This window comes from Diospyros lotus, chromosome 4 (assembly GCF_014633365.1).
Source record: "Diospyros lotus cultivar Yz01 chromosome 4, ASM1463336v1, whole genome shotgun sequence".
Taxonomy (NCBI): domain Eukaryota; kingdom Viridiplantae; phylum Streptophyta; class Magnoliopsida; order Ericales; family Ebenaceae; genus Diospyros; species Diospyros lotus.
The window spans coordinates 42,976,277-43,048,365 of NC_068341.1; the positions used below are offsets into that span (position 1 = coordinate 42,976,277).

A 72,089-nucleotide genomic window follows, 5' to 3' on the forward strand; every position below is an offset into this window, starting at 1 on the left:
AGAATTGCATAAAACGAAAAATTGCAAGAACATTTATAGTTTTAAACTGAGACATATCCCGAGCCTCATAACGATAACAGAAAGGAAGAAAACAAACAATTAAAGAAACTCTCTGAACTGAGTAGAGACAAAAGAAACTAAGGCCTATATACATGCAATTGTACAAATATTAAGAGGCTGTCTTCAGCCAATGACCATAGAGACATCTAGCAAATTGAGACAATCGTCAAATCATAAAACCTCCGTCATCGTTAGATTAGTACATTCACATGAGGAATTGATGCAATAATATATTGTCAATCCCATGATTGTTCCCCAAATAATGACTGAGGTTGAAAAAAGCATACTCATGAGTGGACCACTATTTTACTTGAACGTCGATCGATCCAGGAATAAACTATCAACCCCCAAATTACTAAGTGATACGACGTAGCGAAGCAAATTATCAACCACCGTTTTATTGATATGTTTATTAGCGTCTGAAAAAATAAAAAATAAAACTCATACTAGTTGACTTTTAGTGACAAAATTGGGCTCCCCTTCAAAATTAAAGTTTTTGGTTGCTTAATTAGGCTGGTGATCTGGATGTCTATATCTTGAGAGTTTTGTTAATTCGATCTATAGTTGACATTTGTGAATGGATTTTCAAAACTTCAATTCATTCATTGTTTATATTATTAGGCATATGCTATCTTTCAAACAAAGCTGGCGGCTCAAACTTGTGTATCAAGATTTGAACTAGTATTATAATATCAAACTCTACAAAGTTGCAGTTGCGAACTGTGATCCAGCAGCTGTTTCTTCCAAAATTCTGATTCATGGCCACTTCTGTATGCTACTTTTGGTCTTCTATCACACCTCTAAATCCTGACATTAGTTTCTTCTTCTTGTCCCTTTTCGTGTTTATACTCCCCTTAGCCAGTTCACTTCATTTCCAGATTTCACGGTTTGATCCACTGGCAACCAATGCAATTTACAAGGAGATGCAGTTCCTTCGGTTGGAGCCATTGAATTCAACAAAGTAAATTATCTGTTCCGTGTTGGTAGAGCCATATATGCAGAGAAGGTGCGCCTATGGAACTCCAACACCGGAAAGCTCTCTGACTTCATTTGCCACTTCTCCTCCACCATCGACGCGTGGGGGCTCAATAGCTACGGCCATGGGATCGCTTTCTTTCTTGCTCCGATTGGCTTTCAAATCCCACCCAACTCAGCGGGTGGCTTTCTAGGCCTGTTCAACACCACCACTAGTGACTCATCTAAGAATCAGATTGTTTTGGTTGAGTTTGATTATTTTCCTAACCCCGAATGGGATCCTTCATATGAGCATGCTGGGATCAACAAAAACTCGATTGCTTCAGCTGTAACCACCCCTTGGAATGCTAGTTTGTACAGTGGAGGCACAGCCAATGCTCGGATTACGTATAATTCTACTACCAAGAATTTGAGTGTGTTTTGGACTTACCAGGCAACTCCTCAAGTTCCTGGAAATTCTAGTCTTGATTACCGAATTGACCTAATGGAGGTTCTACCAGAGTGGGTTATAATTGGATTTTCAACTGCTACTGGGCAGTATGTAGAGCCACATACTCTTCAATCATGGGAGTTCAGTTCGAGTTTAGATGCAAATGAGAGCAGCGGAAAGAATGAGAAGAGAATAAGACTGATAGTTGGTCTAACAGTTCCAACATGTGTGCTGATATTGTGGGGGATCCTCACATTTGCTATTTTTTGGAGAAGTATTAGAAAGGAAACAATGAAGAAAACTAATTACCTAATGTTACGGGTATTTCTCGCTCTACTTTGTGTAGGCTGGACTTAATGTAATGATTCGGCCCAAATGCTCAAGACCAAGTAAAAATCGAACTCGTTTTGATGAGCTCAAACAATGCTGAAGCCCAGGATCAAACATCGGGACCAAGCGAGCTCCTGGTAGCACCTTTAACTCGTCAGCGTGTTTGGTGCAGGTGCAACTCATTGGTTGGTGCCAAGATCAAGGTGAGTTTCTGGTCGTTTATGAGTTTATGCCAAATGGGAGAGTCTTGATGCTCACCTCTTTGGCAAAAAGAATCCTCTTAGTTGGGCTGTAAGATACAAAGTGGCGCTTGGTTTGGCGTCTGCATTGCTTTATATTCATGAAGAGTGGGAGCAATGTGTGGTTCACAGGGATATCAAACCGAGCAATATAATGTTGGACTCGAGCTTCAGTGCAAAGCTTGGTGATTTTGGGCTAGCTAGGCTTATGGACCACGAGCTAGCTTGGTCCCCAAACAACGGGTTTGGCAGGAACTCTTGGATACTTGGCTCCGGAGTACATAAGGATTGTTAATATATTTTTTTAAATGTGTATTTTGATGTTTAATGAAAATAAATTTTAATGACGAAATTCTTTTAAGAAGTGCAGTGCAACACTTCAAAAATTATGTAGAATTTTACAGTGCTAAATTATAAGAAAAATCACAGAATACCTCGACATTTTTTATTTTTATTAAATTTATTTTTAATTTTACATAAATCTACTTAAAACTATTTTTATCTTAACAGAAATATACCTATATTGAGAAAAAAATCCATGAAATAGTCAATATACTTCTTTGAGGGTAGACAAAAATATTATTGGTGAAGTTGTAAATTAAAAAAAATATATCATTGGTTTTAATATCAAAAATTGAATTACCGAGAAGATTTTTTTTTTTTTTGAATTATAAAGTTTTTAACACTTTTTTATACTCTTAGTAAATTTATTTATTATTTGGGTAAATTGTAAAAAAAAAAACACTCTTAAAATTTAACAAAATTATGAGCAGCCTTTAATATTTGAGAAATAAGAACGACCACCTTTATTCTTAAATAAAAAGATAAAATGATGTCTCTAAAGCATATGTCAAGTGACGGACAAGTGATACGTTAGGCTTAGTACTGGTAGGTCACGAGTTCGATACTTGATCTAGGTAAAGGCCAAAGACTCACCTGTAATTTACCTCTTCTGTTAAAATTGAGAACACGAGTGACGGGAGATCGCATAAAAGTGATAATTTCAAAGAGATAAAATGACTAGATTATCTTTTATTCTCTTTATTTTTTCATCAAATTAAAAAATAAAAACAAAAAATAGAATTCAATTAAAACCCACTAGACTTATCCTTAGGACTAATGATGAACTTAGTGGGTTCAATGTTAATTATTGCAAACAGTAACTTGTAATCTAAATAGGTAACATTTGTTAAAATAAATAAGATAAGATTATATTAAAATAAGACTAAAATACTTCTCGAATCAAGATATAAAATAGTCAAAATAAAATTGAAAAATATTATAAGATTTTTATCAAATTATTTATTAAATTTATTAGAATACACTAAAAGATATATACATCATGCTTTCTTATCTATAAGGTTACCAGATAAGTTTAATAAACACATTGAAAAAATAAAAATTTAAAATATTTTGTATATCTTATTTTTTTATTTATATTTTAATTAATAAATACTATAATGGAGAAATATATTTAAATATTAATTATTTAAAAATGAAAGACTAATGTTTCTTGTGACATTGAATAGTGTTTAAATAGTATTTTTATCAAATATTTTAATTTTGATGGTTTTGGTAAAAAGAAAAATAACAAAATGCATTAATTGAACAACTAACTGTTAGTTTAAAAAAAAAAAGATAAAAGAAAAAACAAAACACAGCGGCCTCATTAGTCATTTCAAACATTTTATAGAGCCATACATGACATCAGCATATTTAAGAATGAAATATAATTGCACTCTGACATGCATTCATTGACTAAATTATCATATAGTGATAAAAAAATAGAAATGTTATTTAATTAAGAGGAGGAGGCACCGTCGCGTTGCCTCCTCACCGTACATCGCCTTCTATCACCTTCGCGTGCGGCGTCGTCATCAGGTTCAATTACTCTTTTTTCTTTCTTATTGAGTGCAATCTACTATTCTATGAACCATTCGTGTTATGTCTGTTGGTAAAAGGTACATAAAAGAACGTTTCCTCTTTATCCTCTTTTGAAACCTTAGATAAGAATTGCACCCCCCCTCCCCCGCGTGCCGGCACACCTGAGTGGTATAAGAGGGGTCGAAAAATCATTTTAGACCTCATCAACATGAGTTTGATTCTGTAAAAAGTATATTTGCTTTTTTTTGAAAGAAGATTTTGGTAGTGATTTTAATGGAGCCGACTTTAAATCCTGATTATCCAGACATATCTCATGATTTACTTGATAGTAATATTGAGGGACTGGGGTTGCTATCTCCAAACTAATCAGGCGTAAGTCTGTAACTGGGCTATCAAAAAAAGAGAAAAAAAAATTACTTAAGGTTTCAAAATACACAAGACAAAATAGGTAAACGATTATCTTTTTTGCCGAGTCGTTTTGGCTTGTGTTTTACAGTAAGATAACAACAAAATGACATCATTTTTGATGGACACATTAATATGCTGTCTTAGTTACCATGTAAATTAGGTTACACGTCAAGTCGATCGAGGATAAAATTAACATCAATGTTACAGTACGATGATTAAATTAAAATAATTTTTAAAATAAGATAAAATTACAAAATATCCCTAATTGCAGAATAAATCAGGTTATTAACCCTAAAAAAATAAAAATATTATTTAAACGATTAAAAGTAATATTTTTGTATTGTTATAATTTATATTTATATTAATTAAACACATAATATAATGCATTAATGTAAAAGCGTCACTCCCAAATGTTCAGGTAGGATTTTCAAAAAAATAAATGCTAAAATGTAGAAAGACCAAACTATCTTCTCCTTGCCTGGCAAAAGGTTCAAAACTTTTATGGTATATTTAATGGTACGGATATTTTATATGATATAAAAAGTGTATTATATAATATAAAGACTTAATATACAACACAAAAGATAGTGATGAGCGAAAAATAACGATAATATTTTGGTATTTTAAAGTAAATTATATTTAATATTTTTGAAATTTGATAAAAAGATAAAGATATTTTTTGTATTTGAAAAATAACGTTAACATCTCATAAGTTTATAATTCTAACTATTCTTTTCTCTATTTTATTGTTAAAATTGTTAATATTATGAAAAGATTATTGTATTTTCTCTTTTCTCATTCTATCATTTTTCTTTGTTTGACAAATTAACTAGAATTTGATAGTTTGTCGATTTATTTCTCTTATTCAGTTATTACTAAACCATCGTTGAACTGAAAAGAGAGATCGACAAATAGTTGGATTCCAATTGGTTCGTTAAAAAGAAAAAAGAAAATGTGTTGGTTAGCTTTGGTTCTATAACATAAAAGATAGTAAGGAATGTAAAATAACGATAACAATTTGATATTTTAAAATAAATTATATTTAATATTTTTGAGATTTGGTAGAAAGATAAAGACATTTTTTGTATTTGAAAAATAACGATAACATCTCATAAGTTTATAATTCTACCTATACTTTTATTTATTTTATTATTAATATGACGAAATGACTTTTGTATTTTCTCTTCCTTCTATCATCTTTCTTTGTTCAACAAATTGTCCTAAATTTGATAGTTTGTCGATTTTTTTCTTTTGTTCAGTTGCTACTAAACCATCGTCAAATTAAAAAGAGAGAGATTGACAAATAGTTGGATTCCAATTGATTCGTGAAAAAGAATAGAGAAAGACAGAAAATGTGTTGGTTAGCTTTGGTTCTATAACACAAAAGATAGTAAGGGGCGTAAAATAATGATAACATCTTGGTATTTTAAAGTAAATTATATTTAATATTTTTGAGATTTGGTAGAAAGAGGAAGACTTTTTTTGTATTTGAAAAATAACGATAAGATCTCATAAATTTATAATTCTAACTATACTTTTATTTATTTTATTATTAAAATTGTTAATACGACGAAAGGACTCATGTATTTACTCTTTTCTCTTTCTATCATCTTTCTTTGTTTGACAAATTATCCTAAATTTGATAGTTTGTCGATTTTTTTCTTTTGTTCAGTTATTACTAAACCATCGTCAAACTAAAAAGACATAGAATGACAAATAGTTGGATTCCAACTGGTTCGTGAAAAAGAAGAGAAAAAGCGAGAGTATTTTTGTTATATTAGAATATCTAAAAATAACGATAAGAAAAAAGATATAACTAAAATTATAAATTTAGAGGAACTCACTACCATTTTTTGTGTTTGTCGTTTTTCACAACATAAATGCCAAATCCTCTCAAGATGGGACACACACCATGAGAACTTTTAATTGGAAGGAAACCCTATTGATTTCAAACCACTACTTAGAGGAGTGCTCTTATTTATTCAATAAAAGCTTATAATTAACATTAATTCTTCAAAACAAATGAACACTTCTAAAAGCAGCTACATTTGGAATCAATCAACCCATACACGAATTTGGAATTATCGATTTTTCGTCGTTCGTGTTCTTAATTTTGATAAATAGGATAAATTATAAATAAAAATTTTATTTTATTATGTAAAATAAAAGATTAAACTTACGATCTATTAATATGAACTTTAATTTATCATGATCTTTAATTTATCATGATCTAACCACTTGATTTGAAATTGAAATACAGCCCAGACACGGACTAATTTGAACACTAGTAAAACCAAGCAGCTGCTTGAGAGCTGATTACTTTACATAGAGATTCTTTTATATTTTGTGCATTAAATTGGAAATGCTATCATCTGCATTGGGCTGCAGCAGCACAGTGTTCTCTTTGCGATGCCCATTTACTGCATTTCTTGGGACTTGGCCATGCAATCATCCAGCAGAAGCATGCGTCTCAATGATATGTGTATATATATATATATATAGATAGATGTATGTGTGTGTATATATATATAGATAGATAGATACACATATATACAGTAATAATAGGAAAAAATTATTAAAAAAAATACAATTATAGTAAAAGCATTAACACCAAATTACAAGTCGCTAAAAATATGTGTACTTATTCCGACCAATTTGACATTGCTATTTACTGCACTGCTCAGTCAGAAACCATGTTACCTTCGTCATATACATAAAGTTCTCTCCATTCACGACTGAGACAGTTCAGAAATATTGATGCTATCGTTATTAAATTAGTGGCTTTTTTTTAATATATACATATATACAAGTTGCTATGTTACTCATTGACGAACAGCACAACAGGTGCTAGCCAATGAGAGTGCATGGGACCCACGCCCCCTTCACTGGCAGGCACCTATTATGTTGCAGTAACATAACATGCCTCTATATATATAATTGAATACATCAAAAGGGATCGTCAATTAAATTTAATGATTGTTTCGGGACTCGACTGAAATGATTTCACTCCAATACCTAAGTTAGACAAGAATTTTGGAGATGGATTATGAATTGATGAGAATATTATGTAAAATATTGTACTTTTAACTTATCTTTTGAGATCTTTTATATATATACCTTTCAGGTTGAGAGGTTCGTGATAAAAATTATTAGTCAACGTTGCTAATATCGTAGATGATTGGTTGGTTACTCTTATTTTGGTGAGTTCAAGAGTGATTTGGATTAAAATTAGTGAATGAGCATGGAATATTCTATCCCAAGTTTATAGAGATTAGGACACATGGCACTGAAGAGACTTGTATAATGCCTGTCTTATGATTCTCCTTACTAGGTTTGGATTTATTTGCTTATGAGATTATATAGATTTGCCTCATGTTGAGTGCTTATCAAATAGGTACTCTTGAGACATTTTTCTACTCGAATTGTGCTTTATAAAGATTATCTCTATCTCAACCAAGAGATTACTTCGATAATTATCTTCTACCCAGTTAGTTCTTCTACAATTTGCTTATCTTATGATGTTAATTATCAAGAGTATTATTCAACTGAGACTTGAATTTCTTAATATAACATGTCATTTGGGTTCATCCTGTATGCATGCAGTTACTAGTGCTTTCACCTCCAACACGGCTTAATTTTCTCTATTTTCATGGACTCTATCAATATTAGTATTATAATATAATAAATTAACTAATTAAATAGTATATATATTATTTAATAAACTAATAAATTACTTATAAATTAAAAATAAATCATAGCAAATAAACTAGTGGCGGAGCCACATTTTGGCCAGCTGGGCCTTGGCCCCAGCTGGTTTTTTTAATTTTTTTAATTTTTATATATATTATTATAAATAATTATAATTTTTATAATTTAGCTAGGGTTAAAATTAGCCCTTGGCCCAGACTAAAATTATTTCTTGGCTCCGCCACTGAAATAAATTATATCCAAAATAAGATACATTTAAAATAATAACTAACATTGCCTTCATTATTTTTAGGGCCTGAAAAAATGAAGTAGCCGTTGGATGTGATTTATTGAATCATTAATATCCCTTCCGGAACTTCATAAGAATTTTCAAAGTATTTATGTCTAAAGTCCTACGAAGCAGCAGCTCAGATCTGATTAATGCCATCAGTCCAATGATGCATCTGCATATCGCCAAGCCAACATATTATGTCACGCCAATGGCTCAACCAGATGCTGGACCCCAAGCCTTAATCTGCCACAAACAGTACCTTTTGCTAGGTAGCTGCAATATATTGGATAATAAATAAATGGCCATAACGTGTAACCCTAAAAATATTTAACACTCCATGCTTTCTCATTTTTTAATAGTTAAGAGTAAATTATCTTTGTCAGATGGGTTAAATACACCAATAATTACTCAATTTTACATTTTATTACTTTTTTATTATTGAACTTTAAAATGTTACCTAATAATTACTAATATTTTAAAACTGTTACTACTTAGTCACTGAATTTTAAAATATTTAAAATGTTAGCTGTTAGTCATTAATATTTTAAAATCGTTTCTCATATGCCATTTATTAGTCACTGAACTTTAAATTCACGAGTGACGGATGAGAAATAATTTTAAAATATTAGTGATTAATAGGTGATATCTTAAACTTCAGTAACTAAATAGTAACAGATTTGTAATATCAGTGACCAATGAATAACATTTTAAAGTTCAGTGACTAAATAATAATAAAATATAAAGTTAAGTAATTATTGATATAATTAACCTATAAATAAAGAAATTCTTTTTACTTAACATAAAATTGACGACGCTCTAATAATAACAATATTACAACTTAAATGTGTCGTGTAGTTCATTTTATTCTATGCTTACATGTTGATTTCGACATTTTTAACAAAGTTATCGGAGAAAAATATCAAAATTAAACCAACTATATAACTCAAATTCGATGATATGGTTGGTCAAGTAATTATTTTAATTTTTAATTTTTTTCTGAGGTAAAAGAATAAATCCTGAATATGGGGCCAACTGCGCCCTGTACGTGACAGCTGAAACCTGTGAGAATAAATTAATATAATTATTGGATGATAGGTAGAGCTTAATTTGCAACATTGGCAAAGCACATTAATTAGATTCTTTTTTTATTATTATTTTTCTAACATAATTTCTGTTATTTTTGTAAAATATAAAACACCATTTTAGTAAAATTCTCTTCACCAAGCTTCCCTTCTAGTTAATTATCATGTTTACATTTATTATTATTATTATTTTATAATATTTAATAAATTAAGTAACAATTTTTAAATTTTCTCAAATTTTTGAAAATATATAATTTTATGAAATTACCGACATGCTGATCGAGCAAAGAAAAAAAGAAATATATCGAAATTTATTTTTAGCAAAAAGTAAAATTTATACAAAAAAAAGAACTATAAAATACACATAAAATTTAACAATAAAAAATAAAAATAATTTTCCTTATTTTATAATTTTTTGAGAGGTAGTGACACTTCAAATTAACTAGACAAGAATGCTTTGTTGCTCATTGACGGGCAACGTAACATTTGCCCGCCAGTGAGGGAGGCGTGGGCCCCATGCACGTGCACAACGATTTTATTGACACGATCGAGATAATCGAACTCGAAGACCTTGAAGATGTCATTGTCTACTTAAGATATCTAAGTCCAAGAATTTTAGAGATTTAACTCTTAGTATTTTGACTCAAGAATATTCGACCCACCTTCATCCATATCTGGTTCGAATTGCATCCAACTCAAGAAAATTGAGCTTGAAAATATTAAAAATAACTCCGAATACCTTGACACACTTTGCTTATACAAAGACCAGAATCTCTACAGGTAAAAGGATAGATACATCGTATTACTTGTATTTATTACTCATATATTTTATTAACTTAAATATTGAGATCGAAAACTAGCCTTACCTTTTTTTTTTATAGGTGCCTGCATTGATATTGAGACATAGCTATAGTAATCTGTCTCAAATACCATCAGGATTTCAACATATTTATGCACACACACCATAATTTCAACAATACATTAATAGAGTACTAATACACTTATTAATGGCAATGGGGGAATTGATGGCAAAGGTAAAAAATAATGCCGACCAGAGGGCAGCAAAATGTACCAAGTGTAAAATATTGGAAGGGAAGCCAATTAATATTTTTGCAGTTGGCAATGATGAAGACGAAGTAAATCCCCCTGTAAAATGCACTAAATATATAGAAATTCAAAGCAAAACTATAAATGTATATATATATGTACACACACACACATATAGAAGAACAGGGCTTCTGGCAAACGCAACAAATACAAATTAATGGAGATGGTACCACCTTGCATACATGCATGCTTCAATTGAGTGTCTGTTGTGTACGTAGCACTCTTCGATCTTCCAGCCCTGTGAAAAGATTTGCATTTATATATATGTAATTGCTTATATATCCAGGCAACAATGCAACTTGTTTTATCGTCAGCTTTCTTTTTCTTTTTGTCAAGATTACATTCAATATATAATTATAGCTAGTTCTTAATTGAAATATAATTTATTTATGCCTTTTGTGTAAGAATATGGCTTCCCTTTGAAGGAAGAAGATGAAGTTGGCAAGATATTGGAAGCTTTAGGCTTCTGTGACAATGGCGTCTTTTATTTCTCAGAGGAATCCACGCACCCACATCTTTCACGGGCATATATATATATATATATATATATGTGGTTTCCATTTGTAATCCAAACACTATAAGATAGTTTAGAAGTGAAAATGTCTTCTTCTTTTTTCTTCTTCTTCTTCTGTAAATGCACGATTTTATTTTACATAAATAGGAAGAATTAACACACAATAAGATAGGGCATAACTCAAGTAAAGCACAAAACACAAAATGTCTTTAATCTCAAGCGACAGTTAAGGTTATTTTTTGGTTGCAACAGCCTTTCTTTGAGTTAAGTATTAGTACTATTCATATGTGTACGTATGTCAATATATTTATATTCGTAAAAGATTAATATTGTGAAGTCGAACTTAGAATCCTCACATTATACCGAAAAAAAAAAAAAAGCGATATCTTTACAAACTCTAATAATTAAGTAATACCAACTAAGATGAAAGAGAGAACCAGGAAAACAAAAGGAAAAAAAAGAAGGAAAATTAAAGAGTTTTAATAATTATGATTTTATAACCATTTTAGTGTGTTATAAAAAAAAAAAAATTAGTATACACACTTAGACTTTTATCTCTCATGACTCCGCCACAAAACCCTAACAAACATAAGAGATTGTATTTATCAAAAAAATAAAATAAAACCCTATATATGCGCCATGTCAAGATCTGGTCCATTGCACAAAAGAGTTAGTTAAAGAATTAGGGTGCGTTCTCTTTGTTTTTTAATTTTCAGTTTTGAGTTTTGAATTTATTTTCAATTTTCTGTTTTGATAGTCTATTTTTAGAAAATTGAAAACGCGTTCTCTTTGAAATTTTGAAAATATTTTTTTAATGATATTTTATTCAATAAATTTGATTATTAAGTAAATTATAAATATTTAATGTTAATATATTATTAAAAATATATATACATTTTAAAGTTAATAAATTTTATAATATTTTTTCCTATTACAATAATAAAATATGAATAAATAAATAAATAAATATATTTTGAGTTTTGAGTTTATTTTGGATGAAAACACTCAAAACAACTTTTTGTTGTTTTGAGTTTTCTTCACAATTTTTTTTTTATTTTCAAAAATACATTTTTAAAAACAACAAAGAGAACGATTTTCATTATTTTAAAAAATTAAAAATTAAAAATGACTTAAAAACAATAAAGAGAACGCAACCTTAATGTTTTAACTTTTTAGAACCATTGATGCATAATGGACGTCTTCAGTGTACAATGTTTTTCATTCCGTGAAAGGAAAAATTTCTTAATTAAGAAAAAAGAAAATGGTCTTTAATTTATATGCAATAATATTTTTATGTAAAATAAGGTTGGTAAATATTAAATGCATTTGGTACCCTAGCTTTACAAATAATATAGTAAAATGACTCAAAGATGGCTTGGGCATGGTGACCCATAATTCCTCGTGGCAAGCATGACATCGAGAGTTCCAACCTTTCCACTCATATCTCTCTCTCTCTCTCTCTCTTCTTCTTCTGTGTCTGACAATTATAAAAACAAAAATAAAAATATTGTATTTAGGCTCTTCAAATATGGGTCTCTATTAGTGTTGACCGTAGCTCATCCTCGCCACTAATGACCATCATTTTACTACACGAGGTTTGATATTTTTCGACGGTTAAAAAATTGTTGAAAAAAGTAAAAAAATTGTTGGTAAAATTTTTATTAGTAGTAATTTTTTCTATCGGAAATACCTCGGTCGAAAAATATTACCAGCGATTTTTAACCATCGGGAAAAAAAATTTATTGACGGTTTTGTTGAACTGTCGGTAAAAATAAGAATTCCCGACGGTTTTGGTAAATTGCCGGTAATGATATTTTACCGGCAGTTCAAAATCGCCGACAAAGTGTTTCCTTTTCCGGCGGTTTATCAATCGTGGCAAAAGTGCAAATTGACAACTTTACCGGTGGTTTTTAAACCGCCGGCAAAGGTGAACCGTCAGAAAAAACCCAAAATCGCCGACAATACTAAAAAAAAAAACATTTTACAACCTGTGCGCCTGTATAACATTAATCAAATGCAATCAAAACCTGTATAATAAAAAATCACCAACAATTTTAAAAGATTCACGAACTACACACAATAAGTATAACAATTGTATATAATAGATCTATTTAAATACCATTACAATTTTAAAAGATCGATCTTGTCTCGTCTCATTACACAATACCATTTTTGCACATACAAATTAACACTAAACTAAAACATGTCCAAGTGACCTCAGATAATCCTTTATTACACCACCATGCTGCTCCAACCAAAATTGTATATCATATTTTTTCGATCTGCATTGAAAAATAATAAATCTATAAGTATGTACATTAACTATGAAATTGCATAAAACATGTTCAAAATTACATAACAACTATATACAAAAACACTTACATCTGAGACCCTTCATGGTATCATAGTTTTACTGTTATTAGCATCCCTCAAGACACGCATCCCAAAAAATTGTCGAGGCAATGGATATAAAGACTTCAGCACTTTCTGAATACTAATTATTTTGCGAGTGGTAATGGTGTTGTCACTTTTTAAAATGGTAAATTAGTAAAGAATTTCATGTTTTGACCATTTAAACAGAAAATAAATTAAATTTATTCTTTAATTACTGTTTGCTAGAAATAATTCATTTTATTATTTGTCCCTTTTGAGCCCGTCACCCCTCCCTCCACCTAATCAAATCTATATTAATATTTAATTTCCACAACATATTTGGAGTTTTTGTTAACTATTAGTCTCAAGAAATAATAGATTTTTAAAATTGCGCATGCATGCAAATGCAAATGGAATGATTCAACAGCCTTCACAATCAAAAAAATAAAAAAAATAAAAATCTAGTTTGGTATCGCACCAAGCAAGTTGCGATCATCCATGTTTTCATCATAACTATTATTATTTATGGGATTCAACGAAACAAAACAAAATAAAAAAATTGTCCAAATTAGGGGACCATATCATCGTACAAATTAATCATGGAAGGCCTATTTATTTATTATGTAATAACAGCTTGCAAAATTAAATTTATTTATGTAACGAAAAAAGTGTGCTTTTTTTAATCACAAGACAGCAAAACCATGAACTAGCTAGCTAGGCCTTCTTGTTTTTCTTTTGGTTGTTGGTGTAAGGCAAATGTAGGCTGACTTTTATTTGGAGATATGAAGGTGGAATTTAATACGTAATTTGTATAGGTTGACTAGTGATTAGTGAACATATAGTGATGAGGGGATATTTTACTAAGGGCAAAATTGCTATACTACCTTCGGAGTATACCAACCCGGTGCCACCACGTGGCACTCTCAGGAAGCGCCACGTGTCATCTAGATCTTTAGCCCATATTTGATTTTGAACGAGGCTGACTCGGTCAACCGAGATTATCTCCAACGCCTTATTCAAAGGTTATCTTATCTTTTCAGAGTATGCTCTACACCATCTTTAAACAGCGGTCAACTTCTACAAGTATGGATCATCTGACTACTGGGTGACTTTCTGTTTAGGGCATTCTTCTTCTACTAACTTGAGTGTCGGAGTTCTCTCGGAGAATTAAAGGCCCCTCCCTTGCAGGTACTTACTTCGAGGCAGACCTCGGTGATCGGTCCAGTATCATCATTTGGTGCCCACCGTGGGGTCGATTGCTCTATCTGCTCTTGTTCGTTGAGTACCTTAGACGAACTCAAGTTTTCCCCTGTTATGGCCACAAGAAGAAATCCACCGCGAGCTGCTAGTACCCAACCTGTCCCAGATCAGAGTCAACACCAACCACGTGAGAGTGGACCCGTAGGGGGTCATCCCCCAGATCACTCGCCATCACAAGATCATGTCGCCCAGTTAGAGGGACAGGTCCAACGCTTGACGGAGTTGCTCAACACCTTTTTGACCCAACAACAGTCTCCAGAGGTGAGGCAAGATGAGCACTCCAACCACGATAGTCAGCACCAAGGGGACCGCCGCTCTAGATTCCAAGGTGGCGGGTCCCTCGTGCTGGGAGGGAGTCCCATCGAGAAGAGAGAAGGAACGGACCCTCCAGGCGTGACGAGTATGGGAGGCTGAGCTCAGAGGAGAAGGAGTCCTCTGGTCTCGAGTATGCCCGAGTCGGAGGGGCTCAGCGAGAAATGAGTTTGCGGCATTTGGAGATGGAGGTTGCAGAGTTGAGACGGAGGGAGGAAGAGCCACATAACATTGTTTCCAATCAGCCATTAAATCAGGAGATCATGACAATTATTCCATCCGAGTGCCTCCGAATCCTTGCCATCAAACCCTATGGAGGCACAACCGACCCTGCTGACCACTTGAATCTCTTCGCCTTTCACATGATGGTCCAGGCGGTACCTGATGCTATGTGGTGTAGAGTCTTCCCGGCCACTTTAGAAAGACATGCACGAGCCTGGTATTCAAGCTTGGGGCACCAGTCGATTGCTAATTTCGAACAGCTTCAGAACAAGTTCTTGGCGCATTTCACTCCCTTCTGGAGACACCGAAGATCAACCATGACCCTTGTGAATCTCAAGCAGAACCAAAGGGGAGTCATTAACAGATTTTGTGGCTAGATTTAATATGGAGGCATTGAGCATTGAGAATCTTGATCAGAGTATTGCCATGATGGCCTTTCAGAATGCCTTGAGGGTTGGTCATTTTACCCAATCACTGGCTAAGAGGCCTCCCCAGACGTTCACGGAGATCCTGAGTCGAGCCACCAAGTACATTAATGCTGAGGAGGTAATGCGGGCCAAGAGAATTGAATACTCGGACAAGAAAGAGAAGAAAAGTCAAAATATGGAGTAGCTGGAAGATAAACCAGGTCAACGGGGGGAAAGGTCGAGCCCCGATAGAGTCCGGTCAGGTTCACCCTACTTAATACCCCTCAGGCGGAGATCCTGGCTACAATTGAGAATAAAGATTACTTGAAAAAATCGAGACCTATAAAGGCCCCGATTAACAAAAGGAGTAAAGACAAGTATTGCCGATTTCATCGAATCATGGACATGACACGGAGGAGTGCCATCAACTGAAAGAGGAGATTTAGGAGCTCATCAATCGGGGTTTCCTAAGGAGGTTCATAGCTAAGGATACTGAGCCACAAAGGGACGAACGTCGGAGATCAAGGTGCCTTCCCATTAGACGTGATAGATCCCGGGAAAGGCGCAGGACCAGAACTCCGCCCAGGAGAAAGAGTCGCCAGAGGGAGGGAAGCCCTTCACAACATTTAATTTTTCACACTTTAGCTGCTGGTATGGTGCCAGGCAAGAAATCGGGAGAAAGTTTTGATCTGCATCGACATGTTAGAGTCAAGAGGGCTCGGCCAGGGGACATTATCTCTTTTACGGATAACGACTTGCCCAGGTATTCGATTTCTAATGATCCGCTGGTCATCACAGCGAAGTTGGGAAAATAGGAGCTTCGGCGGATTCTCGTGGACCCGAGGAGCTCATCCGAGGTTTTATATCGACAGGCCTTCTTGGGCATAGGATACCAGATGGAACAGTTGAAGCCAACTCGGGTCCCTTTGATTGGATTCAACGGGGAAGTGGTGTATGCGGACGGTATGTTTCAGCTCTTGTTGACTCTTGGAAAGGGTTCTCAGTCCGCCCAGGTCATGTTAGACATTTTGGTAGCAGAGGTCCCCTCGGCCTACAATATGATCTTGGGAAGATCGGGGTTAAATGCTCTACAGGCCGTGCCGAGCACTTACCACATGGTGCTTAAGTTCCCTACTGTTGCGGGGATTGGCGAAGTTAGAGGAGACCTAAGGTCCGCCTGGGAGTGATACATGGCATCCATCAACACTGCTAGGGGTATCGTGCAGGAGCGGTCAGAACCCCTAAAAGATTCAGGACGAGGACAGGGCCCTAAAGGGAGAGAGGTCGGAATCTCCCCTCCCGCCACTGTCAGTTTTTTGCTGGAGGGCCTAGAGGACCCAAAGACTGCTGAGCCAGTGGATGAGCTCATAGAAGTACCATTGGACCCGGACCAACTCGATAGATGCGTAAGGGTGAGCGCCCAGTTGAAAGACCCTCTTTGGGCTCGGATTGTATCCCTTCTTCGCCAATATGCAGATATTTTTGCATGGTCGGTCCATGACATTCCTGGCATAGACCCGGAAGTGATGACACACCGTTTGGGAGTAAAGCGGGGGTACCGATCCGTCATACAGAAGAAGAGGAATTTTACCCCAGATAGGGCAAGGGCTATAGAGGCCGAGGTGGAAAAATTGATGGCAGCACGATATATTCGAGAGGTTGATTATCTAGAGTGGCTCGCCAATGTGGTTCTGGTCCCTAAGGGAAAAGGTAAGTGGAGGTTATGTATTGATTTCACTGACCTAAACAAGGCCTATCCAAAAGATAGTTATCCATTTCCCCGGATTGATGCCCAAATTGATGGCACGACCGGATGCCACCTTATGAGTTTTTTAGATACTTTTTAGGGATATCATCAGATCCCATTGCATAAAGAGGATCAGGAGAAGACGGCATTCGTTACGGACCAGGACACCTATTGTTATACTGTTATGCCTTTTGGTTTGAAGAATACAGGAGCTACATACCAACAACTTGTAAATAGGCTCTTTCAGGATCAGTTAGGACGCAACATGGAGGCCTACGTGGATGACATGCTAGTAAAAAGCCTACTGGCAGAAGAGCATCCGGCAAACCTGGAAGAGTGTTTCAAAACCTTGCGCAGATTCTAATTGAAGCTTAATCCCTCTAAGTGCGCTTTTGGTGTCTTTGCAGGGAAGTTCCTCGGGTACATCGTGCATCATCGAGGGATCGAGGTGAATCCTGAGAAGATTAAAGCGATACTAGAAATGTTGACCCCAAGAAGCATTAAGGAGGTCCAACAGCTCACGGGAAGGATAGCGACTCTAGGGAGATTCCTCTCCCGATCGGCAGAAAATGGCCTCCCTTTCTTCAAAGCCCTATCCAGGACCAAGGAATTTGTCTGGGACGACAAGTGTTAGGAGGCTTTCAACGAGCTCAAGGCATGTCTGGTCTCACCACCAGTCCTCACAAAGTCACGGACGGGCGAGCCGCTCTACCTCTACTTAGTCGTAGCAGAAGAGGTAGTAAGCTCAGTACTGGTGCGCGAGGAGAATAAGAGGCAAAGGCCAGTATACTACACGAGCAAACGATTGTCTGGAGCTGAGGCTCGGTATTCCCCCATGGAGAAATTAGCATTTGCCTTGGTGGTCTCAGCGAGGAAGTTGCGACCCTACTTCTAGGCGCACTCTATCATTGTGCTTACTGACCAGCCTCTAAGGCAGGTTCTGGGGAAACTAGAGCTCTCAGGGAGAATGTTGAAGTAGTCAATGGAGTTAACAGTATTCGACATAGAGTAACGGCCTCGTTCAGCTATTAAGGCCCAGGCCTTAGCAGACTTCATCGCCGAAGGATTTGGGCTTGGCAGATCTCTAGAGGATAGCCTAGGACCATGGATGTTGGCAGTGGATGGCAGCTCAAACTCTGGGGGCGGAGGAGCTGGGCTGATTATAAGAGCCTAGAGAGCCAGTCCTGGCTATACGCTCTGCATTTTGAGTTTCGGGTATCTAATAATGAGGCCACGTACAGTTTGATTCTAACCTTGTTATTCAGCAGGTGAAGGGAAAATACGAGGCCAGGGAGGACCATATGTCCAAATATTTGGTTTTCGTTCAGGAATTGATGAGTCGTTTTCAATCTGTGAAAATTGAGCATGTGCCTCGATCCCAGAATGTGGAAGCAGACACTTTGTCCCGGATCGCGTCGGCTTCTTTCCCAACCAATTCCAGACAGATTTTTATTGAGACGCTACCCCAGAGAAGCATTGATGAGATGGCAGAGTAGCTAGGTCTCGACCTGGAACCAAGTTGGATGGACCCCTTTGTCAGTTATTTGAAGGATGGCAAGCTACCAGAAAGTGACTTAGAGGCTCGTGAGCTAAAAAGGAGGGCCCAGAAGTTTGTACAAGTCAACGAAGAGTTGTATAAGAGATCTTTCACCCAACCACTCTTGAAGTGTGTGAGGCCTCGCGAAGCTGACTATGTTTTAAGAGAGATCCATGAGGGAATATGTGGGAGTCACATAAGAGCCCGGACTCTCTACCAGAAAGCCCTTCGACAAGGGTACTACTGGCCGACTATGGTGTCTGATGCAGAGCAGCTAGTCAAGAAATGTGAAAGATGCCAACGGGTTTCTAACCTGATTCATGTTCCTAGTGCCATGCTCACCCACCTGGTCCAGCCATGCTGTAATACTCGAGAATGATTTGAGGTCATAAATAATATTTGATGAAGGGCATAAATGGACTTTGTGGAAAATAAGACTATAGGGTACACTAACGCAACTTTGAACGATCGAATTAGTCAGAGGGAGTACCCTGGACCCTGGATAGCCAAGGAAAATGGTATAGTATCGACAAGTAATACGAGTTATGATTTTAGGCATCAAAAGAAGTTGGATCGGGAACGGTTCCCGGTACAGCTAAAAAAGGCAATTGTGATTTAGGCTGAAATACCGAATTATCGTACGGGGCATCCGAGAAGTCAATGGAACCCTAAGGAAGTTCATATTTGGCATATAGAGTAACCCTTCAGTAGTTTTTGGAAGAAACAAAAGGGTTTGTAGCTAAAACGAAGAGTCGGGCTTAAGTGTAGTGTTTTTTCGAAATTGACAGAGGGAGATCGAAACGATATTTTTTCAGAATTTTAAAGAGAGTGTTTTGGGATATTTCAAAGGGTTATAAAGGTCTTTAAAGAGAAGTTCAGTTTTTGAGCCAGGGGAAAAATCATAATTTTTGAGGTTGGGGTAAAAGTGTAATTTACCTAAAAATTAGGGGCATTAGCGCAATTAGTCCATTTTTCATGGACTAAAATGCAATTAAAAATTAGCCCGGGGATCATGTTGAAAAGGGTCTAAGTGCAATTATCCAAAAGTTTGGGGCAAAGTGTAATTCTTAAAATCTTTTTACTAGGGGCATTTGGGAGATTCAGGAAAAAACTTCATAAATGACTTTAGAGATAAGGATGAAGTCTCATGATGACGTTAGAGATAAGATGAAGGCTCATGATGACTTTAAGGATAAGATTTGTATAAAATTTGATTGGATAAGAAAAGATTTGATTTGGATAACAATGATTGCAGAAAATCTTACAAGATTTTGGAATGATTATATAAAAGATATTAGAAGATTTGGAATGATTATAGAAAATTTACAATGATTGCAGAGAATCTTACAAGATTTTGGAATGATTACAAAAGATATTAGAAGATTTAGAATAATTATAGAAGATTTACAATGATTGCAGAGAATCTTAGAAGATTTTGGAATGATTACAAAAGATATTAGAAGATTTAGAATGATTATAGAAGATTTACAATGATTGCAGAGAATCTTAGAAGATTTTAGAATGATTGCAAAAGATATCAAAAAATTTGGAATGATTATAGAAAATCTTAGAAGATTTGGAATGATTGGAAAAGATTTTGAAAGATTTGAAATGATTGCAGAATATATATTTTTTGGTGGCTAAGTTTCCTAAACATATAAATAGGGGCTCAAGGCTAAGGATTCTCTCATTTGAAGTTGTGATACATTTGTGCTAGACGAGAGTGCTTTGGGTTTAGTGGATAGAGGGTTTTTAAAGCATACGCAAGGCATCACACGCGTAGAGCACTTGGGCAGCGCGTGAGGACCTGTAAGGAGGTGGTTTGGTTAAAAGACTTGAGGAGTTGCACGAAAATTGAGATTGGGCACAAGATTCGAGGTGTTCTGAGTTTCGTTCAAGGTGAGTGTTTTCCCCCAAAACTTGATTTTTTGTGCTTGTTCTATCTGAACATATGGTGATTTCATGCAAAATGGTTTTGTGCATTAAAATGGTAACCAGTGATAGTTGGATTTATGAGGGAGGTTTGTCCCTAAACGTTTTGAACTGTGCATTGCATTTTATAAATGTTGTTTATACGATGCATTGAATTGTGAATTGTGGCATTGTCTTGAGTTTTATGTGTACGTATGGAATGTCAGCCTCGGATGTTGTCTGGATAGTGTAGCCATAATTCTCCAAGGGCGTGACGGAATAATAGGGGTATTTGATGCTAGTGTGCATGTCAGGATAGCCGCCTTGGTTTCCATGCTAGACCGTTTGGTCAGGGAAGTTTCACTAGGACGACTAGGTGGTCCATACTGTGTTGTTCATGTGGGATGTCAGTCTAGGATGTTGTCTGGATAGTGTAGTCGTAATTCTCCAAGGGCGTGACGGAATGATAGGGGTATCTGATGCTAGGTGTGCATGTCAGGATAGCTGCCTTGATTTCCGTGCCAGGCCGTTTGGCCAGGGAAGTTGCACTAGGACGACTAGGTGGTCCATGTGAAATTTTGGAGTTGGGATTGTATGGTGGTTCCTAGATGCTTAAGGTGGGAACGTATTCTGGTGAGATGCGTTGGCAGCCCCATTTAAGCTAGAATCGCGTCGCATCGTCGTGTCGTCGAGTCGGTGTGGTGGCATAGCTTTTAGAGAGATTGCTCTTTCCCCATGGTAGGGTTAAGCGCGTGGGAATTCTCTTGAGTTAGGGCTTACCGGGTGTATTGGTTTATTTCATGTCTTGCATTATTCATGAAAAATGTGTTTTGAACTCTCACTTAGATGATTCATCATCTAATTTGGACTTTGTCCCTGGAATATTCAAACGTTTCAGGTGAAGGCAGCGGTGCAAAAAGGAAAGGAATCGTCGAGGAGTGACGACGATTAGCGGATAGTTTACATTATGTCTTTTCAGTTATATTATTTACTTTTGAAAACGTCATGTAAACGTTGGTGCAACTTTATATATAAATAAAGTGGTTTCGGTTATGACCTGTTGAGGTTTCGATCTAGCTTCCGCATTTGTGTTGGTGAACCTGTCTTGGTTTATTAATGGTTCATAGTTGATATACTGAGAAGGTGTAACGGGATCTTCGGGGAATGGTTTTTGTGTTGGGTTTTTGTTTGAAAAAAAAAAATTATCCCCGGAATCTTACATTACGTTAACGCTCCTGGGAATTGGGGTGTTACACATGTCCCTTCGCCCAATGGGGGATTGACATCCTAGGTCCGTTCCCGCTTGCCGTAGGTCAAGTAAAATTCTTGATCGCAGCTATAGATTACTTCTCCAAATGGATAGAGGCCGAGCCCCTGGCCTTCATCACTGCGCGAAAAGTGAAGCAATTTTTATGAAAGAACGTGGTTTGTCGATTTGGGATCCCACGGGTGATTGTTTCAGATAATGGGACCCAGTTTACAGATCGAACGGTCAAGGAATGGTGTCAAGAGTTGGGGATCAAGCAGCACTTCACCTCGGTAGCTCATCCACAAGCTAACGGACAGATTGAGCTTGCCAATAGGACTATGCTCCATGGATTAAAAGCTCGGGTGGACAAGGCAGATAAAAGGTGGGTGGATGAGTTACCGAGCATCCTTTGGTCTTATCGGACCACGATGAGGGGGTCCACTGGGGAAACCCCATTTAACTTATGTTACGGCTCAGAAGCCCTTATTCCGGTAGAGATCGAGATCCCAACTTTTAGAGTGGATCATTTTAACCTAGAGTCCAATGAGCAAGGCCTGAGGAATAACTTGGATACAATGGAAGAGCTTCGCGACGAAGCAAGGGTCCGCCAGGCGGTTTATAATCAACGGATTGAGAGGTACTACAACCGAAGGGTGAAAGCTTGAAGTTTTTTACCTGGCAATCTGGTCCTTCGACGAGCAAGTGTTAGCAACCCCCGAGACTCCAATAAGTTGTCACTAACATGGGAAGGCCCCTACCGAGTTACCGAGACCCTCAGCCCTGGGGCATACCGGCTCGAGACCATGGACGGCACTCCCATAAAGAATACTTAGAATATTCAGAATTTGAGAAAATTTTATCAATGAGGGATTTATGCCAAGGAATTCGGAGCTGCGTATTTTTTTCAATAAAATCTCATTATGTTTCTTTTTACATGTGCATATTTTTTATCCTACAGAATATAAAAAAAACAAAAAACAAAAGAGGTGAAGGGGAAGGAATTGTTTTCCCCTGACCTCAGAAACCTCCAAAGAGATTTCTTGAAGTCTTTTCGTCATCAAAGATAGCGAGGACGCAGAAAGTGCAATGGACCAGATATGGTCTTAGGGGACCACCCCTAAGATAAAAAAAGAAGAGCAAGGGACCAGACATGGCCCCAGGGGACCACCCCTAAAATAAAAAGGAAAGAAGGGCTAAGGGGGTGGAAATGACCCCCAAAGAAGCCGACCTAAGGGGTCCTGGAGGAGACTCCTAAGTCCTCACCTCCATACCGAAGTGAAAGAGGGTTAAAACTAAAAGGGGCAGATGTGACCCAGGGGACCACCCCTAATAAAAAGGAACCGAGTAGAACGGCATCCACCACCACGTTAACATGAGAATTACAAGAAATCAGATAACAGAGACCACCCAACTCGAACTATTGCAAAGAAGCATAACTTCAAGGCATTTTATTTAGCAAATGATCAAAGGTCTAGTACAACTCATGATCATGGCAAAAAGGTACATACGAACCTAGAACTAATAACTAGTTTTCTTCTTCGGACTCCTCAGACTCAATCGCGGAGGCTTTAGAGGATGATGCCCGGGTGAGCTCAGCAATCACATCCTCCATTGGTCTGACGGGGGAGAAATCGAGGTCAGGGTAGGCTTGTTGCACTTCCTCCTTACTCCGAATGAAGCCTTTCTTCCAGACACCCTGCAACTCTTGTCGAATAAACCCTTTCACCTCGGGGAGCTGGGTGGGGTTTGCATATCTCTCATCTAGCTCCTGAACACGCTGTTTAAACTGCCCCAACTCTCCATCCGTTGCATGGCGGCTAATCTCAAGGCTTTGTAGGCGTTCCTCCAGCTCCGCGTATCGTTGATGCTGAGCCCTTAGATCCTCGTCCTGCTGCTCGATGGTCCTATGGCACTCAGCAAGGGCATTATCCAACTAGAGCATTTTTCGGGAGTTCCTCGTCATTCGCTTCTGGAGCTCATTCTGAGCAACAATACTCTGCATGCAAGTAGCAAATATTAGAATATGGGGGAACCAAAAGTTCTCCATGATAAAGGACCAAGAGACTAACCTGACCCAAGCCCTGACAGTAACACGACTCTAAGGTCTCTGAAGTCAGATCCACGGCCCCCTCCAGGTCTGCCTGAGTTGGTAGACCTTGAATAAGCTGAGTCGCCACCCAGGCTTTGCTGCTGTGGTCTGACTCATGAACATTCCAGTCTGGTCGGTGAAGAGCCCGGGCAGGAATGGACGCCTCCCCCTCGACCATGTCAGAAAAAGGCTCAGTGCATTGGGAGCCCCCTATCTCAGCTTGGGGCAAAGAAGAACGAGACTCGAAGGCCTTCAATTTTTTGTGCCGAGGTGGGAGCCAAGAGTCTTTAGTATGTCACTTGGCATTCTTCCGGGCCCATTTGGCCTCTTCAGCGGCCTGCTTATCGGTCCCCCACAGCTCTGCGTCGTCAATCATCTTGGCTACAAAGCATGACAAAATAAGATCAAGGGTTAGGATAAAGAAGTACGCATAAATAGGAGACATAAGGCAGAACGAGAGGATTGAAAAAATCAACCTAAGGGAATGTCGGCTGCTGGACAGGGGTATCGACATACACCCCCGAGAGACAGAGTTTGCTCGTTAATCAATCTGGCAGTACTGATGTGCTCCAAACCCATCAACAACTCAGCATTCCTCCTCTCTAAATGGGACATTTCAAGTGAAAAATTTGTACAAGAAGGCCGACGCCAGGAGATGGGCACACCCATAGTAGCGGAGGAAGATCCCATGAAAAAATACCGACTTTTCCAACCTTTCAAAGAGGATGGGGTGTTTACGAGAAACTTACAGCCGGGGTATGCCATGAACGATTAGCGAAATTCAAATTTATCAACACATACAAGGCGAAAAAAATTTAAGAAGAGCTCGGCTTTAGGGATGATACCTCTCCCTCGGTAGCATATAACGAAAGAGACTAAGTTCCTCCACCTGTTGGGCACTAGCTGAGAAGGAGATAACCCTACGAGGCGAAAGATCTCAGCTAGGGTGCCTTCGAAAGGGATCCTACACCCGGCTTCAAGAGAGGCTTCATAGATGGTTAAACCCCCATGAGGGGATTGATGGGCTCTAAGGTTGGAAGGTGCAGAGTACCAGTAGCCCTTGGTGGGGAAATGATATTTTTGGGCGAACCTGAAGATCTCATCCTTGGATAAGGAAGAATAAGCAGGGGTTAGGTCATCAGGGAGACCACTATGATAAATCTCTAACTCTAGGTCAGTATCGTTATCAAAAGAGGACGCATCAGGATGGGGCCGGGAAGTTCCAGCGTCTCCTATTTGCATACCAGACTGGAAAAAAGAGCTAGAAGAGTCCAAGCTATTCCCATCCGGGTTGCTAGAGGAGGTCATGGGGATCGACTTACTAAAACAGCATGATATGGGGAAGAGAGACAATGAAAAACTACAGAAAAATAAGAGAAGAGAGGCAAAGGAATACCGGCGGATAAGAAGAATTCCAAAGATGAAAGGGAATGCACGAGAAAACCCTTATGAGGGAGTCAGTCCGTCCCCTGTTGAGCTTGAAAGCGCTGCTTGGAGTCTCTCGTGCTTTGTGGGAAGCCTGCAAAAAAAAAAAAAATTAGAGAGGCAGGCAAAAAAAAAAAAAAAAAATTAAAAAAACAGCAGGACCCGCGCGCGGCCTCAGCCAGCGTGGCCAATACGCGTGGTAAGCCGCGCGGCCTCCACCAGCGTGGCCGAGACCGCTGGTGGTCTCGACCACACCAAATAAATAAAAAAACAAAAAAACTAGAATAAAATAAAAAAATAAAAAAAAAATGGAAGAAGAGAGGGAAGACCTCTTACCTTTTTACTCCACCCCAAGTATGCTCTCATTCCAATAATTCTTAGAATGAGGGGACCATGCCCACGTCCCTTTTTATAGAGTCCTTGGAGGGCCATATGAAGGGTGATGGGACTTTGAGTTGGGAAGCGAGCCAATAATGGAGATCATTAATCTTATTTATTTATTTTGCAGAACTCCTTTTTACAGGAAAGCAGAAAAGCTTAGAGGACTACTCATTCAGCTACCCGAGCTCTTCACCCTCACAGCTCAAAGAGTTGGGGGGGCAAGTGATGAGGGGATATTTTATTAAGGGCAAAATTACTATATTACCCTCGGAGTATACCAACTCGGTGCCGCCACGTGGCACTCTCAAGAAGCGCCACATGTCATCTAGATCTTCAGCCCATATTTGATTTTGAATGAGGCTGACTCGGTCAACCGAGATTATCTCTAACGCCTTATTCAGAGGTTATCTTATCTCTTCAAAGTATGCTCTATGCCATCTTTAAATAACGGTCAACTTCTACAGGTATGGATCATCTGACTACTAGGTAACTTTCCATTTCGGGCATTCTTCTTCTACTAACTTGAGCGTTAGAGTTCTCCCGGGGGATTAAAGGCCCCGCCCTTGTAAATACTTACTTCGAGGCAGACCTCGATGATCGGTCCAGTATCATCACATACCACACATAAGATCTCTATGTATGTATGTATCTTTACTACTACTTATATATGCATGGTTAGTGTGTATGTTCACTAAGTCAACTAATAACACAAAACAAATCACAACAAAGAGTTGATTTAAAATTTGGGAAAATAACGAAAACAATTGACAATTATAATAGTATAATTTTATTCAACGGGACAAATGGCGATGCCTATCATTTTTAATTAATAGTTAGGTTGTACTTTTCATCTTTTTTTATATTTTTTACTTGACATGAACATTTTTTAATTATTTTTTAAATCAAACAAGACAAAGTATGACCTCAGGTAAATCAAATATCATATAATATTATTAATTCAACTAATTTAAGGTTATGAAATTTATTTTCATATAGATCATGTAGCTAATTATTTTACTTTATTAATTATGGTGTAATTTATTTCTTATTCATTGTATTGTTAAATTTAAAATGTTAAGACTATACAAGTCAATAAATGTTTATAATTAGAAAATAATACTTTATTGTTAAAATTAAAAATCATTGAAATGATCAAATCAATTTTACTCCAATCAACACTAACTCTAAAAACAACAATGTTGATCAATAATTATGATCTAATAGAATGAATTATCATCTAAATCTCAATCGATAAACAGAGGATCTGGGATAACACGCAAGATTCATACGTATAAACAGATAAATAAACGATAGAGATACATTATACACAAGCTGGAGACAAACCTAATCAAAGAAGAACAACTATCGCGGAGCAATCGAACTGTAATTTACCCCAATTCCAATCAACACTTCTCTGGTTGCATGTGCGTCTAATCAGTGAGCGAGGGAGGGCGAGAGCGACTGAGAGTGAGCGAGGGAGGGCAAGGGCGAGAGCGACTGAGAGTGAGCGAGGGATGGCGAGGCGAGCGAGGGCAAGGTCGAGGGCCAGAGCGACTGAGAGTAAGCGAGGGAGGGCGAGGCCGAGGGCGAGAGCAACTGAGAATGAGTGAGGGAGGGCGAGGCGAGGTAAGGCGAGCGAGTGAGGGTGATCGAGGGAGGCAGCGAGGCGCGAGCTAGAGAATGTTAGGGTTTGCAAGGGGGGGATTTTGGAAGAGATCGAAGGGGGTGAGGGGAAGAATTGGGCCGGGTGCACGCGGAGGAGAATTAGGCTGAGTACGCGCGAGGACCTTATATAATCCTATCCCCAGCGGTTTTAAAACCGCCAAGGATGGGTAAACACAACCAGCAGTTTTCTTAAACCGCTGATTATGCTTGAAAAATCATCGACGGTTTTAAAAAATAGCCGGAGATGTGTATCCCATTACCGGCGGTTTTGAAATTGCCGGTCATTTTGACCCATCACCGGCGGTTCTAAAAATCGCCGGTAATTGTGGTGTTTTCCCGACGATTATTAAAATCGCTGGGAAAACTTTGCCGCCAATACCCCTTTTTCCTATAGTGTTTGGCCTTCATTGTTATCTTTTAGTTGGTCTTTAAGGTCATTGAAAACATTATTAACTCGGACAAAGGGATCCATTGTTAGGCATCTTTGTTTTCTCCCTTACTTTGGATCATGTTTGTTTTAATGAGCGAGTGTTGTTGTCTTTATTTGCATAACCTTTTCCTTCATTTGCGATTTTTGGTAAGGGAGTTTTTAGTTTAATGATGGAGGAAAGGTTTTGAGAAGGCCACAATAAAGGCTTCCTCGACATTGGCAACTTGACTAGTTTGGTTGTGGGAATTAAGCTTTCTATAAAAGAAGTGTTTTCAGGTCTATGTAGTTTACCCTCGCCCCTTTCGGCAATGGAGGCATGGGCAAGAGACCAAAGGCAATCTAGGCAGGAGACCTTTTGGTTTCTTATCCCTTCCGACGAAGGAAACCATACAAGCGGGAGACCCTCAATCTCTCGTTCCCCCACCAGCAATGGCCAAGGCAGGTTTATCGAGCATTTCCCCGATGACTAAGGGGTCCCACACAATATGTAAACCAAGATAACTCTAATATCTAAAAATTCCTCCGAAAGAATAAACATCATCTCTAAGACCTGAACATTATTTGTAAGAGTCCTAATCTTGGTGGACTTAGGATTATTTCATACACTACCATAAATAAGAAAACCCTCATTCTACAAAATGTACATCTCTAATACTAGTGTGAATGCTACTTTCAGGTCTTTAGCATCATCAGTGTCTAATTTAAGCATCAAAGTATTTGCGCAAGGGCATTTTTGCCCCCTCTGACTGTTTTCTTTCCTGCAAACTCAAACGGCCTGGCAATGACTTTTTCACTTTCGCCCCCTCTGACTTTTTCATTGTTGTGTTTGAATGACAACAATTGGCATCGTCTGTGGGAATGAACGAAAAGTCAACGAATTAGTTTACGATTGCCCGAGTAAGAAGTGTTATCAACTAACAAAGTCAAGAAGAAGCGGAGACCAAGTCTTTGGGGCACCCACTCAAGATGCAAGATGTTCTTCATCCCATCTCCATGCCACTCAAGACACCCATCCTCAAGTCCAACGAGAAACTCATTCTCAAGACTAGTTGGAGAATGACTTTTAGGACAAGCTAGAGACTCACTCTTAAGGCCGATTGAGACTCGTCCCAACGGTTTCACAAACCCATCTGAACAAGCTCTCTCCATGATACCATGTCCGGAGCATGAGGCCTTAGAACACCAACATGAAAAAAGCATGTAAGCACCTTAAGAGGTGACAAGGCTATTACAAAACATTACCCCATGCATGGTATTGTCACCAATCTTGAAAAATTTTGTAGTCGACTAGATTCCCCTTCAAGAAGTACAGGAAAAAAGTTCTGAGACTACATTAGAACCACAAAAGACTCGATCACAGTCCACTCATCCTTGGAGGACTCATTGTGTAACTCCATTCCTCGCTAAATTCAAGATCGAGAAAGGGAAAAAGCTCAAAAAAGGCTAAGAAATACCCAGAATGATCCTCGAAAGGAGAAAGGAATTCCACTAAGTGGTTTTGTGAAAAAGATCAATGAAATTGAAGATCAATCAGCATTTAGCACTCGCGAGATGATGGATATCAAAAGGATGATTGAGGAGGTCTTGGAGAAGAAAAAGTTGTTTCCTATGTCAGAAGATCAACCTCATAAAAGAGTTCCTTTCGCCTTAGCCATCATGGAGAAATCATTGACAAAGAAGTTCAAAATGTCCAAAATATCTATATACTCGAGCAAGGGAAACCCTCATGACCATATTTAGAACTACGAATCCATTATGGTATTATATGGATGGGAAGACAAAATTATGTGCATGGCCTTTCCACCGACCTTAACAGATCATGCTCGAGCATGGTACAATGGTCTGCCTGAGGGCTCCATATCCACTTTTGAACAGCTGAGTTCAGAATTCATTAAGGCATTTGTAATCAACAATCAAAGGAAGAAGGATACAACTTATCTTCTCAACATCAAGCAAAGTAATAAGGAGACCCTTCAATAATACATAGACTGATTTCACAATGTGACGTTGGAAGTAAGTGGGAGTAGCAGTAGCAACCATGTTACAATGGACCAAATCTACCTTGCTACACGAATCTTTGACTTTAGACCAACCAACTACCCTAGATGATTTGTTTGTGAGGGTCAATAAGTATATACTTCAGTCGAAGGTGATGAGAAGCGTTATAACAAATGAAGAAAGAGACAGAAAAAGAAAGAAACAAGATTTTGACGACTGAGAAGTCAAGAAAAAAGATAAATCCAAGATAAATGACAATTCCCTGAAACTATAGTACAAGAAGTACACTTAGCTTTCTGAGCCCCAATCCCATATCTTGGCGACCATTGAAAGGTCAGATCTGTTGAAATTCCCTAGAAGAACAGATTGACCCATGGGGAGAGACAAAAATGCCTATTGTAGATTCCACAAAAAATATGGGCACAATACTAACAGCTGTCGTGATTTAATAAACCAAATTGAATCACTGATCAAGAATGGAAGGCCACAAAGATATGCTCTAGTAGAGAATAGAGACAGGATGAGACATGAAGAAGAGGCTGAAATAATGGATAGGCACCTTCATGAAAGGCGACATAATGATAGGAGATTAGAAGAAAGACAGAATCTCCCACTAGATAATCAACCAACTAACCACGTTATCTATGTGATATCAAGGGGAGAAACCATGGTTGGTCATACCTTGTCATCAAGGAAAGCATATGCGTGACAAGCTTATCAAGTCAACTTTGTGATGTTAATACAAGGCAGTGAGAAAGTTATCACCTTTAAGTTCACCGACCAAGGGGAAGTCGTGATGCCACACGATGATCCCTTGGTTATCTCAACTGTAATCGCTAAACATCCGATTGGAAGACTACAGCTGGTAGACAGTGGCAGCTCGGTTAATTTGATATATTAGAATTGTTTTGAGAGAATGAATATTTTCATGGATCGCCTGAAGATTGTCCACTCTCCTCTATTCTGTTTTGGGGGAGAATCAATCCCTATAGTCGGAGCAATACAACTCGCCATCACTTTGGGTACATAGTCGCGGAGTACCACCTGACAAACAACCTTTATCGTAGTTAAAACACCTTTTTCAACATACAATGTCATACTAAGGTGCCCACTTTTGAACAATATGAGAGCAGTAATATCTTCAAGGTACCTGCTAATGAAGTTCTCAACAGCTAATGGGATAGGACAAGTCTGAGGAGACTAGAAAAGGTGTGAAGTTGTTACATATCTTCTACGAAGAAGAAGGATACAAAGGAAACCCTCACTATTGTGAAATAGCTCGCAAACAAGCCCCAACCAGTGGAAAAGTTGGAAGCAATGCCTCTATATAAAGGAGATGAAGAAAAGATGATCTATGTTGGGAGCTAACTACCAGGAAGAACTAGGGAGGAAATTGTGAAGTGCCTAAGAGATAATGCAAATATCTTTACTTGGACACCGACAGACATGCCCGAAATAAGTCTGAAAGTAATCTCCCATACCTAAACGCTAGACCAGTTAAGCAAAAAAAGAAAAGTATCCCATGGAAAGGTAAGAGGTTTTAGATGAGGAAATCGACAAGCTATTGGCCGCAGGGTTTATTCATGAAGTTTACTATCCATAATAGTTAGCTATGTGATCATAGTGAAGAAAACAATTGGGAAATGGAAAGTTTGCATGGATTTCATTAACCAGAACAAAGCGTGTCCAAAAGACTCATATCTATTGCCTCGAATTGACAAACTGGTTAAAAAAACATTTGGGTATGAGTTACTAAGTTTTCTAGACTCTTTCTCTGTATATCATCAGATCATGATATATTTGCCAAATGCCGAAAAAACTACCTTCATCACTGAAAGGGGAACGTATTGCTACAGAGTCATACATTTTCATTTGAAAAATGTTGGGGCAACATATCAAATAATGGTAAATAAAGTTTTCAAAGATCTATTGAGAAACACTAGAGAGGCATACGTAAATGATATGATATTAAAAAGTAAAGGTGTAACACCCTTCCCCCAAGCCTACCTGACTCACCAAAAAGACCCAGAGAATGAGTGTTAGGGGAACCATAAAAGACTTGAGAGCCATATAAACACACATTCATGAATCCAAGGAATTAATGTTCATACATGCCACAAGTTTACATCCATACATGAAACAACATCATATTTTCATTCATTTAAGATGGGAAACCATACATAGGGTATCTACATTACGTGCCATAACATTAGTCTTCCACTCCATGAAGGAAGCAAAAACATTTACAATATACATTGTCTTCTCAAAATCTGCTCCCACCATCTTTGGGCCTTAGAGTGAGCCCCGCCACACACCTCTAACCTTCAGCCTTAATAGGACTTTCCTCAGCGATCCCTTTACCCCTACTTGGAATGGTGAGGAATACAAATATGAACCACAAGGCTCAGCAAGTATGAAACAACAAAGTAACATAGCTGAAAACATGACACAAAAATGGGCTGGTGGGTGATATTTGATATAGGCAGAGTAAACCATTTTCATAACTTCCACTCACCCACCCATGATACATCATGCTATAATCATACCATATATCACACAAACATATGCCGATAAACACATATGGCCAATTAACCCACATAAATATAATACATACCGGCTTTTCTCTGAATATCTGCAATCTTGCTGAATGATAACAAGTCTCGGGCCCATTTAACCTCACCCATGGGTGCACTCCCGGGTCATCACCCAAGGAGTGTAAACTCTAGTCAGAGATAAGCCTACTAGTTTTGGGAGATATATCCCGCGGAATCATCCGCCTCGCGCGCAGTAGTTTTCCATGCAATGCAATACATCATTTTCGTGTTCACATACATAAATGCTCGTGTAACAAATAAAAATTCATCAATGATGCTCACACATGCCCACTATAGATATCATTATGCTTGCACTGTGTCATGCCCATGATGCACATATACCACACACAACTCAAGTCATGGCACATTAAGAATTAACATTTTTGATATCATAAGATTTTCCACTTGATAAACAAGGTTAAATGTCTTCTTTTGACTTAATTAAAGGCTTGGGGAAACTTGGAATCATGTTAGATTAAATTTGGAGCAAATCGGAATATTTTGATAAATTCTTACCAGATTAGTCGACTAAGGATATAGGTGAGTTGACTAAAGGTTGGGTTTAGTCGACTATTAAGTTGGCTTAGTCGACTGGACCGAGAGCTGGTTTCCTTGGATTGACTTAGATTAGTCGACTTGACAAAGGCTGCATTTTTGGATAGTCAACTCACAATAAGTCAACTGAGGCATTCTTAAGTCAACTAGACACAATTAGTCGACTAAACCCAAAAATGCAGTGTGTGGTGAGATCCCTCACTCAACTCTCCTCCCAAAGAAATAGCTCCATCGATGCCATCATTGTCATGGGGGGAGCTAACCATGACACATCGTGCGAAATCCCAGAGGGGATGGCAAAGTTACCCTGTAAGACACCCAATCCGCAGTGGCAATATTCTCCTTGAACATAATGTCTTTGAGACAAACAAGACCTAAGGACACTAAGCTCTGAATTTTGTCCTCAAAAGAGGCTTGGAGGTCAGCAAAGCGACGACATTTGACAGCATGCTCCTTGGGATCGGCAACCCAACATAACTGGCATAAGAAGGCATGAGTATTGTTGAAAATTTTGTGTTTTGATTTTATGAGAAAATATTTTTTGGTAAATTTGAATGAGAAAATATTTTTTAACTAATAAATTTGGTTCATTAATGATGCCAAAATCTTTTGAAGTATAGATTCTTAAGTTTGATAATCTTTTAATCAAGTATAAAGTTTAAATAATCAAGTATTCTATCAAGCATATGAGAGTCAATTGAGTGAACCCTTTGTGAAAATCATGTAAGCATGTGAAAGCTTTTTGTGATAATCAATTAAATAAGCTTTGAGAATAAATGAGTAATGTTCAGTTTATTTTCAAAAATAATCGATTGCACATGTAAGTATAATCAAGTAAAAATGTGATATACTCAACTAACTAAACTCTTTTACTCGAGTTTGTGACTCAATTTTCTATCATCTTGAAATTAATCAAGTAAGGTGTTTTTGTAATTGAATGATTATTTTTTGTATTAGAGTGAATTTATTTTGTAATTGAGTAATCTTAAGTTAAAATTTCTGAGTATCATTTCACTCGAGTAAAATATTTTTGTAATCAAGTAATGTTATTTTATACTTGAATAGATATTCTTTGTAATCAAATAAATATTCTTTGTTATCAAGTAAAGATAGGCTGAAATCTGGCTAAGTCTCTAGTCTCAAACTTAATCGAGTAACAATTGTTTGTACTCGAGTAAAGATCAAAAGTAATTGAGTAAACTTAGTTTTGTAATCGAGAAGATAACGCATTTTTCTGAGGCTAAAAAATTAATATTCGAGTAATGACTTGGCCATACTCAAGTAAGCTAAATATATACTCGAATATATAGTATATCCAATTGAGTAAGGATCAAACTTAGTCGAGTAATGCTAAAATTTACTCAAGTATTTTCTAACAGATTTCGAAAAGTATAATTGTTAGACCCATTAAATGTTGTCAATTTCTTCTTTTCAGTACATTAAATGTTCTTCAGACAATTCGGGTGTACTTTTGAGAATTAATAGCAATTGTAATGCTTATAGAGACAAAAAGTGACAGTTGTGACTCAAACCAAAACATTCCAATTGTTTAATGACATGTCAACTAACATTGAATACATAAAATATATAAATAGTTGTTGAGAATGCTAAAGAAGGTTACAACCAATCACAACATATACAAGAATAGTTCTGCAAAGATTGAGCAATCGTTCAAAACTCTTTCCAAAGCTTTTCATCTTCTCACATGCTTTCAATATTATCTTTCTGTGAGATTTTAAAAGAAAGAGTGTTGCACTTCTATATTTTTTAATCTCTCTTCTATTAAAGAGAATCACTTGTATTCACTTATTGTATTATATTTTTCTCTTGAGAAATCTTTTCACATTATTGTGACAGTTTGTAAAGGTTACACTTAATTCTTGAAAGGCAGTTGGTTGTGGTTGAGCTAAGTTTTCAAAAGCCAAAATTTGTAAAGATTAACTAGCTGGTCCTGTGTAAAAGCTACAAGGTATAGTAAAGGTATATTTTGTGTGTTTGCAAAATCCTTGGTGATGTATCAAGATAGTGGAGTAAGCTTTGATAACTGAATCACTTTAAATTTCGTGTGCTGCATTCTTAATTTCTTTACATTCTTATTTCAATTCTATTATTTGAGTTTTTTTTTTTTTTTAAAGATGAAAAAACTTAATTCACCCCATCTTAAGCTAATAAGTTTATCAAGTGTGAATTGTTTATCTTCAAAATCTTGAACTTTCTATGGAAAGTCAAGAAATAGTCTTTCCATATCAGGTATAGAAGTTAATGCATTTTTTCACACCCCGAAACCTATAAAAGCAACTAAAAAGCTCTGGGGTCACTAACACCTCTCTCAGCTCACACAAAATGGAAAAAGCAACCAAAAACAACCATCCATTGGGATGGACTTGAGTGGAAGCAAGATGAAAATCTCATAAAAACTCTTGCCCAAAGCTGGATAAAGGAAATCTAAGGCCTATCGTCAAGGATGCTTCATATAGGACTATCCATCCTAACCCAACGAAGACTTGACATCCCTTCTCCTGGGTAGGCAAACCTCATCTCATAGTCGGGGGGGGAGGAGAAGGGGGCAAGGTAAATGATAAGGCAATTCTCACAAGGTCATCCTTCTCAAAGAGAGAGCATTTGCCAAGGAACCTCTTTGCTATAGGACGAGGGGCTTCCCTAGATACGTTATTACACCTCATAATGTCCAAGACGAAAACTGTGAAGAAGAATTGATAGGGACATTTTCTTGAGGATCAAGGCTTCAGAGGAAAACAAGCCCACAAAAGTCGATGGGAGACTCGCCGATGGAAGACCCTTGGCGGGAGACTTGATAGTAGAAGACCCTCGGCGAGAGACTGATGACGGAAGACCCTTGGTGGGAAGACTCATGGTGATGGAAGGAAAGGCGACGTAAGGTAGCATGAGACTTGCGTTGGTGGTAGCATAGGGATGAGTAAGAAGAATGAAGATGAAGCAACATGAATACCAGAATTAATTTTGGTCTAGTAGAATCTAAGGCAAAGGGAGAAGACTCAGGAGAGGGCTTTTAGAGAGAGAAAATCCAAGCCACAAAAGAGGACAAAAGGCTAAGTGAAAAAAATGTGAGAGGGCCACCTCTTTTTATAGTAGGGGACCACCTATAGAAAAAGAAACTCTCAATAAAATTTGTACCCAAAGTGCCTCCAAAAAGCTATACATCTCAAGGGATGCACATAGAAAAAATTTACGAAGAAAACTTACTCTTCTTTCTAGGAAACACAAAAGAAAAAGTGGGGAGTAACTAATATATCTTGCATAAAAATAACATGGAAAAACTTTAAAAAAAATAAAGATGAGTTGGACCCATAGACTGGTCCACCAGCAAGAGACTTGAGACCACAGGTTTCCTGCCTTACTAGCAGCAACAACATGGGGTAAGAAAGGTCTCATGTCCCCCTGATGAAAGAGAACCAAGCGAGGGGTTTCCCATCTTTTTCAGTGAAGGCAACCATATGGGCGAGAGACCTTTGGTCTCCCAGCCCCCTCTCCGAGGATGGCAACATCCCTCCATGGGTAATGGCTAAAATAGGCTTACTGAGCATTTTCCCAACAACCAATGGGGGTCCCACGCAAGGAGCAAATCAAGATAACTCCAACATCCCAAAATTCCTCCAAAACGATAAACATCATCTGTAAGAGATGAACATTATCTGTAAGAGTCCTAATTTTGGTAAATTTAGGATTACTCCGTACACTACTATAAATAAACAGGCCCTTATTCTAAAAAAGGTACGTCTTTGACTCTATAATACTAGTGTGAATATTGCTCTCGGGCCTTCAACATTATTAGTGTCTGACTTAAGTATCGAAGTATTTGCATGAGGATCTCCCCACGCTTTCTGACTATTTTCTTCCTTGTAGATTTGGCTGGTTTGATGACAACATTTCCACTTTATAAATTTATTGTTGTGTTTGAGTGACAACAACTAGTATATTAATTTGGGCGCAAGTGGTTTGATGTGTCAATCTAGTTTTCGTTCACTTTTAGTTTAATTAGATTTGTTAGTGAAGCCATTGCCATTGGAGTGAAATATCAATGCATTTGCCCTTTAATTATATTGGTTCATTCTTAGTCTAATGAAATTATTTGTTTAGTAATTATCATTGGTGTTTGTTTCAATCTCTTTTACTTGTTGGTGCCAAATGGTTGAGTCAAGCCAAGTCGATTTGCCCCTCACTTGGTCATTCGTTTTGGTGGACAAGCCAAGTTCGATCTTTTTTTTTTTTTTTTCAAAAAATGAATTGTGTTGACCTGACCTATATATATTACAAAAGAGGTTGAAACGACTCCTAAACCCTTAATAAAAGGGTCATGTTAGATTGGGTTGTGGGTTGTGGCAAGTATTTTAAGGTACAAAATTTTTTATAAAATATAAATAAAAATATTCAATTCATATTTTATTTATTTAAAAAATTAAATAAACTTTCAACCATTTTTAAATTTAATATATTTTCAGTTTTGAAATTTAAATTGTAATATCTAAATTATTTATGTTTATTTTATTTATGATAATTTTACTTGCAATCAATTGCCAAATTTATTGATTTTACATGATCAAAACCTCTCTCTTATGCTAGAAGTGTCTACAAAAAATTCATTATTTATCATTATGCTCTAATAAATAATGAATAAATAATTAAATATTAAATATAATATTAACTTCATAACTTAAATTATTATAAGAATAATTAATTTGTTAAAGATTTCTAACTTTTTATAATTTTTTAAAAATTCTCTTCAAATAGGCCAAACAAGCCAAATGAGTCATGTTGGGTAGCGAGTCCATGAGAAGGTTGTATCGTGCTGGGTTGCAAGTCACGTACCCTTAACTCAACATGACTCGATATATTTGGGTCGAGCTAACACAACCTGTTGCTACAATAATAAACTGTGCCGAGTTGTGATAGTAGACTGGAGGGCTGAGCCTGATCGTTTGGCAGCTTTACTCTTTTTATATTGAGTGTATTTTGTTATTTGTTTTAAGAGTTGTTTGTCTTCTTAGAAAACGAGATTTTTTTTGTCTCTAGCATAAAATTTTTAATTTTTTTAAAAATTTATTTTCAGAATTTGTTTAAATACATTATAAAATTTATATTTATTTTTAGATTAAATAATTATTTTTTAATATCATTTTTATTTTTTATTTTTTATTTTTTTTTAAATAACGTTTCTCTATTCCCATTACTGCACAACCTAAGTCACCTAATCACTTCAAACACAAAACTTGCTTACACCCAGACAAGGACACCCACAGCCGCCCTAGCTAGCCGGCCGATGGAGACAATGCATCTTCAACATACACATTGATAGCACGACGACCCAACATTCCAAAATCCAAAGAAATCTCTCTCTCTCACTCTGTATACATATATATATATATATCTACGAATTTGTAGTATATATTATGTACACATTTTGATTTGGAAGCTAAGAACTGTTCTAAGATTGTTAACCACACGGGTGTTGTGTGTGTGTGGTGGGGGGCGTGGAATTTTTAGCTGTAAAGTGAGGTGAAGGACTGTGTTTAAACTTCAATTATTTGGTGGAAATTAAGGACATCATAAATGGAGACAAAGCGGTTGGTGCTTCTTAGATTTGCTGCTACTTTTGTCTCTCGTTTTTGTCTTTCTTCCAACACTTCTTACAATCGTACTACAGAGCTCACGTCACTTGAAACTTGATGCTACTAATTAGATTGCTACTCTACATACATCATCCATATGTACATATCATATATATACATATATAATTCATGAAGATGATGCACAAATTGAAGTTTATATAGAGATTTTTATTTAATGTGATTGAGACTTGATCATATGTTGTTATTTTTTGTATCAAATGTTTATCTACTATACATGTCAACGTTTTTTTTGTTTTTCTCTTAATCCTTTCAATATATAGTTATTATCGCACGCATGCACAAATATATATATATATATATATATATGAACCTTCTGGTCCATCTTCTAGCTAGAGAGATCTCTCTTCTTGTCTCGTGATCTAGGTTTGCTTATTCTATCACATCTCTCCAAACTGTAACCACATCTTGTTTGTTCACATCCTCTTATCTTTCATGGAGATCACAAGAACCCTTCAGCCTCCCTTCAACTTCCATCCCCATGCATGAAATTATTGAATCAATCAGCATCTTTGCCTCTGTTGAAGGAAACTGAACAACCCAGACAATACCCTCAACTAATCTCTCTCTCTCATATAAACATACCATTTTGTGTTTTAGGGTTTATAGTTTAGATTTTGTGATTTAGGGTTCCTTTTATAGGGCAAGAAAGGCGCTTCGATGTCCCCAGAGAGGAGCATTCAGGAGAAGCCGGAAAGGCAGAACTCAGGCAGCCGGAGAGGAGCATCTAATAGGCCGCAAGAACAAGCCCTCAAGTGTCCGAGGTGTGACTCTACAAACACGAAGTTTTGTTACTACAACAACTACAGCCTCACACAGCCTAGGCATTTCTGCAAGTCATGCAGGAGGTACTGGACAAAAGGAGGCGCTCTTCGCAACGTTCCAATCGGCGGCGGCTGCCGAAAAAACAAGAAGATGAATATGAAGTCTTCTTCGAGGTTTAACTTCGCCGACATGGATTTTCAGCTTGATGATGCTCTCTCTTTCGCTAGGCTAGGCTATAACCAGTTCTCTTCATTTGGGAACGTTTCAACCGCCTCTACTGCAATCTCCACGGCTCCTTTTGCAGTTTATAACTTAGGAAGCTCCGGCCATCAGTTTGGCCGGAGTTTTCCTTCATCTTCTGTTCAAGAGATGGGTTCGATGAACGTTCACAGCAGCCTTGTGTCTTCCATACAATCCTTGAGCTCTATCAACCAAGAGCTCCACTGGAAGCAGCAGCAACAAAGGCTGGCCATGCTTTTCGGCGGAGATAATCCAAAAGAAAGCAGTGCCTCTTCTTTTCAGCCGGAAAACCAGGAGATATCAAGATCAGGGTTTTGTGGCGCCGCCGCCGGATGGGGCGACTTAGCCGCTGAGTGGTTTTCCGATGGCTCTTTTGCACCTATGAATCTTACCCCATCCAGCAGCGGCGCCAGTGGCATCTATGAAATGACGAGCAGATGGAACGGAATTATGGCATGGGCTGATGACTTGAATCTGCCCAGTTGGGTGCCGTAGTTGATTAATGAAAATCTTCAAAAAAAAATTTCTCCTCTTTTGCTAGTAATCCATTCTTCTTCTGCTTCTGTAAGTTGCTGTTCATCAGCCTTAGTTACTACTGTTGCTTGTAATGTTAGTGACGATGGTGTTCCCCATTTATTTTGCATGTTCCTGCAAATACTTGCTGCAGGCCCTGTTCTCGTTTGGAAGATGATGCTTTTACGCAATTTTAAATATTATTCCCAAAATCTGCTACAAAAAAGGACAGTGATGCAATTGCATTTTTCTTAACCATTTTAATATATATCTTAATGTACAATATTAACTAATGAACGAAATTTAAATATATAAAACTAATGTTTACATATCAATATATCATCATACCCTACAGTGTACATTTCCCTTCAAATAACACACCTTGTAATAACATGATCTCAAAGTTGGATAATCCCTTCAACTTCAACGAACGATAATATATATATTGTTTCTTAAGTCTCCCAACACACACACATATATATACATACAGCATTTTCTCCCAATTTAGAAGGTTTCGTCGTAATTTACATGTATGTATAAAAGAGGGACAAATGTATATTGGGGGTGTTGGCAATAAATGGAGAAGGGCTACGACACATATGTTTGGTGTGTTTGATGTTCAGTCAATCTTTCAGAGAGTGGCATTGTCTGGCTGTCTCCTTGGTCAGGGGAACTTTACCGCCATGTCTCAGGCTGCTGCCCCTAAATTATTGAAGACATAAAATAAAAGTGGTTGGGGGATGAGTCCCTCGCCCTTGTTTGCGCTTGCAGGATTAAGTAAAACCTTGCCCCACATGCACGGAGAGGGTTATCCATGACGCTTCCCTCGTCATTATGACGCCTTTGTCGCTGACTGAAAAAGGCTTCTTTTCAAACTGCATTCAATGCAACTGTCCGAACATAACTTTCATGCATGTCAGCAGTCCTGGCTGAAATCAAATTACTCCATAAATTATAACTTTCATGCATGTCAGCAGTCCTGGCTGAAATCAAATTACTCCATAAATTTCATTTTTCTTGATTTCTGAACTGAAAAAACAAGAGGGTTATAAGGATCATGGGTACTGTATAGAGAATGAAGTTTACATCTCAAGATGAGGGTTAAGAAGAAACAGTATAATTGCCGTTTGGGATCCTTTCAGTTCTAGAAGAAGAGAAATTTTGACTTTATGGAATATTGTAGGGTCTGTCATTTCATTGGAAAAACCACTAAAGCCATTGGAATAGGATTTGGATTGTAATTAGTAAATAGTCATATGGTTTTGTTTATGTTAAAGGGGTATTTAATATATTTTCTTTTTAATATTTAAATATTTTTATCACGGTAACCAATGTGTCGTATTTTGAAATATTTACAAGCCAATAAAAAAGTTTGAATGCTGAAAATAATATGCATTAAATGCACCTTAACTTAGAACACTAGCTAACAAAACTCTTAATAATAAGGGTAATGTTAATTATTGTCTTAAAGATAACGTTAAGCAATAATAAATATACCTTATTTTCTTATATATTAGATGCATTTATATATGCATAACAACCAAATAATTCAATGGGGAATGGTATACCCATAAATAAGTTTGCCAAACTAACAACTCTTACGAACTGAAATGGCGCACACAAATTCATAGTAGTGTATTTAAAATTAACAATAAATTTACATACTATTTTGATTAGTAGATTGTCAACAATTAACAATAAAATTCATAATAATTTTCCTCACTATTGTTAATTTTGAGTAGAGTTATATATACTATGAATTTGGATAGAACTATTTTTTTTTTTTGGGGGGGGGGGGGGGTAAATGAAAATATACTAACAAAAAAAAAAGGGAGGGGGGGCACAAGCAAAAACAGAAAACAAACGAGGCTTACCCCCACAAAACCACAAGGAAACAAACCTACACTCACACTAGAAATGGAAACAAAACCTCAAACCACCTCAACTTTGCGATGCGGAGAGAAATAAAATAGAAGTATGGGAGCCCAACAATAAGCGTCCCAGCACAGTGAAAGGTAGGAGAACCATGGGAAGAGCCTTGAAGGGCCATCGACCAAGGATGGCAGCTGATGTGGATAGCGAAGGCTGACCCACAGTAAGCCTCCTGAGCACTCCAAGGATGAAACGCATGGAGGAACAGTCAATCAAAAGGAGATCATCCACCAAAACCAACGCCATTCCCCCAAAAAATATGATGAAATGTGATCCTTACGATACTGCATCATAGGAAAACTACACAAAAAAAAAAAAAAAAAAAGAGAGAGGGACGAGTAATAGAGTTCTTCTACAAGGTCAGATAAATTAACAAGGTCAGATAAATTGATAGACAACCTTATAGAATAGGAGTTAAAAGATTAAAATATCTTCGTCCACATTGCATTGAAAAAATGCAATGCAATGTAATGTGAGCGAGGGCATTTCAATCTTTTAATTCTCATTCTGTAAACTTATTTATCAACTTGTCTGACTCTTAAGAATTTTTTCAAGGAATAATCCTACAAGAAACCTTGCAAAAAAAAAGTCACACTCACAAACAAGAGAATCGGAAGCATTTTTCTAATTTTATTAGTTGAAGATGAATATATCGAATTTTAAGCAATTTAATCAACCAATAAAATAATTTAGTGGTTAAAAACAAAACGTAATAAATACACTTTACCTAAAAATAAAGTGCACTTATTATTGTTTAACTAATACCTTAAAGATGATAATTAACAATACACTTTTATCTTATTTGGACTAATCCACTAGTTGTTCTCAATGTGTGTGTTTAAATAATAGAATAAATAATAAATAATAATGCTTCGATAAATTCGGTTCTATTTTATATCATCATTCAAAATTTAGAGTCCACATATAGTCTTCTTCTTCTTATTTTATTTATATTTTTAAAAATACTATTTACATATTTAAATTTAACAGTTATAATGATATTCTATATTAATATCTTATACCATATATTATATTAATACAAATATATAAGAAATCAATACAGAGTATCAATAAAAATGTCAAATTACAACGTCCAAATAATATTTTCATTATATTTTCTCTCTTTATTTTTGTGTTTTCCTTTCTACTATATTTTCTCCTTTTATTTCTTTTTTTTTCCTTCTTCTTCCCAACCACACCTTCTCCTTGTAGATTTGGTTTTTGTTTTCTTCTATTCATCTTCACTCTATTTTTTTACACCGTTTTCCAAATAAAAAAGTTAGTCGAACATCAAAAGACCTCCGAGTATATTTGAATCATACTCAAACTTACTTTATCTATGAAGTTAGGTTCAACACGCTTTTTATATTTCAAAAACACGAGACACGAAGCTCTATTATTGCACCATTCTTTTTTTTTTTTTTCAAAAAATGCCAACAACTCCTTATATTTGATATTTGGAGTGATGAGGCCTTGTTTGGGATTGAAATGAGGTAAGTGGGTCAAAATGAAGTGAAATAAGTTTAATATAGTAAAAGTGTTTGTTAAATTGATCAAATTGAATTGCAGTCGTTTGACTATAAACTCAACTCAATATAAGTTCAAATTTAGGCCCAAACGAAACCTAAAACCACTAGATTTGGTCTAGAAGCCTCCAGGATTAAAGAAGAATTAACAAAAAAATCAAAAATCTTCGCATTTATGCTAATATAAGCTAATTATTATATCTATTTAATTATTATATAAAATAATCAAATTTATATCAAACCCTATGGTAATTTAATTTTGTTTATGAATGTTAAAATTTGAATATGATTAGTGAAAAAAAAAAGGTTCAAATTAAGCAAATAAAAATATATAAAAATCACAAATTAAAAACAAAAATGACTATAACACGTCCAAACAACAGCACATGATACTTTGAGATTTAGACTAATTATAAAAATTAAGTACTCTTGATGTTTGATAAAATACAATAAGTATTCTTTGACATTTGATAAAATACGTTGAGTACTTTTGAGATTTAATTAATATTAGTTATAATTTTTTTAGTTAACTATCATTAAACTTTACTATTATAATTAAAGTCATTCTCCTCTTTTCTCATTTCTCTCTCTTTCTTCAAATCCTTCGTCATATCTCTTTTCTCACTTAGCGACAAAATTATATTCATATTCTTTTTTTTTTTTTATCTCTTTCCTCTATTTCTCGCTCTAGCTTTCAATCGATGGTGATGGAGGCTAGTCATAATGGTGACAGCAAAAATAACAGGCATCTAATTACCATAACAAAGATGACGATGACAATAGCAATCTACTATCTTTTTTCCTCTGTTTTCAATTTTTTTCTTATTTTTTTTCTTATTTTTCTCTATATTTCTTTCTCTCTCTTATTGTCTCTCATTTTGTTTCTTTTTGTTCTCCCATCTCCCTTCTTCAAACATAGATTTAGGTTCAAGATGAAATCTCTTTCTCTTTCTCTTTCTCTCAGTGTTCACTGATGGTGTGTAAACTCAAATATGATTTCTTTTTCTTTTTCTACCACTCTTCTTTAACCCAAGAATCATACTAGATGTACATCCATTTTATATATTTTGGGTTACATAAGAAGATATTATGATCAAAATACTATGCATCTCACGCGCCTCTATGTAACTCATGAAAAGTTTTTTTATCATTGATATACCTTTATGTAGTCTAAGATATATACAAAGATATACCAATAATATTTTTTTTAACCCAAATCTAAGTTTATATATTGACAATGAGTCTCGAAACCAAGTGAATTTATCATTGATGCCAAATGAGATCTCAAACCCAAATGGATTCTCATTGATGCTAATAGGGAAATGGGTTCCAGCATAAGATATTTTTTATTTTTCAATATATAAAAAATATGAGAGAGAATAAAAGATAAATTAATCATTTTATTATTTTATTTAATACTGGATATATTTATTATTATTTTCAAATATCAAGAAAATTTCATAATTTTATCAAATCTCAAAAATATTATTTACAATTTACCCTAATGTTATCTGCAAATGTGGTGGGTCAGTTGCAAGCCAAAGGGTAAAATATCAATTTACCCCTCATTTCTTTTATAAATTTTCGATGCAAACTAAGAATCGTAAGATATTTATCTTATTATGTTTAAAAGCTTTTTTAATTAATAAATTTATATTATATTAAAAGGAATTTAAACAATAAAAAGAAAAAACTGGAGCCAACCCATCACCTTGGTCAAAAGATCAAATTTTCAAACCCAAAAATCAAATCTTGTTGTATCATATCACAGAAGCTATATGATTTTCAGATATACACGAGCAAAACCCAAAATTTATAAACCCTTCTGCAATTGGATAGAAGAAGAAGAAGAAGAGGAAGAGGAAGAGATGCTATGTGCATATATCTCTTGTTGGGCATGGACGGGCCAAAGTCCAGTCATTAGAGCACCAAATTCAGAGCCTAAGCTTTCAATTTCAAGAACTGCTCCTCCGGCTCTCGGAGGTAGATGTGATCGTGGTGAGAGCTCAAGTATGGAACTTCCTGTACCTGCTCAAGTGAAGCCCATAACCAGCACGTCGAACCCATTTGTGAAACACTGCCTCAAGCTTCGCCTCAGCTCTTCTTACCGCCACTCTCATGGTTCGGCTGTCGTTGTTGGCACTACCCCTATCAGGTCCCCTGCTATCCCTATCCCTATCCCAATCCCAATCCCAATCCTCCTTTGTGGTATCGGTTGCTCTTATTGAACCCTAAATTGAATTGGGCTTCTGCTTATTTGTCTCCTGGATGCCTTGAACTGTGATATAATATATGTCTGTATCTGTCTTGTTATTACGCTCTTTGTGGGCATTGCATATTTGTTGTTTTTGGTGAAGATTGTTGATGGGTCTGGTTAATTAAATTTGACAAATATGGGATGTCTCACTACAAGGATTAAAGATGTATTTTGATTCAGTGATCTGTTCTTATTGGTTGAAAGGACCATTGTTGGTAATAACATGTTCATAGTGTGGGAGCTGGGGCTCCTGGTTTTCTGTGACTTCATTCTAGAGACTAATTGTTACTTTCTACAACTCCTAATACTTAGTTAGAAATTCATTTGTTTGGGGGATTTCATTTCTCTTTATTCCACAAATTTGTGGCCTTCTATACATGATGTTCTTGTGAATGTGGTCAAACAGAGGATAAGCCTCTTTAGCAGCACAAAAAGAAACCTAAATTCAGTATCGCACCGTGAGGAAGTCTTTTATGCGTGATGTTTCTTTTGAATGTGGTTAAACAGAGGATAAACATCTGTAGAAGCACAAAAGGAAACCTAAATTCAATATCACAACATGTAAAGTAATTTCCGTGTGAGGATTCCATTCAAACAATGCTTGGCATTTAACTAGTTACTGAAAGATTTCGGCCAACATGTTTTTATGAGATTTCTCTCATTCATCAAATGCAAACATCTGGGTCGTGTAGCTTCTAAATAATTTAAGTAAAGCGTGGACTGAGAACATTGACAGCTCTGTCACGACTTAGATAGTATTTTTATTTTTAATTTTTGCAGATTGTATTATTTTGCAGAAGAGTTAGTTATTGTCTTTATTCTCGGATTATTGTCAGTTATGGAGTAATTTAGAAGCGGTTACTTGTAGTGGAGGAGTGGTAACTGTTGTGGATAGCGCATATATAAAGCTATAACCACATGGCTGGGTATCATTATGATATTATGAATTAAAAATCTCCCTTTTCTCTGCAATTCTCCCTTACTATTCTATCGGATTCTCTGTGTTTCTCCCTACTTTCTGTCTATTTCCCCCTATCTCTCTCAGATTCTCCCTGTTTCTCCTTCATTTCTCTCTTTGTTTCTTCCTCATTCTGTCTGTTTCTCCCTCATTTCTGTCTCTATTTCTCCTACTCTTTCAATTATATCCTAGAGATAAACCTAGTCAGGATTGGGTTCCTGACAAGCTCCTGAGACCTTGAGTTGCATTTCTTCAAATTTTAAACTGCATAATAAACTTGGCATTTCCATCGCACATCCTTAATTCGTTCTTTTTATGGCTCGTCTAGTCTTTCTTAACTTCAGACTCTCCTTCAAATCTGGACATGTGTGAATATTAATCCTTCAAGGATGCTCTAGAGGTATCACAGGTAATCTTTATGATTACATTTCAGTGCACCTTCAACTTCTTCACTGTTATGTGTGTGTGCTCATGGGTAACCTCCTGGTTCTAGGATTCTCTGAGGAAAATGAAGCAGAAGTAGAATTATTTTCGTCAATTGTATTGGGTTACTAATCAAAAACTGAATCGAATTTTGATAAGTAGATTTAGCTTCAACCTCTCATTTTTCTTTTTCTTTTATTTATCTTTCTTTTCTTTCCTGTCACAAACCATGTTCCAAACATGGCCTATGTTGGTTCCATTTCTAGAATATTAGAATTATGTTCCTAGGTTCTTAGCATTATATTACAATATCTATCCCACCGTAGCTATCCTTCTATCGGTCTGTCTATCCAAAAAGTTTCTAGTTAAAAATTAAAGCAATTTACCTTTCGCACCCTTGTACTTGGAACAAAAGATTGTAATCCCCAACATGTTTCAAAAAGTTGGCAAAGAACCTCATACTTTGACCCAAAGTATAACATTAACAGCGATTAATAAATACCTAACTATTGCAGTAGTCACAAGAAATACATAACCTCTTTTAGTTTTCAAATATTTTATGAATTAAATTGACTTTTGAAGTATATGGGATTTATGTATTTTTCACCCAAAGTATTTGAGATAAAAAGTAAATACCCCTAAAAATTATTCATCTTAAAAAGAAATACCAGAGGAATGGATGACTTATATCCAGTTAGTATGTGACTTGTACACAGGGAAATATACAGGTATAAGGAATCCAAGCAAGAGCCACCTGCTACCATAGATTGTTTACTTCTACTTGATAAAGCTGAGATTCCTGATGGTTTAGAGGATCTCCCTATTCGTACCATTCGTGTTGGCTCCATGGTGATGAAGAAACTCTCCGGATTGCAGTCGACTGAATCTATTGAGACAATTTGCATAATGAAAATTCCTTCGACATTCTATAATTTAGATGACAACTGGCAGGAGGCAGACTGCCAAGGATGGTTTCCATCTCTACATCGAATCCTAGTCCTTGATGGGATCCAGGTTGTTGATCTAGTTATCCCTTGCAGATAAATGCCCCCGTTGTAGATTTGCCTCCTGTTCATTAATGTCAAACTATTGCACCTATGAGATCTTTTTTATTTTGTGTTAATACATGCTTTTAGAACTTAGAGGGCAAGCCTTGGTAGCAACAGTAAGGTTTCTCCTTTGTCACACTAGTCACAAGTTCAAGTTGTAGAAATAACCCTTTCTAATAAGCAGAAGGAAGGTTGCATACAAATACAACCGCCCCCTAACCCTCACAAAGCGGGGAGTGTTATAAACCTCTCCCAGGTGGCAACTTATAAGTGCTACTTACTGATTTGTGCCGAAGCAAATTCCCAGCAACCATTCCATTTGCCCACCAAAGTATATATTGTGTCGAAAAAATGAACAGACGGTAATTCCACTAAAGAATTACTGTCCATTGGAGCCAGGCAGTCTGCTAATATCACTTCACTAACCAAAAACACTTTTCTTGGCACTATTTGCATCTTAATCTTTACATTTTCTATTCAACTTGTGAAAAATATGAAATATGAAGAAAAGCATCAAGCTCTTAAAGAGTCACGAACCTAAGAAAATATCTGCTTGTGAAAAGTAAATATATAGATCTGCTTGCTGGTGTACAACCTAGAGTCACAAACCTACAAATGCATAATTGAAGTGATTTTAGCAATGTCTAAGTCCCTAAAACAAGATTAGGAAGGTTAAGGACATTATGATCAACTTGGACTCAACTGGTTTTGAACCTAGAATAATGGACCCATATAGTTGAATTATGCATTTGGCGATGAATTTGTTGAGTTGAGTTGAGATATTCAATTGAATTGCTGTTTGGCACTTAGTCTAATGAGATGGTTATTGCCTTCAGATAATTTTCAGATATTTTTGCAGGATCCTGGTAACCTTGGCACATTACTTAGATCAGCAATGGCCTTTAGATGGGTAGGTAATGAGTTTCAAATGTCCCTTCTTTTTTTCTTTCTATGCTTTGAAGGACAGAGTAAATAGACTGGAATTTTTCCATTAATTTCCAACAGGGTGGTGTATTCTTACTTCCCGGTTGTTGTGATCCATTCAATGAGAAAGCACTTCGAGCTAGCCGAGGGGCCTCCTTTCAGCTCCCTATAGTTTCTGGCTCGTGGGCTCATCTAGAAGCTCTCGCGAACCAATTTGGTTTGAAGATTTTGGCGGGTCATCCTGAGAGCAGTGAACTATCGAAGCAGCCAGTGTGTCGTCTTTCCCAGAGGCTTGCAGATTCCTTAGCCAATCTTCCATTGTGCTTGGTTCTGGGTAGCGAAGGGGGTGGCCTTTCTGAGAAAGCTAGGCAGGTGTCTGAGCTTGTAAGCATCCCAATGGCAGGGGAATTCGAGTCCCTTAATGTCTCGGTTGCTGGTGGCATTTTCTTGTATATGCTACAGCCTGAGGACCAGAGACTTTTGTGACACTTTCAATGAGTAATCATGCTAGACCCTGGGTCTAGTTCTGTTGCTTCGGGAACTAACAATGAATGCAGATAGAGCAAAGGTTGAGTTTTGGCCCAACTAATATTTTTGTCGTTGTTGTACTTTCATATTTTTTTCTGATTGAACCGTTGAATTTTGGCTTTGTAGTTGACATTTGAGAAGAAAAGAAACGAGAAGGCGTGAAGAATAGGTTCATCCAAAGTTACTTGAAATTGCAGTTACAGGTACAGGGCTTGCTGCAGCTCACTTGGAGCATGGTGGATGGTCTAGTGAAGACACGGACACTCCATCCCTGATGATGCATGATAGCGTCCATCTCAGGCATGAGAAGCAACTTGAATGTTCTATTTGATTTGAGTAGCTTGGATGATGACTGATAAAAAATTAATAAATGAAGGCTAAATTCATATTTTTATTTTTATATTATTATATTTTGTATTTTTGAATCAATTTATCTCTTATATTTTGATGTGTAAAATAAATTATACATCAAAATATAGAATTAAATTGATAAAAATAATTAAAATAACAAAAAAATTAAATTTTCACATAAAAAAATATAAAAATTAAATTAATTTAAAAATATAAATATAAGAATATAATTAAAATAATAAAAAAATTCAAATAGCAACATAAAAAAAATGTTGGAAGCACAGATACAAACATATAGATTTGACCAAAACGGAAACATCTCTATTTTTTTAAACACAAGTATATAATTATTTAAATTAAAATTTAATTTTTATATTTTTAACATTCAAACACATTTTAAAAATTCTGTAAAGAAAATAAAAAATTTAATCTGATGGGTTCTAGATCATCCACTTAGAACAAACCTAAACAATAGAGGTATTCATTCACATCAATTGCATGCTAATTTTTAACTGAAGATAAACCTGCAGTTAATCGAGAGTCTAATGCTCTTTATTAAAAAATTGGTTTAATGCCACAGCAAATAAGAGTTTCCCAAAAATCTTGGGATAAACACAAAGGTTCTCAAATTAACAAACTTTAGGAAGCCATCATGGAACCACTGTTCTTCCTGCATTCGCTCAACATATCCAGGTAGAACTGACACTTGCTGATGTCGCTCCCATAGTTGTTCAGGCACTGCCCCAAAATATTTAAAATAAATAAATAAAAGACCCACCGAAATCAAAGCAGAATATCAAAGGTTTATGCTTGAGACAGCCAAAAACACACACACATACACACACACACAAAACACCCATCCGAGATTTCAGGCAAGAAATGGAAATCAAAGTTTAAGCTTAAGCATTTTAATTAATGCAGTTTAGCTGTTTTAACTTCATAGCAAAAGATCTCAATTTATCAGTTAAACGAAGCCATTGCTAAGCAATGAGCAAGAGAAACCAATTCCCTCCTGCCAGGGGTGTGCAGAAACCGCCCAAATCGTGGTTTTTGATATGAACAGTCACTGATGGCTTAGACTACCAAAAAAATCGACCATAGTTGATCTCGAAACTAACATGTAAAATTGACCACCCATACTCTTTAATTAAATCTTAAAAAAAAACCCCGCAGCCACTAGTTCTTGATGGTTGTGGCAATTTAGATGCATTGACATATGATTATGTTTTTTAATTTGAAACCTTAATAGTTTTTTGTGATTTTTAGTATTTCATGAGGTGGTTTTAATTTTGTTGGATGTGTACTAATTCTTACAACTCTGACTATGTTTCTTATATTCCTCAAATCGGCCAAACCACTAAAGTATGATTTGAGTGATTTGAAAGAGTAACGATTTTGGTTATAATTTAAAAAGTAGGCAAGCTATTATTGGTGGTTTGATATTAAAAACACTTTCCAAACCGCCCAAATCGGCGGTTTCACACCGCTACCTCCTGCCACCATAGTCCTACCCCACAATTTTTTATTTTATATGTATTTTGACTTTAGGTATGACAACCTGCCGGTTTTGTTAATAGAGTGCTAGAAAGGGGAATTACGTACATCCTGGAAGGCCTTGGAATGTACACCGCATGCATCAGATCCACCAATGCTGTTCGTGGAAGGTGCTGGAGCAGCAGCGCGGGAGTCAGAAACTACGGCTTCATGTTGGATAGTGCGAGGACCCAATACAGCATCAACAGCCCTGTGTGCTACAGCACTTCCAGTGCCAAAAGCCATTCCTGCAACATACTCAACTTGATGATACGCAATACTAAGAGAATTACAACGAATATGATGTGAACGAACCAGCAAAGAGTGTCATGCTTTTCCCTAGGAAGGGTTTCTACTCACCCTCGGCTATGGTAGCTCCAAGACCTCCTAGCATGGATCCACCACCACTGCGTTGAACAGGAGCAGCAGCTACAATGACCAAAAAGCAATAAGAACGAACCACAATCCAACTTGATCAAGCCACAAAAGATAAGCATTTGAAGAAAGTGAATGTCAACTATAAAGGTATAGACAAATCAATCTTTCAGAACTACCTGGCTGAGGTGCAGGTGCAGGTGCAGGACGAGGAGCAGCACGGGGAGCTGGTCTTCCTACAAAATGATGCAAAGAAGTAAAGAGAATCGCCATCATTCAGAGGAGAACAATTTCTTTCCTTTTTATTTGTGGTAGAGAGGAAGGGATCAGTGGGACTAATTATTCTGACATTATACATGAAGACACTGTCTTTATCATCTATCACGATATTGATAGTTATGACAATGGGTATGAAGAAGACAGGCATAGACGATGCCTGTAGTTTTGTAGCCACTGAACTCCATAAGCATCTTATGATTGGCAATCCATAATTCAAATCAAGCAAGTTGTTCACTTCAAGCAAAACGATTTATCCAATCCCACAAGGAACACAGGAATCTGATGGAAAAGGAGAGGTATTGAAAGAAAATTTGAAGAAACAAGCTTTCCACAAGGTACAGCATCACGTATAAAATATACCATTGCTTTCTATTGCCTATCCTCTTTCCTTGTTATTTCTTATCTAACGCTATTATAAATGCCTAAAACTCCTTTCCAACTGACAAACTTATGAGATGATCCCCTCTATTCATAGGCCCAACACTTGAACAAAATCCCGGAAGGAAGGAAGGAAGAAAAATATCCCAAAAGAAAAAAAGAATCAAATAATGGAAGAGGGAAAAATTCCAATAAAAACCCATTCTTCCAGTATATTCCAACTCATAGGATCCCCTAGTTATGCCATTGTAGCCATTGAACTCCATAAGCATCTTATGAGTGGCAATCTACAATTCAACTCAAGCAAGTTGTTCACTTCAAGCGAAACGACTTATCCAAATCCCACAAGGAACACAGGAATCTGATGGAAAAGGACAGGTACCGAAAGAAAGTTTGAAGAAACAAGCTTTCCTCATAATCATGTATAAAATATACCATTTCTTCTATTGCCTATCCTCTTTCCTTGTCATAAATTCCTAAAACTCCTTTCCAACTGACAAACTTATGAGATGATACCCTCTATTCATAGGCCCAGCACTTGTACAAAATCCTGAAAGAAAGGAAGAAAATTATCCCAAAAGGAAAAAAAAAACAATTGAAATAATGGAAGAGGGAAAAATTCCAATAAAAAAACCGTTCTTCCCATATATTCCAACCCATAAGATCCCTAGAGCCAACCTTTTCATCGTGTTCTTACTTTTTGGGCTTCCAAGTTAAAACTAGCTATAATCAAAATGATGTCAGGCACTGGATATTCATAAATTGTAACAAATTGCGGCCATGCTTAGGGGTCGATACTGGAACATTACTCACAACCTAGAATTCCACTAAGCTCTTTACATCCGCTATAGATACATTCATCAAAATTATTCTAAGTTGCATATAATTTGTTCATTCAAGGCGCCATGGAAGTGACTTTACTCAGGCACCACATAGGCAAGCACCTCTAATGAAGCGTTGAGCACCACAGGCAATCTCCAAGGCTGGAGCCAAGAAAAAATGGAAAAAGCAAAATCAAACAAAAGGTTATCAGCTCTGAAAGTCAAGGAAGATGGTTTAATGTACTAAAAAAATCTAGTAGGGGGAAGAAAAAAGAGAAATTGAGTAGAGAGAAGCATCCTCAAGCTTGTTTCCCTGCTGCAATGCAAAGTGCTGTAATTTTCTTTCAATTTCTCCATGTTTCATGCTTTTTCATAGCTGTAATGGACATAATCTTGCAGATTTGATGGAGGTGAGTTTGAGAGGAGTTGTTGGAGGTTGTACAGATTTATCAGGTGCTGGTAACCCTTGGCAAGTGATGGTGCGTGGCCAACCCTTCTGGCGACTTATCTCTCCAATGGCAGGCTCACCTGTTACATGTGGCCCTCCGTTGGTCATCCCTCCCCCAATCTAATTTTTTAGTCTGAATATAGGGCTGTTCACTCACTTTGCTGCTTTGATGCTTTTTTGTTGCTGAAATTGCCTACAGGTGTTGTGTGCAGGAGTTGCTGCTGTCTGTTTGTGCTTGTGTGTTATTGTTATATATTTATTTTACATTGTTTATTTGTCTTCTTCGTTGAAACGTTGTTTGTTTGTTATATAACACTGAACATGTTGCAGATAACTTATATTACTTAAGCTTGATTGTTTGTGTTTGCGGGTATTTTAGATGTTTTATTATTATGTGCATTACCTGATTGTGTTTTCCACATTAAAAATATTTTTTTTGTTAATTTTCTTGTCAATTTAGTGCCTCACTTCGCTCAAGCAAGCGCTCTTTTGGTGCCTAGCACCTCGGGCTATACGAGTGCCATAGCGCCTTAAGGGCACCTTTCTCCCCCACTGCCTCGGTGTTCATCTTTTTCTTCTTCCAATCTAGAGCAAGTCATCATTCAGTCACATCCCGATCTCTATGAAATCTGACTTGCTTTACTTATAATCAAAAAATAGGAATGAAGAAAGCGCCAATCTGAAAATATTGAAAAGGGAATACGCTTTGCCTGCTCATTATATACATGCCAGCACTTCTAAATTGCAGAAAAAATAATTTTTCAAGTTATGTTCATATTCTATAAAGTTATTGCATTTCGCGAAAAGAACTTGCCACTAATTTTAACTAAATATAACAACATATCCAGCCTTTATCCCATTATGTGGGGTCAGCTACATGATTTCTAAACTTTCATGTATTTCTATCTTTTGTCATATTTTCACTGAGATCCATACACTTCTCATATCAAACCTTAATGTCTCCCTCAAAGTCTTCTTAGGTCTGCTTCTACCTCTTTTTTGATTAATTGTTTCATTTCATCAACTCCCCTCACAGGAGCGTCTCTTGGTCTCCTTCTCACATGACCAAACCATCTTAGTCTAGTTTATATAGGTATAAATCATCTATTATGCACCATTAACTGATACTAGTAAAGAATATTAGTCATGAAATAATTTTCTAGGCATTGAAAAAGTTACTCAGATACCCACAGAAAAGATCTCCCTATCAAATGAAACCTAAGTATATTAATATGCTATGATAGTACAACTATAACAATATAATAGATTAGTTTTCTTTTTTTTTTTTCCTGAACGAGTCATAATTTTTTTTAATTCTCTCCTAATTGTTGTATCTACATCCATGAAATTGTGGTTGCAATGAGCTAGCTTCATACAAACGTAGAGATCGCCCTCCAGCCTTTGAAGAAATGGGCACAGCATGTAAGAAAGCCTCCATTTGAATCATACTTCTTTACTTTTAGATTCTCTTTATTTGGCTCTCAAAAGCAGAGTAAGCTACTTGGAAAAGAAATCATCTCGAACAAATTACAGAAATATTCTACTCAGTTTCAGCTACAGTACATGATGAAACACACAGGATTACGATTATCTCACTGGATGCCACATCCAAACTATATTCCGCATCAGAATTAAATTATAAAGCAACACAAATCAAAACCCTAGCTAAAAAGTTATATGCAAATACACAATACGAAATATATATATATATATATACATATGCGTGGTGGATGAATATAGAATGAAAGATGAAACAACGTCGACCAGAAAATATTACCTGCTGAGCTCCGGCGAGGCATGATTTCTGAATCGGAGACGAAGAAGCCCTTCGAAGAGTTGAAACCGCGGGTTGGATATGAAAATTGTTGAGGCGCAATGGCAGCCGCGTGAACCAACAGTATTTATAGATCTCCGTAGATGTTACGATGGGATCGGACGGTTCAGATTACGGGAAATTAATTTGCATACGTTTACCTAAGAGGGTTAGTTAAAATGATCGAGAGGCATTAAAATAAGATAGAATATTTTTAAATTAAAATATAAAATAATCAAGATAAGACTATAAAGTATTTTAAAATTTTTATCATCTTATTTGTTAAATTTTTTAAAATTCATGGGTAATTATATTTTTTTATATATTTATTAATACATATAATAAATATCAAAATAAAAAAAAAAATTTACCAAAATATTTCTATTACAAAATTCATTCAAAATTGTTTATTAATATCAATAACAAATTTATAATTAAAATAGTATTTTATGATGAATATGAATTGTTAAAAAAATAAAAATTAAAAATAATATTTTATTTTTTAAATTCATGTTAAAAATAGATTTAGAAAGAGTTGAAAAGTAGAAATAAATACTATTGGAATTATAATAATCCTATCTAAATAATTAAAAATGGTCAAAACATATTTTCATAATAGATAATAAAATATAAAATTAAATAAAATAATTTAAAAATTCATGAAAGGAATTTTATTAGTTAATAAAATATATAGAGATAGAGAGAAATTAAATTTTAAAAATTGGTGAAAAGAATAATATCATTTAAATTTTAAAAATTATCAAAATATATGATAATTTAAAAATATATTAAATAATATTTATTATAAGACTTAAATGAATAAGTTTTTTTAATAAATTTAAATTTTTAAAATATATTAAATGGTATTAACTATCCTGTAAGGGGTATATAGGTAATTAAGACTTATCTAAAAAATATAAGATAAATTTATCTGAGGTGGAGGTCAAATAAATTTATCTTAAAAGAGGGAGGTAAGAGGTCACATGAGAATTTTTTCAAAAATGGTTAGATAAATTTAACAAACACATTAGAAAGACCAAACATGCAGAATATTTTCTATATTTGACCTTTTTTTCCTCTTTATCTTAATTAACAAATACCCCCTAATTGTATAGATTATCTTAATTGTACAGATTTCTTTTCATATTATGAAAATGGCAATAAGCTCTCTCTTGTTATTAAAAAATTAGATAAATTTTATAAATCATATTTTGATCTTTGTTTAAATAAATCATATTATTATTTTTAAAAATAATACAAATCTAGCTTGAAATTAATTCTCATACAACATGTATCCCTTGTTGTTACTTAACGACACATAATTTTATTGAAATATTTTCTTTTGCTCTGCACTCTCTTCTAAAACACAAAAAAAATTAAAGTAAATTATGCCAAAACCGACTGGTATGGGTTCCGATTAGCAAACCCATCACATAAAAGATTCCATAAAAGAGGTAGAGGTAGATAGAGAAAACTGTTTTTATTGAACCTAAGGTTTTTTGTCCAAATTTGAACTTAGAAATCTAGGTTTGAAATTTTTCAAACAGAAATATGGGTTTAAATAATCTAGATTTTTAGGGTTACTAATGATGATTTAGAGTGAGAAAATCAAAGATTTTTGAAAAAGTTATTTGATCAAATTTGTGTGCTCTTTGAGGAACTCTTTCAATTGATTCTTTAAAAAGGTTGTTTGACTTAGAGATTTAAGTCCAAAACTTTTCAAATGGAGATATGAGTTTTTTGAACCCAAAATTTTAGGCTCATCGGTCATGGTTTAGAGAAAGAAAGAAACCAAATATCTTTGATGGTTCATGGATCGAGATAGAGACTTACCATTAGTCATTGCTCTATTGTTGTCTCGACCATCAACATAGTATTCTTTATGTCTCTACAATTGGCATATTGTTTAACGAAAAATTCTTGAAAGTTAGACAGGTTGACAAACAAGCTTACAAAATGAGGGTTAAAAGATTAAAATGCCCTCGTCCACATTGCATTGCATTTTTTCTAATACAATATGAGTGAGAGTATTTTAGTCGTTTAGCCCTCATTCTGTAAGTCTGTCTGCCCCTGTAGAAGAACTTTTACTTAACTATTGTTGTGGTCAAAACAAACCTAAAAATTGAAGGAATCCCATTCTATAACAATGGAAAGAAACCTTATCATTGTACAATAACCCTTAGCCAACAACTAATAATTCATCATTAGCAGTCGACGACAGCCAAAAGAAAGCCAAATGTGTAGATAAAAAAAAAAAAATAGGGATTTTTTTTATAAATATAATTTTTAATATAGAACTTTATGAACAATAGTTATTCAATTTAAAGATAAATATAATTTCTTTAATACATTCAAACAAACATAAATATAAGTTTTATCATTCATAAAGCATGATTTACTAATTAAAAATAAATAAGAAATTTAAAAAAAGAATAAAACATAATACAATTTATAGAAGTTCATCTACTTCATCATTTTCTTTCTCTATGGTCTCATTGGCATCTTCATCAAAGAGAATGGCCTCTAACTCTAGTTCAATTTAGACTTAAATTTTTTGAGTTAGAACCTAGTTTCCATCTCTAACCTCTTCATAGATCAAAAAAGCATTTTCAAATTGCATTTCTAATATTACGAAACGATCACAAAAAAATTTTGAAATTGCAGAAAAGACTTAGAATTTGTGTGTGTGTGTGTGTGTGTGTTTCTCGACGTTTTAGTACAGGAAATGTTTTAGAAATGCCGAAATTATGCCCTCAAGACGTTTATGTGCATCATAGGTGTTTTCCTCGTGTTCTCTTCTCACAAAAAAAAGAAAAGAAATTAAAGAGTGTATTATTATACGACAATAATGGTATATTAATGCATACAATTATTTCTTGTTGTAGACACCATTTATGTGGTACAAAACACCCTTAATTGTCGCAATAGAAGTTCTAAAAATTCTATGATAGCCAGAGCCGGCCCTGGCCCGGGGCCCACAATTGAGGGGGCCCAAATTTTTTTTAAGCCTATGTATATATGTGTATAAAAAATTTTAAAAAAATTAACAAAAGAAACCTTGTCAAAAGAAAATTTCATTATTATTTTTATTTTGTAGATACATTTGATAATTGTTTTTGCTTCGATTAATTGTGAAAAATGAAAGTAAAGGTGTTAACGATTTGAATTAGTTCGATTTTATAAGAATCCAGTAACCAAACCATTTTTAACGGTTCCAAAAAAATAAGAATCGTAATCGAACCATTACATATGTAAAATCAAACCATGACCAATCTATCACACCAGATCGGTTTCAGTTCTATCCAATTAACATTTAGCTTCTAAATATTTTTTCAAAATATGAAATTACAAACAAATTTATTAATTAAAATAAACCCATAACTTCATTAATGCTTCAAGTCTTGAAGTAAAAGTAAAACAAAATAATTCATAGACTATCTCATCAAATGAGATTACATCGACCATTCATTATAACAATAGCGCATAAAAACCTAAAAATAAAAGAGTTCATGAATCTCGTTAGTTTCCTAAGAAAAAGATATTATTTATGCATATGTATATATATATATACCAAAAAATTATAATATATATAAGTATAATTTCGGTTCCTGTTCAGTTCGAACCACGGTTTGAAAAAAAAAATCAGTAACTAAATCAAATATATCGGTTCTTAATTTTTTAGAATAAGAACCTAACCATTAAACTATAGAATCAATCCAAAAGGCACGGTTCGGTCCGATTTGGTCCGGTTCACCGATTTTCGGATATTTTTTAACACCCCTAGATGAAAGGAAGATTGATCAAATCAAGAAATACTTACAGAGATTCGAGAGGAAGCATGTAGACTCAAATATGTAGTTTTTTATTTTTTAATGCAATGTTTACAATGCAGGGTACTCTTTTTTCTTCGTTTGGAGTTTTGTCCCATTGAGTTTTCCCCAAACAAGGTTTTAATGAGATCCCAAATTATTCTTCCTTATTTTTTGTAAATTTTTATAATTTTAATAAAATTAATTAATTGATAATTTTTATTTTTTTATTTAATTTATATAAAGCGTATACTTAAAAAAAATTTACCCTAGTCCCTAAAAGACCCAGGACCGGCTCTAATGATAGCCAAAGTAGAGAACCATGTACTCTTTCATTTGCAACACTTGCCAGAGCAATTGCAGTTGCAGTTGCAGCGGCAGCGGGAGCCACATATAATCATATAGTTTAGTTAATTTACTCATATTAATTAAATTTTGATGATTAATAAAAAGAAAATTTTTAATATATAAATTATAATATTTTTGATGATTAACAAAAATAGTATATTTCTTAAATATATTAATTATAATATCGAATTATTTTAGATTAATTTATAAAATATTTTCATAACATATGCATTATCAAAAATATTATTTTCTATTAAAACTATTATTTTAAATATATTTTTAATATTAATTTATTAAATATTTGTTTATATATCATATGTAATATCAAAAATATTATTTTCAATTAAAAATATTTTTTAAATTAATTTATATAATATTTTTATAGCAACTGCTTAATTCTTGTCTTCCTTGTCAACTAATCTATAAGCTTCTTTGGTCACATGTGTGCACATATTAAATTTAAGCTATACTAAATTTTTCTGCTTATAACAATCAAATTTGTTACCATTGGAAAAGTATTCAAAATACCTATAAATACTCTCAAGCTCATTTTTTGAGTATCCAAATGCTTCCATTGCATATCTAAAGCACCTGAAAGCTCTCAAATGCTCTCAAGCAATGCATTCAAGCAATCTGAGACTTTCAAGCAATCTGAAACTCTTAAAGTATTATTGTACATCCACCGAAGAGTCACAAGGCAAGAGGAGAAAAATTTTTCAAGTCTTCTATGACAAATCCAAACTTTCTCCATTTGAGATTATAAATTTATTTATTTATTTAAATATTATTATTTTGTATAATTTGTTCTTAATTGTTTATTTATGTCAAAGTGTGGACAAATTATTTATAGCATTTAAATTACCATTGTGAATTGTATAGGTTTCCTAAAACCATTAAAATCTAGGTGAATCTAGTTTTCAATGTAAGCTAGGAAGAAAATCTTAATATAGTGGTTGCGTAGAACCCATTATAATGTAGGTGTGTATGTAATTTCCAATGTGAACTAGTGTGAAAACCTAAGGTGATTAGAGAGTGAATTAAGTATATGTGAAAATGAGTCCCACTATTCGTACAAAAGGAGTTTTACAGGGAGCTGCACAGAATCAATATATCGTGATATTTTGGCAATACGTGAGATATAAATTGAAATAATTTATCACGATAAATTGCTGATAAATTGAATTAAATGAAAAGAGGGAGAAGAGAGAGGGAACACTGGCGAAACGTTCTTCCCAAACCACCCAAATCAACCAACCACCGGCAAAGCCACCATTCTCCATTGGCGACACAGAAAGCGATTGACTGGAGCTTGGATTTATTTTGTGTCTTCTGGTATATTGTTGATATCGAGCTTTCTACAATGCTAAAATCATATTAAGGAAAAGGTCTGGTGCTTTGATAAGTGACAAAGCTCCAAAAGACGATCTCTTCATCTGACTGTTATTACCGTTTACATCACCTCATGAACCATCTAATTTTTTATGTTGCCTGTCTTGATAAGAAGGTAGACCTGAGGCTCATGCTGTATACCAGGGAATCATTTACAATTTTTAGTTTTGTTGAGTTCTTTAGTTCTCTGTAGGCAATTGGATTTATAGTTATTTTTGTTTTGGATGCTGACTGTCTTTAGGTGCTGAAAATTGTGCTGAATAGCACTGTTATCTCTCTTCTTACTGGTAAGAGGCCAATAACAAATATTGATATTGTTATGTTGCTGGTTGTTTTCTTTGTGTATTTCTTTCCATTATACAGTTAGAGTACGTAGGGTTATTTTCGTCTTTTCATTCCTTTTCATTCCTATTGTATTTAAGTTTGTTGCAAGGCAGCTTTGTAAACATGGAGAATATTTCTTTCTCCCGAGGTTCTCTCTCTGTTCTTAATATGGTATCAGAGCACTTTCATCGCCTCCGCTAGTTTCTGTCACTCTCGTCGACTCCCGGCGATCTAGCTATCACTTTTCTTCCGGTTAGATCTTGTTGTTCTAACCGGATCTCGTTGATTTCTTCTTTTCAGGCGATCTTGTTGTTTTGTTTCGATTTATTCAAAATCGAAACCCTAGCTCATCGATTTGTTCGAACTCGTTCAAATCAAAACCCTCGCTCATCGATTGGTTCAATCTTTTTGTTGTTTGGACAGATCTGGTTTTCTATTGGTTTTCTGATCGTTCAAACTTTGTCCATGGCTGCGTTTGCACTCAATTCTTCTTCCTCGTCGATGAACAATCCGTCCGTCGACGACGGATCTAGTCCTTATTTCCTCCACCATTCCGACAGTCCTGGACTTGTTTTGGTGTCTCAGCCCCTGACTGGAGAAAATTATACGTCATGGAGTCGTGCAATGGTGATCGCGCTATCCGTGAAGAATAAACTAGGGTTCATAAATGATTCGATTTCAAGACCTACAGGTGATATCTCTCTTACTAATGCTTGGATAAGGAATAATAACATCGTCATATCTTGGATTCTCAATTCAGTTTCTAAGGAGATTTCTGCTAGCATTATATACTATGAATCGATATATGACATTTGGACTGATCTTAAAGAACGGTATCAACAAAGCAATGGTCCTAGGATATTTCAATTAAGGCGTGAATTGATGAACTTAAATCAAGGCCAGTTGTCTGTTAGTACTTATTTTACGAAACTTAAAACTGTTTGGGATGAGTTGAGCAATTATAGGCCTGTATGTACATGTGGGAACTGTTCTTGTGGTGGAATTAAATCTCTTGTGGATCATTATCAAATGGAGTATGTCATGTCATTTCTAATGGGATTAAATGATTCTTTTGCTCAAGTACGTGGTCAATTACTGCTCATGGATCCTATTCCCCCAATAAATAAGGTTTTTGCCCTAATTTCTCAAGAGGAGAAACAAAGAACTATAGTGGATTCTGCTAGTGGTAGTGATTCAGTTTTATTTTCTGTGAAACATGATGCGACTAGGCCTAGTCATGGTAAAAACCAAAGGAGAGACCGGGCTATATGTACACACTGTGGATATAGTGGACATACAGTGGAAAAGTGTTATAAGCTTCATGGCTATCCTCCAGGATATAAGCCTAAGCAGAGGACTAATCCTAATCAGATAAACTCTAATCATGTCAATTCTGCCCTTACTAATCAGGTGAATGATAATAACCTTAACCAATGCAAGAAATCAGATGTGGGAGACTTCATGCAGTCCTTAAATCATAATCAGTATCAGCAGCTCTTGAATGTGTTGAGTTCTCACTTATCTGCTGCTAAGACAAGTACAGAAGCTGACACTTCTCCTGATCAGGCATCAGGTACATGTTTTTCCACTTCTATCAGTCCTAGACTTAGTTGTCCTAGGTTCTGGATTGTTGATTCAGGGGCCACCAGTCATATATGCTATGATCAGTCTTCTTTTGATCAATTGAGACCAATTCATGATGCTTCTGTGACATTACCTAATCATAGCAGGTTTTCTGTTTCGTTTATTGGGACCGTGACCTTATCATCTGATATAGTGCTAGAGAATGTGCTATATGTGCCTCAATTCAAGTTTAATTTGTTATCTGTAAGTGCTTTAGCAGCGAAGTCTTCTTTATGCCTCAGTTTCTTATCTCACACCTGTGTTATACAGGATTTGTGCCATTCGAGGATGATTGGCAAGGGTGATCTCATAAATGGACTGTATGTCATTGATGCTGGTTCTTCTCTCTTTGATAATAAAGTTGTTGATAGGAGCTGTAATTCTACTAATACGGTTGCTCATGTAATTAGTAGACATACCTGGCATAATAGGCTAGGTCATGTTTCCTTTGAGAAATTGGACAAATTGAGTGGTTTGCTGAAATTTCCCACTGTTAATAAAACTTCAGCTCATGTTCCTTGTTCAGTGTGTCCCTTAGCTAAACAAAGGAGATTATCTTTTATTTCAAATAATCATTTGTCTCAAAATGCATTTGATCTTATACATTGTGATACATGGGGTCTATATCATATTCCTACTCAGGCTGGACATAGGTATTTTCTCACTTTAGTGGATGATTGCACTCGATACACTTGGGTCTTCCTAATGAGAAAAAAATCTGATGCTCGGACCATCATTCCTAAGTTTTTCACTATGGTTGAAACTCAGTTTAATGTTGTGATCAAGAGGTTTAGGTCTGATAATGCTCCGGAGTTATCCTTCACTGATTTCTTTGCCTCTAAAGGGGTCCTTCATCAATTTTCTTGTGTTGAAAGACCTGAACAAAATTCAATGGTAGAACGTAAACATCAACATCTTCTTAATGTGGCTAGGGCTTTATTCTTTCAATCTCGAGTTCCTATTAAGTTTTGGGGGGAATGTGTTCTCACTGCAGCTTTCTTGATTAATAGAACCCCAGCTTCTGTTCTACAAAACCAGTCTCCTTATTACCTGCTGTATCATTCTCCTGTGGAATATGATTCTTTTAGAGTATTTGGTTGCTTATGTTTTGCATCCACATTACTTTCTCACAGGAATAAGTTTCATCCTAGGGCTACAGCTTGTGTATTCCTGGGATACCCACCCGGAATGAAAGGTTATAAACTTTATGATATTTCTAATAAGACTATGTTGGTCTCTCGAGATGTAGTTTTCTATGAGGATGTATTCCCTTTCCACTCTGTTACTACTTCTGATGAAATGGTGGATTCTTTTCCAAATTTTGTTTTGCCTAAGCCAATTTCTGATTTCCCCCATTCTTCATTACAATCAAATGATTTTGTATCCTCATTTGATGTGCCTAATGATAGTATGCCAATCCTTTCTTCTAGCCCTAGTCCTTCTCCTATGCATTCTATTCCTGTTCGCAGGACAGTCCGAGTAACTAAGCCTCCTTCATACCTTCGAGATTTTCATTGTAATCTGTTAGACAGCAGGTTACCTATTGATCATACACCTTACCCTTTGGAGCACTACCTTTCCTATGACAAGCTCTCTGCTTCTCATAGCTCTTTTCTATCCACAGTCTCCTCTACTTTTGAACCTCAACATTATCATCAAGCTGTTAAATATCCTCATTGGCAAGATGCTATGGATGCTGAGCTTGATGCTATGCAGCAAAATCAGACATGGTCCGTCATTTCTCTTCCTCCTTCCAAACATTCTATTGGGTGTAAGTGGGTGTATAAAATTAAATACAAGTCTGATGGATCTATTGAGCGGTACAAAGCTCGATTAGTAGCTAAGGGTTACACCCAACAAGAGGGCTTAGATTTTTTTGATACTTTTTCTCCAGTGGCAAAATTGGTCACTGTCAAGGTTCTACTTGCCCTAGCTGCCATTCACAAGTGGTCTCTTGTTCAGCTTGATGTGAACAATGCTTTTCTTAATGGGGATTTGTTTGAGGAGGTATACATGGACCTCCCACTTGGTTATAAACCTGCTGGACATGATTTGTCTAAGGGGGAGAGGCTGGTCTGTAAACTACACAAGTCCATTTATGGTTTAAAACAGGCTTCTAGGCAATGGTTCTCAAAATTCTCTAGTGTTCTTATTCAGTATGGATTTCATCAGTCTCAATCCGATTATTCTCTTTTTACTAACGGTACCGGTAGTTCCTTTGTGGCCCTCCTTGTATATGTAGATGACATAATCATTACTGGTCCTACTGTTGGAATTATTAATTCTCTCAAGAGTTTTCTTCATAGTCAGTTTAAGTTGAAAGATCTAGGCCGATTGAAATATTTCCTTGGGCTGGAAATTGCTCAATCTTCTTCTGGTATATTTTTCTCACAGCGACATTACACTCTCCAACTTCTTGAGGACACTGGTTTTCTAGCCTGTAAGCCATCATCTTTACCTATGATTCCTAATTCCAAACTTTGTTCCTTTGAGGGAGAGTTATTGGCAGATCCATCCTTATATAGAAGACTTGTTGGTCGATTATTGTATCTCACAGTTTCTCGGCCTGATATTACATTTGCTATGCACAAGCTAAGTCAATTTGTGTCTCAGCCTCATCAGCCTCATTTAGATGCTGCTCATCACCTTCTCCAATATCTTAAAGGCACTCCCGGTCAAGGTTTGTTTTTTTCTGCTTCTTCTTCTCTTCAGCTGCGGGCATTCTCTGATGCTGATTGGGGATCTTGTTTAGATTCACGGAAGTCTACTACTGGTTTCTGTATCTTCCTTGGTGACTCTTTGGTTTCTTGGAAGGCCAAGAAGCAGAACACTGTTTCCCGTTCTTCAGCTGAAGCTGAATACAGGGCTCTTGCCATGACTGCCAGTGAACTTACCTGGCTTACCCAATTGTTATCAGATTTTCAGCTCAAGGCTTCCATCCCTGCTCTCCTTTTCTGTGACAACCAAGCAGCAGTTCATATTGCCACCAATCCGGTGTTTCATGAACGCACGAAACACATTGAGTTGGATTGTCATTTTGTTCGTGAGAAGATTGTTGCTGGATTTATTCGGTTGCTTCCTATTCGCACTCAGCACCAGCTAGCTGATGTGCTCACTGAGCCTCTGCCAGCAGCCCAGCTTTCATCATTGTTATCCAAGATGGCTATCCTTGACATCCATGGTCCATCTTGAGGGGGAGTAACAAATATTGATATTGTTATGTTACTGGTTGTTTTCTTTGTGTATTTCTTTCCATTATACAGTTAGAGTACGTAGGGTTATTTTCGTCTTTTCATTCCTTTTCATTCCTATTGTATTTAAGTTTGTTGCAAGGCAGCTTTGTAAACATGGAGAATATTTCTTTCTCCCGAGGTTCTCTCTCTGTTCTTAATAGCCAAGTTATAATTTTCAGTAGTATTTTTTAGTAGATGGTAGGGCCAACGGTTGTGAGAGAAGAGCGATGGTGTCTGTGAGAGGAAGAGAGAGAGAAAGTCGATTGCGTCACCAGTCGTCTCCGGTGGGTGGGCCGGCGATCGTGAGCACAACAGAGAAAGAGAAATGGCGGTGGCTGGGTCCAACGCCGTCTGCGAGAGGGAGAGTGAAAGAGAGACAGAGAGAGCTGTACAGTGTTTCATTGGGCGGGCAGATGGGGACGGATGGAGCCAACACTCGTCTGCGAGAGGGAGAAGAAGAGTGAAAGAGAGACAGAGGCCAACAGTGTTCATTTGGTCATTAATTAGAGGGCCAAATTGGTCATTTCGCCTCATTTTGTAAAGCTTTTGTACAATTTATTCTGTACAAACACCATTTCTCATATAAAAATATCGAACCGCTATAAATTATGTTGTGTCTCATATTATTTATTTTTATTATATTTTGTAATTTTTATTAATTATTAATATCAAATATAATTTATTATATTTATCAAATATATATTCTTAAATAATTATTAATCAAGAATATTTATTAAAATAAAAAAAATCAATTACTCAATTCACAATTTTGGCAAGACAGTACTTCCAACTTCCTTTTAACAGCCAGACAACAGAGAATTTTGCAGAGCTTCAAGGGCTAGGAGTGAGTGTAAGAGCCGAACTGTCTTCATGCACAAACAATGTCATCAACCTCTGTCTCCTGGGCTTTGTGGATGCCATCTGATCCCCTCTCCGAGCTAGATTCAGACGTCCTAACAGAGTTCATTGCCAAATCAGAGCTCGAGACTGGAGTCTGTTTCTTCACCGTCAAGTAGGTCAACAGTGCAACATAGAGCAGCATGATCGGGCAGAGGAGAACTCCCACAAGGACTGATGCAGCCTTGGGTATCTGGTTACTTGCCATCCATCCCATGAAAGTGATGCTCAAGAAGTAAAGATTGATGGTGATTGAACAGAACCCCGACAACCAGGAGATTAGAATCACCTATAGTTCCAAATAAACAACTTAGTTGAATACCTTAGATATGGGCATAAACAGAACGATTCGCAAACTATAATTCACTTAGTTGATCCTTCTTAGTGGGATTACAAGGCTCGTGTTCCTTTAATGTCGGAGTTGAGAATAATATTACCGGTATGGAGTTTTTGTGGCGGCCCATCTTGGCTTCACTGCTGGTGAACCTAAGGAGAGGAACCAATGCAAATGGCAATTCAAATGACAAGATCATCTGAACCCCCAAAGCAAACAATTTATCAGTTAGGCTACTGTTCTCGACATCATCTAAATTAGTTAAAATTTCGATTTGAACACTAACTGATGCAACGATGATCAGCTTTGCAGCTCCCGAAGGACCACCAACAATGCAAGCTAATATGCTAGGAGCAATGGCAATGCACCTGGTCACCAGGTTCCTCATCCAGAGCTTCATTTTTAAATCCAGAAAGCCCTGCAGCAAGCAGCAAGCAAAGAACACTCATATAATATGGTCTCTTTCCCCGAAGAAGTCAGTATGGTTTGGATATATCACCTGCATGATATATTGACCAGCATAGGTTCCTGTAACTGTAGCACTCTGTCCAGATGCAAGCAAGGATATTGCATAAAGTTTTGAACTCCACTCTCCCAGAGCATTCTGCATCACCACCACCATATGTACTAAGTTAGGATGGGGACCATAAATTGTATAGAAAACTTGTTTTTTTATTTTTATTTTTTTTATCGATGAGATGTTCCTTGCCTTGAGCAAGACAGCAGCCGAATCAAGAGTTATGTCCTTGCAAAGGACCCTGCTTTCTAGGGAGAGATCGCGGTGCCAACAGACGCTGCCAGTGACAGATATGACCGTGACATTGATGAGCAAGGCGAAGAACAATGCCATCCCGCTTTCTATTAGAAAGTAGTTGGTTGCAGTCTGATGAAGAAGAGAAATTAAGAGCATAAAAAAGAGGTGGGTTGTTGACTGACTTCCATCTTGAAATGTCAAGATAAAGATTGTTTGATTGCTCACCCTAATGCCATCAAAGGAATGTGGGATTTTCCTTGAGGTGACCAAAGCTGAGTGAAGAAAGAGATTGTGCCTGCAGTTTAGGCATCATAGTCGACTGATCAATGTTCTTAAAGTATTGCACTTGTTCCATAAATTTACTTAAAACACTCAGAAGGGTATAAGAATTATACGTACGGCATGATGAGAGCCCCAAGAAGGGCAATGGCATCTCTTGTGGCCCACCGGCCGCCCAATCTAGGGGCAAACATTCCGGTGAGAATATCTTTAGCACTGGGCTTGGCTTGCACCATCACACTGAAGAAGCACCCACCAACCACCAACACTAGCACCGCTATTGCCAGCTCCAGCTTCCTTATCTAATCCAATCCAAGGGACAAAATTGGGTCTAACTAATCAATTATTTTAGAAAAAAAAAAAACCCTAAAAATGGGTGAATTGGATACACTGTGTGTTAAGTTTGAATAGAAAGAAGGTCCAATAATATTGGGTCCGACTCGTCATTGGATCCCAGAGCTATCTTACATTGTCTGACTGATATTTCTTGAATTTGATTAAATTACAATTTAAGCACCTGTATTAATTTTTAAAATTATAATAGATCCACTAACTTTTGAGCACCAAAAGCTACTTACACCATATCTCTGCAACCCAAGGAGGAGAAGAGTGTTCAATCCAGCCAGCAGAACCCCACCCCAAATGGGTACCTTGAGCAGAATGTTTAGCGCAAAAGCTGTACCTATCACTGCCATCATATATCAGACATAACCACAAAGAAGATAAACTCTTACCCAAGAGAACTTATCCTAAAATGATAACTAAATGGTGGTATAAGTTGATGCATAGAAAGGGTTGTGTTTTGTAAAATGTTTACTTATATGTGGTTACTGATTCTCATCGATATTAAAAAAAAAATGCAAAAAAAGATGACCACATATATGGATTATTCTTGATAATATACTGAATACATGATATATAGGGTTTTTTTTTTTTCCAAGTAAAATTCATATGAATACAATATATATATATAGAGTTCTAATAATGGGTTCCGATTAATTAATTGGGTAGAGGTGATGAACCTTCCGGGATGTCAGCAGCTATGACAGCAACCTCAGCAAGCATCCAGAGGCAGTAGTTCACTGGCTTGGGGTACTCAATCTTGCAGTGCTCAGCCAAATGCTTCCCTGTGCTTAATTAATCAATTACCATATATACATATATAGAACACATTCACAGTAAACCCTTAACAGCCTCCCCCCCCCCCCCCCCCCCCACCCAAACCACCCCCTCTCTAATGGAAAACGTTTTTCTCTTATCTTCATATGCTCATTTAATTGGAAACAAAAAGAAGGGAAATAATCCAAATGATAGATGATGTGGATAAATTTGAAAAACCTCCCTACAACAGCTCCGGGACCGTCACAATAGATGTAGGGCCTACCAGATGGGGTGTACATAGCCCCAGGGGCGGAGCTATATATGTACGGCCATGGGTAGTTGCCTACCCTTGGATTTTTAAAAAAGAAAAAATACTGTATATAATAGTTTTTTTTTTAATTTTATTTGTTTCTCTCACCTACTTCAAAAGCCGGATGCTCTCGGCCACGCACCCATATTGGGTTTGGTTGAAAGTTTAATTTTAAATCTATGAAGATTTTATCATTGAATTTTATTTGCTTTTAGATATATTGGTCAATAAGTATAAGAGTGTCGGGTGGTTACCTCTAATTGCCAGAAACCACCAGCCACATTGGCCAATGGTGACTATCAGTGTGTTTACATGCGTTAAGTTTGGCTAAAAGTTTAAACTTGGATCTATGAATATTCAATCGTTAGATTTTGCTAAATTTTGGCTATGTTGGTCGATGGGGATAAGGGTGTCGGGTAGTTACCTCTTATTGCAAAAAATCACCAGCCACGGTGGCTAGTGGCGACTACCAGTGCATTTATACATGTTAGGTTTGGCCAGAAGTTTAAGCTTATATCTATAAAATTTGACCATTAAATTTTACTGATTTTTAGGTATATTGGTTTATAAGAATAAGGGTGTCAGATGGTTGCTTCTAATTGCCAGAACCCACTGGCCACGGTGGTTGATGGCAACTCCAAGCAATTTTTCAATTCTAGCATAAAATTAAAAATAAGATATGCGAAAATTTGACCCACTTTTCTTTGTATATGTTAATCTCCCTTGACCGTATCTTTATCTGTGTTTTAATTAAAATAATTAATTTTTTTCATTTTTTGTTATAGATTTGTCAATTATATATTTGAAATTAAAGTAAAAACAATATTTCCTGCAATGAAATTTGTCAAGACTCGATTACGCAATTGAATTGTAGATCAATAATTGAATAACAATCTGACATGAAACTTGTCAAGATTCGACTGGCAATCAAATTAAATATTAATGATTGAAAGGTAATTTAATTGTGCATATTAAAAAATAGATATTTAATAAAATTGATAACTATAATAATAATAATAATATTATGTGACATTATTAAAATATAAAAATGTGTTGGGGACGATTGTATAATTTATTGATACATTTTTCTTAATGTTATATAATTTTATATTATTTAATTTTTACCCACCTTGCCAACAATTTGTGGCTCCGCCCTGTACATGGGTCCTAAGATTATAAAAAATTAATATACTAATTAGAGTAACTAGCTAGTAGTTAAGTTCAAGGTGATTAACAAACCGGTAGCGACTCCTAGATTTGCGGAGCGAGACTGCATGATAAGAGCGAAGGTCAGCCCCACAACCACGATCCACAGCAACTGTTTCTCCATTTCAGTAATTAATTAATTAAGCTCTCATCTTCAAATTATAATTAAACACAACAGCGAGAGAGAGAGAAAGAGAGAGAGAGAGAGACCTCATATTTGTGGTCAGCTCCAGCTTGCAAATCTGTTCCCACTGGATCATGTGTATGGCAATGGCGTCGTTTTGCAGAAATATTGACAAGAGAGAGAATCAAAATGAGAGAGAGAGAGAGAGAGAGAGGTGATTACATACAGTTTCCAGGATATATAGAAAGAGGGGGGGGGGGGTGATTACATACAGTTTCCAGGGTCGAGATAGGCAACAGAGACGAGAAAGCCAGGACCCACGAAGCTCAAGAGCTTCTTCCATTGAGGGTTCTCCTGTATCTGTACCAGAGCAGCCATGTCTCCTTCAACCTCCCACCGGCCCCTTGGCTTCCTCT

General features: G+C 36.2%; 5 protein-coding genes and 1 pseudogene across 6 annotated transcripts in view; 4 read left to right on the forward strand and 2 right to left on the reverse strand.

Annotated features, from left to right (window-relative positions):
• Window positions 1-800: 800 nt before the first annotated feature.
• Window positions 801-1,849, forward strand: LOC127800527 (L-type lectin-domain containing receptor kinase IX.1-like; annotated as a pseudogene).
• A 17,003-nt stretch (window positions 1,850-18,852) lies between these two features.
• LOC127799860 (uncharacterized) lies at window positions 18,853-22,691 on the forward strand. The gene is made up of 2 exons (XM_052334074.1): window positions 18,853-19,228; window positions 22,240-22,691. Exons 1-2 carry the CDS (start codon window positions 18,853-18,855, stop codon window positions 22,689-22,691), a joined length of 828 nt encoding a protein of 275 aa, XP_052190034.1.
• Window positions 22,692-39,056: 16,365 nt separating this feature from the next.
• Window positions 39,057-40,552, forward strand: LOC127800430 (dof zinc finger protein DOF5.7-like). Its single transcript, XM_052335030.1, has one exon. It carries the CDS (start codon window positions 39,490-39,492, stop codon window positions 40,327-40,329), a length of 840 nt encoding a protein of 279 aa, XP_052190990.1. The 5' UTR covers window positions 39,057-39,489; the 3' UTR covers window positions 40,330-40,552.
• Window positions 40,553-45,522: 4,970 nt separating this feature from the next.
• LOC127799874 (uncharacterized) lies at window positions 45,523-50,344 on the forward strand. The gene is made up of 5 exons (XM_052334094.1): window positions 45,523-45,960; window positions 48,160-48,457; window positions 49,352-49,402; window positions 49,498-49,984; window positions 50,071-50,344. Exons 1-4 carry the CDS (start codon window positions 45,584-45,586, stop codon window positions 49,900-49,902), a joined length of 1,131 nt encoding a protein of 376 aa, XP_052190054.1. The 5' UTR covers window positions 45,523-45,583; the 3' UTR covers window positions 49,903-49,984; window positions 50,071-50,344.
• A 476-nt stretch (window positions 50,345-50,820) lies between these two features.
• LOC127799875 (uncharacterized protein C6C3.02c-like) lies at window positions 50,821-56,043 on the reverse strand. The gene is made up of 5 exons (XM_052334095.1): window positions 55,907-56,043; window positions 52,383-52,439; window positions 52,189-52,257; window positions 51,898-52,076; window positions 50,821-51,033 (listed from the first exon to the last, which is right to left on the reverse strand). Exons 1-5 carry the CDS (start codon window positions 55,926-55,928, stop codon window positions 50,935-50,937), a joined length of 426 nt encoding a protein of 141 aa, XP_052190055.1. The 5' UTR covers window positions 55,929-56,043; the 3' UTR covers window positions 50,821-50,934.
• Window positions 56,044-67,404: 11,361 nt separating this feature from the next.
• Window positions 67,405-72,089, reverse strand: part of LOC127799033 (metal transporter Nramp1-like) — a 4,756-nt gene continuing 71 nt past the window's right edge. The window contains exons 1-12 of one of the 2 annotated variants that reach the window (XM_052332728.1): window positions 71,946-72,089; window positions 71,760-71,800; window positions 71,583-71,661; window positions 69,955-70,059; window positions 69,511-69,620; window positions 69,053-69,234; window positions 68,879-68,948; window positions 68,609-68,782; window positions 68,399-68,503; window positions 68,186-68,317; window positions 68,003-68,098; window positions 67,405-67,854 (exon numbers count right to left, since the gene is read on the reverse strand). The exon at window positions 71,946-72,089 is cut by the window's right edge and continues 71 nt beyond it. In XM_052332728.1, coding sequence (XP_052188688.1) covers window positions 67,537-67,854; window positions 68,003-68,098; window positions 68,186-68,317; window positions 68,399-68,503; window positions 68,609-68,782; window positions 68,879-68,948; window positions 69,053-69,234; window positions 69,511-69,620; window positions 69,955-70,059; window positions 71,583-71,661; window positions 71,760-71,800; window positions 71,946-72,051 — 1,518 coding nt within the window. In that variant the 5' untranslated portion in view covers window positions 72,052-72,089 and the 3' untranslated portion in view covers window positions 67,405-67,536. Of the gene's footprint in view, window positions 67,855-68,002; window positions 68,099-68,185; window positions 68,321-68,398; window positions 68,504-68,608; window positions 68,783-68,878; window positions 68,949-69,052; window positions 69,235-69,510; window positions 69,621-69,954; window positions 70,060-71,582; window positions 71,662-71,759; window positions 71,801-71,945 lie in introns of both variants that reach the window. The other variant, XM_052332727.1, reaches the window with a different exon arrangement.

Coding starts and splice junctions, on each gene's coding strand:
- LOC127799860 (XM_052334074.1), top strand. CDS start 18,853: ATGGACCCCTTTGTCAGTTATTTGAAGGATGGCAAGCTACCAGAAAGT. Junction 19,229..22,239: donor CCACCTGGTCCAGCCATGCT/GTAATACTCGAG, acceptor TGATTGTTTCAG/ATAATGGGACCCAGTTTACA.
- LOC127799875 (XM_052334095.1), bottom strand. CDS start 55,928: ATGCCTCGCCGGAGCTCAGCAG. Junction 52,440..55,906: donor GCCTCGCCGGAGCTCAGCAG/GTAATATTTTCT, acceptor ATCATTTTGTAG/GAAGACCAGCTCCCCGTGCT. Junction 52,077..52,188: donor TGGAGCTACCATAGCCGAGG/GTGAGTAGAAAC, acceptor AGTATGTTGCAG/GAATGGCTTTTGGCACTGGA.
- LOC127800430 (XM_052335030.1), top strand. CDS start 39,490: ATGTCCCCAGAGAGGAGCATTCAGGAGAAGCCGGAAAGGCAGAACTCA.
- LOC127799874 (XM_052334094.1), top strand. CDS start 45,584: ATGATTTTCAGATATACACGAGCAAAACCCAAAATTTATAAACCCTTC. Junction 45,961..48,159: donor GTTGGCACTACCCCTATCAG/GTCCCCTGCTAT, acceptor ACTTGTACACAG/GGAAATATACAGGTATAAGG. Junction 48,458..49,351: donor TAGTCCTTGATGGGATCCAG/GTTGTTGATCTA, acceptor ATATTTTTGCAG/GATCCTGGTAACCTTGGCAC.